The sequence below is a fragment of the Anguilla anguilla genome, chromosome 3 (assembly GCF_013347855.1).
Source record: "Anguilla anguilla isolate fAngAng1 chromosome 3, fAngAng1.pri, whole genome shotgun sequence".
Classification (NCBI taxonomy): domain Eukaryota; kingdom Metazoa; phylum Chordata; class Actinopteri; order Anguilliformes; family Anguillidae; genus Anguilla; species Anguilla anguilla.
The window spans coordinates 58,208,160-58,268,847 of NC_049203.1; the positions used below are offsets into that span (position 1 = coordinate 58,208,160).

The 60,688-nt window shown below is 39.9% G+C and overlaps 4 protein-coding genes across 6 annotated transcripts in view; 1 reads left to right on the forward strand and 3 right to left on the reverse strand.

Moving 5' to 3' along the window:
* Positions 1–565: 565 nt before the first annotated feature.
* Positions 566–7,662, forward strand: mogat3a (monoacylglycerol O-acyltransferase 3a). The gene is made up of 6 exons (XM_035411167.1): positions 566–969; positions 1,879–2,057; positions 2,337–2,541; positions 5,701–5,875; positions 6,087–6,286; positions 6,627–7,662. Exons 1-6 carry the CDS (start codon positions 876–878, stop codon positions 6,779–6,781), a joined length of 1,008 nt encoding a protein of 335 aa, XP_035267058.1. The 5' UTR covers positions 566–875; the 3' UTR covers positions 6,782–7,662.
* Positions 7,663–10,501: 2,839 nt separating this feature from the next.
* LOC118222709 (alpha-2,8-sialyltransferase 8F-like) lies at positions 10,502–28,801 on the reverse strand. 2 transcript variants are annotated; one of them, XM_035408488.1, is made up of 7 exons: positions 28,681–28,801; positions 14,289–14,372; positions 13,674–13,760; positions 13,433–13,574; positions 12,675–12,790; positions 11,701–11,787; positions 10,502–11,344 (listed from the first exon to the last, which is right to left on the reverse strand). In XM_035408488.1, exons 1-7 carry the CDS (start codon positions 28,722–28,724, stop codon positions 10,882–10,884), a joined length of 1,023 nt encoding a protein of 340 aa, XP_035264379.1. In that variant the 5' UTR covers positions 28,725–28,801; the 3' UTR covers positions 10,502–10,881. The 2 variants fall into 2 exon arrangements, with proteins under 2 accessions (XP_035264379.1, XP_035264378.1); XM_035408487.1 differs by lacking the exon at positions 28,681–28,801 and adding an exon at positions 17,462–17,574.
* A 1,577-nt stretch (positions 28,802–30,378) lies between these two features.
* LOC118223939 (alpha-2,8-sialyltransferase 8F-like) lies at positions 30,379–40,337 on the reverse strand. Its single transcript, XM_035411039.1, has 7 exons — positions 40,223–40,337; positions 36,401–36,487; positions 35,130–35,210; positions 34,863–35,004; positions 33,256–33,371; positions 31,701–31,787; positions 30,379–31,450 (listed from the first exon to the last, which is right to left on the reverse strand). The coding sequence occupies exons 1-7, from the start codon at positions 40,312–40,314 to the stop codon at positions 30,988–30,990; spliced, it is 1,068 nt and encodes a 355-aa protein (XP_035266930.1). The 5' UTR covers positions 40,315–40,337; the 3' UTR covers positions 30,379–30,987.
* Positions 40,338–52,175: 11,838 nt separating this feature from the next.
* LOC118222571 (alpha-2,8-sialyltransferase 8F-like) overlaps positions 52,176–60,688 on the reverse strand; it is a 15,741-nt gene continuing 7,228 nt past the window's right edge. For both annotated transcript variants that reach the window (XM_035408253.1, XM_035408252.1), the window contains 4 exons: positions 60,069–60,213; positions 59,317–59,432; positions 57,095–57,181; positions 52,176–53,485 (listed from right to left, as the gene is read on the reverse strand). In XM_035408253.1, the coding sequence (XP_035264144.1) occupies positions 53,023–53,485; positions 57,095–57,181; positions 59,317–59,432; positions 60,069–60,213 (811 nt within the window). In that variant the 3' untranslated portion in view covers positions 52,176–53,022. The remainder of the gene's footprint in view (positions 53,486–57,094; positions 57,182–59,316; positions 59,433–60,068; positions 60,214–60,688) is intronic.

Genomic DNA, 60,688 nt, shown 5'->3' on the forward strand with positions numbered 1-60,688 from the left:
CTAGGCCTACAGTTTTATAGTTTCCAGTCTGATCTATTTCCATTCAAATTAAAATCATGAATACAATCAATACGGATAAGTTTTCAGAGAATATCAAAAATGTAATAAATTATAGGCTGTAAAGACTAAGTCTGCCATAGCTATTGAATTCGGTCAGGCAATTCCTCATCATTCGACAGTAGGGACTCTTGAGAAGCTAGTCTAATGTAGGCCATTATACACCTGGAATGTTTTCATCCAGCCTACACCAAATCTCATTTTTTATTATTGGTGAGCCAGTGTTTTGTTTTTATACAGGTTATGGATTTTAACATCATAATACAATTCTATGCAGTGAAATAATGCGTGTTCGCCGACAGGGTTCTGTAAAACAAAGTCCGTTATATTGCCAACAATTTAGCGACTCCTTGTCGAACTGACAAACATAATTTCAAGCAGCCCCTGTCCTTACAGTAATGATCAGTTTAGCTGCACAGCGGTTTTGAACGTTCGCCAACAAACATAACAACGGCTTGCATGCGATTGGACAAATCAATGATAAATTTGTGGGTGGGTCTTGACGCAATCGTTTTGGGTGTGTCCAAGTTTAAGGACAATCAAACATAAAGTTGGAAAGAGGCTATTTAATACAAGGAGCCCAATAAGTTCGTATTCGGATTTGTAGTACACAATTTGTAAAAGGCTTAGTTAAATTAAGATCTTTATAGGCTATTGCCCTGAAATGAAATCGGATCCAATTTAGGAAGTTAGTCCACAGGACGGCACGCTGAATTCCGACAAGCGACTTGGATTGAAATACATACACAGACAAGCTAGCAACCTAGCCTTCTTAGTGTGAAAGATTTACAAATGTGAAAGTGTTGTCCCAGTCGGAGATGAAGATTGAGTTCGCTCCGCTAAATATCCCGTTGCGAAGGCGCCTGCAAACAGCGTCGGTAGTGCAATGGGTATTCTCTTTTCTCGCTCTGGGTAAGTAGATCGCTACCTAGCAAGTAAACATCACGGTTGAGTAGACACATAGCCACCGCCACCTGTACTGTCCATCCAGTCTACCATACCAGACGTTCCACACTACACGTGTTTGCTGCAACCAGTGCTGTATTTGTTACGGGTCCTGCGTTTTTATAATTTGCGTTGACAACACATAATAGTTAAAACATTACAATAAACGCTGTCTCACAGGACTACAGTAATTGCTATGCACGGAACTCTCTCAATTTATACAAAAAAACAAACAAAACTTTCGCTGGTAGCTTAAACTAGATACTCCGTAAGCTATACAGCTAGCGGTAGCCTACTGTAGGCTGCATGTTTTAAAATTAGCGCGTATACTAGCTTCACAGCAACAAAGATTATTACTTTGCTCTATGTAGTGCTACCATTTTGTGATGTTCTAAATAAGTTACCTTTTGAAAATTACTTCCATGCACTTTTCTGGCGCTGTCGTTGGAGATTACTGTAAGTCCTCCATTGTTCTGTCACTTCGTTGTTCACACTTGCACTAAAGCGCGTATGTGTGATTTGTGAAAGTAAACTGAAATTAAGTTGGTCAAATCTCAAATAAATGACTGAACCTGTAATTATTTATTTGTAATGGGGTATCTGACGTTAATGCTTTGAAACCGAAAACTCAATTGCTAGTGTTTGGTAAAACCGCTGGTTGAATCTGTTGTAATTAAAGTGTTACCAGAAAAAATGTACCAGTGTTATTCCTTCCCCTTTTCTCCTTCCCCATTATGTGTTTGCATTAAATTCAGTTTTATTATTAGCATAAAAAATAGTAGGCATTGTTTTGGCAAAACACATGCTGTATGATGGCACAAAAAAATGGTGAAAATAATAATTCTCGTCTTTCTGTTTTCCTCCACCCGACCACAGCTCAGTGCTGCTTGGCAGGGTTCATACTGCTCTGTCTGAGCCGGTGGTGGCTTCTGGCCGCCTTGTATGCAGGCTGGCTCTACCTGGACAGAGACACACCGACCACTGGAGGCCGGCGTTCACAGTGGGTCCGCAGATGGGCAATTTGGCAATACTTCCGTGACTATTTCCCCATTTCTGTGAGTGCCCGGTTCTACTCCTTGTATTCGAATGACGCACAATGCACGTCGCCCTTTACTTGAGTGATCGCAAAAGTTAACGCAGAAGTTATGGTTTTATTTTTCATTTTTTTATGATTTATTTTTCTATTTATTCAGTCTTATTCATATACAACTTCATTTTCCTCTCCTGTGTGTTATCATAGATTTTGGATATTGATGATATTTTCATGAAATTTAATTTGAAAAATAAAAAAGTGAATATTATACTGGAATCTCTTTGTTCTTTTCATTCTGCAGCTGATAAAGACGGTAGATCTTGATCCGAAGCACAACTACCTGTTTGGGTTCCACCCCCATGGCGTTCTGGTTGCAGGAGCATTTGGCAACTTTTGCACGGAGGCATCTGGGTTTGCAACCTTGTTCCCAGGCCTTACCCCCTACCTGCTGATGCTGCCATTCTGGTTCCGAGTGCCATTCTTTAGGGACTACATCATGTGTGGAGGTTGGTTTAGGTTTGTGCCCACCCACCCCCCACCCCCCTTCCAGGAAAGTTATTCATCAAGTCGTATGAGTGCCCCTCGATCTGGTATCAGATCCTCACTTTGTCCTGCAGAGTTGCACAGGGTTTTCTGTAGTGTTGCCCAGGGAGCGTAGTTTTCAGCCACTGGGTTTTTTTTTTTTCGTGCTTCATCTTAGACCAGTGACCTTCTCTAATGGATCGGCCAGCTGGAGTCTGCCTGCACCAGCTGTGTCCGAAGTGTGCTCCTCTGATGCAATGGCTGTGGAGAAACTGGTGGTTAGAGGAGTGAAAAGAACTATGGCAGACCATGCTTCAGAGGAGAGCATGTTCAGAATATTATAAGAGTGGATATTAATATTTGTAGTTTAGTTTTATCTACACTTGTTTTTTCATTTATTTATTTTTTACTTTACATTCGTTTTAAACCTCAAATCCATGAATGTACTTATACCAGCTCCTGTAAAGCCAGTGGAGTGTCAAGACTGTACGCTTTTTGTATTTATAATTTTATGTTATTTTTAACAAGTCCACTTCTGCCATCCCACTTGAATATGAATTGTTCATTCAATTAACTGACAACCCCATTTATAAGTCTAAAACCAAACTCACTGCTCTTCAGTTCTCCTTGTAACAAGAGGGGAGCCATTACAGCCTTGCAGCTGGAGCGTGTTTTGAATTATGTTGCATAGAGCACACAGGAATAAATGTAATTGGTGTGGGATTTAAGAATGGTCCTTTACAGGGCCAGTTCCTATTCCTCCAGAATTTCCTCCACTATTTCTTCCGTCTGCAAAAGAAAATAAGAAAATAACTTGTTGATTTGCAAATGCAGCTGCAAACTTGATGGAAAAAAAGTTGGACTTCACCACAGTTTGTTTGCACAGTAGAGCAGCTGCTTATCCTAAGTCATTTGGGTCATCGCATGTATAGAGTTCATGCTGTCAGTGTCTGCACTACAGAGCATTGCACCATATTCCAATACCAGGATTTCTATAATGTGTCAGGCTAGAACCAGACTATGTGGGCACTACCTACTTTGCTTGGCAAAGTGAAAGAAGGCACGAAGGAACAGGGAAAGAAGATATGGGAGGGAGAGAGGAGGGGTGGTGGGAGGGGTGTATGTGCACTGTCTGGCTAGCGATGGGGCTGTGTCATTTGGTTCTATTGCACAACAAGAGATTGTGAAAGGTTGAAAGGTCTCTCGTGTAGACATTTCTGATAGTGTATTGACTGCTGTCCAAGTGAACCACATGGTCGTGGTTTTTGGGGCAGCTGAGTGGTTGTGGGGGAAGGGAAAAGACAGACTAGACTCACTTTGACAAAGGGAGACAAACTCACGTTTCCATGCAATTCAGAAAACTGCATTCCCTCCTCGTATGCATCAGCTGTGCATTGGCTGTGAGGGAAAGATTCTGGGTGTGTTTGGTTATTGGCTTTAATATTTTGTATGTTTCAATGGAGATATACAGACACGAATGCCCCGTAACTTGCCCATGCCGCATTTTTTAAACTTCATCCAGCCATTTGACCCATCTTGATGCTCCCAGCCACTCTTTTCCATTTGCCTTATTTTTTCCTAATTGGTGCAAAAGGGCACGTATTGGGGCAACTTGCACTTGCGCAAGTACAAGGATTCAGTTACGCAGTACATTAAACCATGGGGCTGTTTTTGAGTAATGTTATTCAAAGAAGGCACAGTTCAGAGCTACAAGGAACTTCAGCCTGTAAGGCACAAAGCTGACTTATTTCTACCACTTATGTGCAGGACCTTCATAGAAGGCAATGGATATGGGGATATGTGTGCACTGTATATTTCTCCCTGCTGTGACAGTTTGATGTGGGGGTCAGCCATGTCGAATAGTAGACATAACCTCTGGGTTGTAGTCTCGAAGCCCAGGTAGGCCACTACAGTTGTATGTGCTCGAGCAAAGCATTGCACAAGTCCCTTCAGTAAAAACTTTGCCATGTGAATAGTAGTAAAAGCAATGAATAATAAAAGCATACTATAGCCTAAGTCCAATGATGTTACCAACATGCAGAGCCATTGTAGTACAATGTTATAGGTTCACGAGAAAAGAAGATCTCGAAGGTTTGCCTGTACTGTACAAACTGTACAATCAGCAAATGATTGATGCCTGCTGACATCATTAAATGCATAGTTTTGGAAAACGAAATGCATATCCCATATCATTTTTTTAAAATGTATTTGTTTTTGGCTTTTGAGAAATAGGTAGGTTGCAAGATGTCATCATTTTTCCTAAGTGTGACACAGTTGAAAAGTATTGGGGAATGCTGCTGTAGTTTTAGATTGTTCAGCTAACAAACTGGCAAAAATGGTGTTTTTCAAAATAACCAGATTTGAATATGACATTCCTCTTCCCAACAGCAAATCTATCAGACATAATAGCAGATAAAAAAACCCTAATAGCTCTTTAGCTCACCAGCTGGCTCTGAAACTACGACTAAAATAATGATTATGTGATCTCTTGGTAGTCACAGTGGGCAGTTTTTAGGTGACTGATACATGAACTTGAATTGATATTGAAGAACATTTGCTTTTATTTGGAATAAATATCTTATTTCTTTTTGCCTTTTGTTTAGTCATTTGAAAAGTTACTGCTATTACTGAACAGAGTTGGGTGAATGTAGAAATTACTGTAATTCATTGATCATTAATTGAAAACACTTGTGCAGTCATTCGTTAAACAGACATGAGGAAAAATGTAATTAAGTTCATTATTAAATAATTCCAAACCCATTAGTAGCTGATGGAAACAAGTCGAAATTGAACAATAACGTTTCAATGTAGGCTACATTTTAATTTGTAATTAGAAAAGTGTATCATTGATTAAGCATTCTGCGTGAATTAAAAAAGCATTTTACTGAGCCTACTTGTAGTTGCACTGCATTTCCTGCTTGGATACAATTGATATTCCAGGTCTTTTTGTGCATAAAGTGTGTGTGGGTGAATGCGCTGATCTCAGTAGCAGTCGAACTGCCTAGGTGTGCAACTTTGGGACCCAAGTTGACTTTGCATGTGCATATCTCAGGTCCAGTTCAGACCTCTAGACACACCATGAATAAAATGCATTATTTTATGTGCGCACATTTCCAGTGCCCCCCTCCTCATTTCTCTCCCAGGTCTGGTGTCGAGTGAGAAAAGCAGTGCCAGCTACATTGCGAGTCATCCTGGTGGGGGTCATGTGGCCGTGGTGGCTGTAGGTGGCGCTCCTGAGTCCCTGGAAGCCCGGCCGGGAGCTCTGACTCTTCAGGTGCTCAAGCGGAAAGGCTTCATCAAATTGGCCCTCAAACACGGGTATGGGACTGCCGTCTGAGTGTGAGTGAGTGAGAGTGAGTGAGTGAGTGAGTGAGTTGAGCGTGTGTGTGTGTGTTACTGCCTGTTTTGATGCCATTGTCTGAATGAACAGTGGTTTTGGGTTCTATCGTTGTGTTAGTGTGTGTGCGGGCTCCGTTTATTTCCTCATTCTTACTCTTATATTTCTGTTGCCTTCCTCTTTTCTCCCCAGGGCCCAGTTGGTGCCTGTCTTCTCGTTTGGGGAGAACGAGCTGTTTGACCAAATGGAGAACCCAGCAGGCTCGCCCCTGCGTCGCATCCAGGAAAGCATGCAGAAGGTTATGGGCGTGGCCTTACCTCTTTTTCATGCCCGGGGTGTGTTCCAGTACAGCTTTGGCCTTCTGCCCTACAGAAAACCCATCCATACCGTTGGTAAGAAATATATCTGGAGTCATTTCTTTGATTAATACGACTTCACAAAGATGACTGTGATATACAGGTATGTTCATCATAATGTTTGCCTCTAAAAAGTACATACAGTGACAAAGTGACAAAATGCATTCAAAAATAGTTAAGAAAACATCTAAATGATGCATCAGGGATTGTCAAGCCATTTTTTATTTGATATGAAAAGCTGTATGTGGCTTTTATCTGTGCTTAAACTCTCTCCCATTACACCCTCGGTTTTCCTTTTTATTTTCAACTCTTCTCCATTCTGTGCCCCTCTCTTTCTCTCCTCCATGCGTGGCGTTCTCCACGTCCCACCCAAAAGTGGGCCGGCCCATCCCAGTGGTCCAGACCCCTTCCCCTAGTCGAGAAGACATTGATGCCCTGCACAAGCTCTACATGGAAGGACTCGGTCAGCTTTTTGAAGAGCACAAAGGGAACTATGGCATCCCAGAGGACAAGCACCTTACATTCATCTAGTGCTGTGCCCTCATGACCAGTCCTGTAACTTGCTCTCATCACCCCTTCTACTTTCCCTTGATAAGCATTGCTAGCTGCTAGCTGGTCCCTCTTTTCCCCTTGGATTCAGCAGAAGGCATTCCTGACATTACTGCATTTCATGTATGCTGTGCATAGCAATTACAACTTCTGAATGTATAAACCACTGTATAAGAAGGAAGGCTATAATGTACCACAATGCATTATCAACACATAATATAATGTATTCTGTATGTGTTATAATATAATAAGTTGGAATAAAAAAATGGTAGCTAAGGCCAAACTTTCCCTGAATCCAGGGACAATTTTTCATTTCTGTCACCTTTCTTCTGGGGAAAGTTTTTATTTTAAAATGATTTTATTCTTGAAAAATCTGTTTCGGTGTTTCAACATAATTAAACAAAAAAAAATCTCTTTAAGGAAAATTGTACTTTGCTCTACTGATAAATTGGTTGAGACAGGACAGCATCAATCTTTTTGATGACTCTGTTCTAGTGACCACCTCAGTCTTATTAGCACTCAACCTAATCTGCTTTTTTTCTTCTTCAAAAGGTAAAAACTCTAAAGAGTCAAACTCCAAAGACACTGATGACATTAAAGTGCAGTTAATGTTTCAGAAACCAAAAGATTCTGCAGATACTTAAAAAAAGGCTTGTGCACATTGACTGTGAAACATGCCTTTTACCTAGACTTTCATTTCTCTTTTTCCTTCTTTTTCTACATACCTGCTTATTGTCTGCCTTTCACCCAGGCAGTCATGTGAAATTAGACCTGTGTGAATTAAAAATTTTTCCCCCCCTAATTTCATTTGTTATTGTAAATGGTGAATGCAGATTAAAATTGTCTAGCTATTTACTTTTAAAGTTTTGCTTTTGTTTTTGCTTCATATTTTGGGAATGTGTGAAACTAGTATCTGCACTCTTACCTCTATAGGAATTGTTTAATTTAGCTAGGGAACTACATTCCTATCAGTAATCTAAAGAAAAGACCTTTTGGCACATTCCTGCACTGCCAGTTTCTCCTGTTCATCCAGTTTACCTTTTAGCATAAACAGTGTCTCAAAGTGGAATTCAGTGACAGTAGGTCTGAATAATCTTAATCTGAAAGTGGGATGGCAGGAATATGTTGCCTGTACAAACTAGTCAGAGAAAGATTAACCAGAACATCAGCTCACATAGGCCTACACATTATGATCATCCCTCTGAACCATGTTCTTCCATCTGTGATGCCTCTTCAACAAAGTTTTAACATGGGGAGGTTTTGCTATCTGATTTTATTAACAGCACAACATGTATGCTTCATTGTTTCATGGGGATATATTGACACCTTGTAACAATTTAATGCACTCTACTCTCTTCCCTCATATACTGTGATCGCAGATTTCTGATGCATGTTCCCAAGCAGCTGCCAGGGTGACTTATGGGAATATTATTATGGGTGTTGTCCCTTATTAGTTATTGTTGGGATGGTACACTGCACTCTCACAGTGGGAAGCAAAAGCCCAGACTAAGGCACATGAGATTTACCTCAGACTGTCATCATAACATGTTTCATCTGCATGTTTAAATCCTCTGAAAGAAGAATGATCAAACTTCTTTCCTATGGAAGACTGGTGGTCCCTATTTTTTAATATACAAATGGACAAATGCACACATTGCAGTGTATTGTGAACACAATAATTGTTTTGGTGTATTGCGTTTTGTTACTACCTACGTAAAGGTATGTCAGTGTGAGCTACACATAGGGCCAGATGCAGTGGCCTTAGCAAGGGTGTAAACCTCAATATTTCACCACTGGACCAGTTAATTCAATTAGAACATATTGGCTGCTAATATTATAGATGAGATCTAAACTCCCTGCTAAGGTTGTTGCATTTGACCTGCAGTGTCCTAAAAACCAATGAATTAAAACAAGAATAAAAAAATTATTACCGCCCATAACTAATTGATTAAAGTGCCAGCCTGCTTTGATGGAGAGCCTTGCACATACACCATAACAGCAGAATGTAAATATGCTTATATAACAACAGTTAAGCATTTATAAATTACAAATGCATGTTAACTCGCTCACTACTTATTCAAATACTGAAAAAAGATTTGAAGACATTTCATATATTTAAAAAAAATGTCCTAAATGGGAACATCCACTGCTAATTATTTTTCATTGAACACCTGTATGTTTGGGGAAGGCCCTTTACTGTTTCAACATGACAATGCCCCCATGCACAAAGCAAGGTCCAAGAATAGTTTGCTGTGTTTGCGTCCCTTTGAGATGAATTGGAATGCTGAATGCAAGCCAGGGCTTACACCCAACATCAGTGCCCAACCTCACTAATGCTCCTGTGGCTGACTTGAAGCGAATCCCCACAGCCATGTTAAAAATCTACTGGAAAGCCTTCTCAGAAGAGCAGAAGCTGTTACAGCAGCAAAGGGGGGTCCAACTATTACTGTAATGGGCATGGTTTTGGAATGAGATGTTCAATAAGTACATATGGGTGTGATGTTCAGGTGTCCACATACTTTTGGAAATGTAGTGTATTTTACTTACAACAGGTATATACAACTTCCCACATAAAAATAATATTCAATTTCTACAAGAAAACAATATTGCACTTCTGAATATATTCTAAATATGAAAATACCTGGAGCAATTTAAGCACTTTTTTTGTTTCTCAGAAAAATAATGTAGATATTGCAAAAAGCATTTGTTTCAGCAAGTGCAATTTGAAGGAATAATACATAAAATTTGCATTTTCAAATGCACATTTGAATATTCATGTATTTCACCCAGGTTTGGGCCTGTGTCCCATACTTCTGTGCTTACAAATTTGTACTCTTTTTACAACTGGATTTTACCCTCCAGAGGAGCTATGGAATAAAAATGAATCAAGCAAATAAGCGAACTTATTGCTATAGTTTTCGGATTAAAATTCCAAAAGATGTTGTAGTAAGTAGAAGAATTACAAACTTTTATTGAAAAAATTTATAATTTATCCCTTTGTTAAGACACACCTACAGGAAAAACAAAGAGTGAAATGTTCTGACTTGTGTACACAATGACCTGTTACAAACCTGCCTTTCTACCATGGCAAGGTCACAATGACATTTCTGACACTGTTGTAACATTTCTGAACAAATGTTAGCTGATTTAGCAAATGGTACCATATTTTAACACTAGTATAAGACTGCTTTCCGTGTCTATTCTTCATTATAGGGGATGGGAAAATGGGATGGGATGGGATGTATGTGCTGTAATTTCTGTAAATGCTGTATAAAAATACCCTTAAATAATATATTGCTATCTATACATTCTTGTCTATGCTGGACTTTTAATATAATGACATTTGTACTTTGTGGGCTGGTCCAGATGCTGCTCCCACTATGCAACATATTTTATGAAGATTCCATTATTTTAATGGTTTTGTAATGTCATATTTGTAAAGTGTCTATCCTAGCCCTGTTCCTAAAGAACTTGACATAAATGGGAGTAGCTAGTGGTTAATAGGCTCCAAAATACAATTTATACTGCAAGCTCTGGTACAGTGCTGTCCATAAGTATTTGGATGGCGACACTATTTTGTTGTTTTGGCTCCGTATTCCAGCACATTTCAAATGATACAATGAATATGATGATAAAGTGCAACACAAAGTTAAGCTTATCTCCATCCATTTCAGGTGAATTACAGTCCTTTTTATACACTGCCCCCATCTGCCAAACTACATTTTTAAGCCGTCATTCCATATGTCATCTCATTCCATATTCAATTGCACACATACTGCTTTTTAAAAACACACAGAAATGTAAACATGAAGCAGATAATTCAATTAGCAAGTAATGTTAATGAACAAATGCTGGTGTGCAAGTACACATTTTGAAGAAGAGAATGTATAGCATTGGGAAGGCTGATGAAAAAGAATTATAAATAAGAGGAAAACTAAGCAAAGAACACCCTGAAAACAATTTTTTCATGACTAAATTTATCTTATGATAAAGTGCACGTTTCTTTATATGGACTTCCATTTCAAAATATGAAATTGATCTGTTGATCTAACCACTGTATCACATTCCTGTCAACAGCAGATTCACTGGCATTTCCCAATATGGAGGTTTATTGCCCCATTACTGTGCATGTTCAGCAGCTGGGTGAACTCCCGGGGCATAGAATGTAACCCCCCATGGGGTCCAACATTGTCATAGTAGTGGTGGGGCAATGCCTTCTGGGAAAGGTCAAAGTTAAAGGGCCAGAACCCGTAAAGGTGTACCTCCTCACACAGTTCCAGGGCTATACTCGCCAGCATTAACCCTGAGGAGAGACGGGGTGCCCAATGGCCCCTCCGCCGCCAGTAACGGTGCAGGTCCCGCAGATAGTTAGGGTTGAAATAAGCTACCTCCTGCTGAGGGTGGACTGTGCGGAGGGCTTGCCGAACTTGGAGGGAAACCCTGGTGCAGAATGCAAATGAGAAGGCGGGCATGATGAGGGGGGGATTTCCATAATTAGACATTTTGTCTGCCAGGGGCTCGGGGTGCTTCTTCAGGTTGCGGTAGCTGCAGGGAGGTGAGGAATGAAGGGCTCAGATGATATGATAATAACAGCATAGGCTTCACACAATGGCATCTGATAAATCAGAGGACAAATAGCGCCACACTTAAAGACAAGATTTAAATAAAATGAAAATTTATTGTAAACAAACCCGAACATGCCGTGTAACTTAACTGAAAGCCATTGTCAGCAAGACATACTTCCACCATCAAGAGACTGCTTTCACGTTCTTTTATTCTTTACATTCTTTTATTCTTTACATTTATTCCTTACTGAGTTTTGTACATTTCCATTAGAATTTTACTGCCGCAGTGTAAAATCTGTCCAAAATCCAAATACTGTAGACCAGAAAAATGCTTACCCTCTTAGTATCTGGGTTGGGTTGGCTGTTATCAAATTTGTCTTCTTGCCTACATCTGTGCTCACATTTATGGGAGCTAGATTCAACCTGAAAAGCAAAACAAGTTCATTTATTTGTGGACTTTTGTTTCTGGGCAACCAATGGTAGTTCTCATAAATTGTAGTTCTCAGCGAAACAACCTGTTTGAATTGTCATTTTAGTGGAATAAAGACAGAAGTAGCCTGTGTGGCTCTGAGAAATCAATTTGCAGTATTACCAGTTCAACTGCCAGTTAAAAATGACATGTTTTCAATGTAACATCTGGGTTTTTTGTCACTTCGCTTGCAGTTACACTGGCTACAAGGTGTGGGTCTTTTTAGCACAAGTATGGACTAAAATGCTTTCGATAAACAGTTTGTCAAGTCTCTGTATTGTTATTTTAAAAAAAATAAGCTTCTGATGCTTGAGTAGCCATCACATCAAAGCTTATAGCTAAATAACCCAAAGTTTACAGTAGGCATGGGTGGTCATGTATGGATGTTTCCTTAGCTGAAATTGCCATACCGAGCTGCCCTACATAGAACAAAATTTCCCTTGCATGTACGCTGTCTTGTCTTGATAATAACACTCTTTTCAAATCAGGCATCAAATCCGTATTGTTGTTTAGTGGTGGAATTTCCCCTCAGATTTCTCTGACACATAGAATCTCCTTTTTTATTTATAATTCCTTTTTATTTTTGTTTTTTGAGGATTGGGAAGGAGGCACAGTATTACAATCATCATTGATTTCTGTGGGGCAGTATAATTAGTTGTGGGCTCCAAATTAACAAATAAAAATCTGTATCTTTTATATTTTAACAAATATAAAATCTGAAATGTGACTACATATCCCATAGACAATATTCATGAAAACCAGAGGGGTTTTAGAGCTGCATTTTTTTTCACTTATAAAATGAAAAAAATGTCATCTTAGTTGTTTTATAATCAAAGTGTACCTTATGACAAAGTCAGCCTTGTTAATCTGGGAACCACAACTGCTGTTCTTCAAAATCCCACCATTCCCAACGACTGCACAGCGCCCAAGTAGACCTCCAGTCCTCCAGGGGATACTCTAACAGAGGGGAATAAAACATTTCCTCGATAAAATAAAAATGAAGATTAACCACATATAGAAATATATATCTTTTTTAGAGTAAAAAAGCCAAGCTACTCACTTACTAAAAATGCATACATACATACATGCCGTGGTGCCAGGAAGGGGGTTGAAGTGCTGTCCACCAGGAGGCAGCATTGGCCTTACATACAGCTCGTGTGGTATCACTACAGCTGTGGCCAGTTACCTAATTATTGGGGCTTAATAAAAGGTCTGGTGGGCAGGCCTAAGAGGAGGATGGGGTTTTGGATTGTGTGGTCGGGTCTTTTTTTTTTTGCAAGGACATTTTGTTTTTTTGTTTGCTGCATTTGGTGTCTTTTCCCCTTGAGACTTTGTATTTTTTCCAGCCTTGCCTAGGAAGTTTTGGTTGCCAGGTTGGCCTTTCCTTATTTTCAAATGCTTCTGTTTGTTTCATTCCCAGGGTTAAATAAATGGCAACAAGCTGATCATCCTATTGTGTCTCCATCTGTTCACCGCACAATACACCCTAGCATCACAATACATATACGTACATACACATACATCCATACATACATACGTACATACAAATGTCTTGACTTGTTTTGTGAACAACATCACTGTTCCAGCACATATTCTAACCTCAGGGAACATTTCCAACAGTGAGTTGTCCACCACCCTTTTTCTTCTCTCCCCATCGTAAGTAATATTCTGACCCAGGGCCGTGTTTTTCTTTGTCAGGATCAAATCGTCAGTGGCATTGCAACAGGAGTGCATTTCAACCCTGCAGTGGGGTGAGGGTACAGTCAGGTAAATATATCCTTCAGTTTTTTTTCTGTGAGCTCGAACAGTGGCAGCAGGCAGCACACCTGAATGGATGTACCTGTAGCGCTCTTTTTGAGTTATGTTTGCTTTCCAGGGGCAGGTCATGAACTCCTTCATATCATCTGTGAACTCCTTGGTGTTGCGCCTGTGAGAAAAAAAACGATGAGAGCAAGACCCTTAGAGCCATACCGACCTGGCAAATAACAATACTCCCACAATATATCAGCACCACACTATGGCACTGATGTGAATGTCACCTGTTTGTGTGGTTATAAACCATCTTTTATTTTACTAATTTTGAAAGATCTAAAACATAAGCAAAATTTAGTTAAAGCAAGTTAAGGGAGTCATTACATTACATTACAGGCATTTAGCAGACGCTCTTATCGAGAGCGACTTACACAACTTTTACATAGCATTTTTACATTGTATCCATTTATACAGCTGGATATATACTGAAGCAATTTCGGTTAAGTACCTTGCTCAAGGGTACAACGGCAGTGTCCTACCCGGGAATCGAACCTGCGACCTTTCGGTTACAAGCCCAGTTCCTTACCCACTGTGCTACACTCCATCCTTGTCATGGCAAGGGAGCCTGTTTAAAGGGCATGTCGCAGAAATAGAACAGAAAGATCCATGTGTACGCTATGAAAAACATACTTGAAATACTTACAGTTTCAAAGCTTTCAGTGAAGCATACTTCTTCCTCAGCTCTGTGCACTGCAGCACTCTCATAAATGAAGAGTCAATATCTTCCCTGAAAAACAGCATAAGAATTAAAATGAAGTGAAATGCCTACAGCACAATTTTTCTTGTGCATTGTCAATAAACCCCGGTATTTATAGATACGGATAGATTTGCATGTGCAAATCTTCATGGATAAATGTACACACACACACACACACACACATTTCTTCTTTCAGTACATGTCAAAGAAGACAGGAATGTGGGTGGCATGTGACTTCAGCTATGCCTGACTATAACAATAAGGGAGGACTGAACAAATGCAGCACTATGCAGAAGTGGCAAGCCTATTCCTTTTAAGAAGGACTGCAAAACCTGCTCAACTTGCTAGAAAAGTAAGTATTACCAGTCATGCAGAGACACTATGTATTGCTATTCACACAAAAAATCTAAGATTTCTGAACCTAATGGTTTTAACAGCTGACACCCCCATTTGATGCATGGCACTCTGAATATGAAACACAAGTGCATAACCCTAACCCATCACTTATCCAACATGGAAAATAAATTAAATCAATTTAATTACAGAATTATTATCAATTATCAATTAATTAAACTGCCAAATGTGTTGATAGGCAGAGCAACCTGTTGGATCAACCTTCATCAAAATGTATAACTTGTAACAAGATTAAAATAAGTTACAATAAGTGTGCAACGTCTGATATAAAGAAAAAGATTGACTACCTTAAAAAACAAACACAATGTTACAGACATAGACAAGTTACAACCATGAAGGAAATTAACAAAAGAAAATACCAAACCACAGCTTTCTCCCAAAATAGTCCCATACGAATCCATGCCAGGGATGAAAATGTAAAAATGCCAGATAAGATTAGATCCTGTGCACACAAAACACCTCACCAGTCCCACCTGCAAAGTTCTGACTCCTCAGATGGCATCCGCAGAATGTCCACCACAACAGGCTGAAGTTAAGCACCCAAAAACTTGTGGCAGATGTTAAACCCGGCAAGATCTAACAAAGTTCATTAAAACCGTATTTAATAACTGAAAGAAATGCTCTGTTGTCCTGAACAGGAAACAGTCAGGTTTTCATAGTGTCAACAAAAGTATGTGGCTTACCTCCAGCAGACGCTAGTATACATCATGTTCTTTCTGATAACATGCATTCATTACATTACATTACAGGCATTTGGCAGATGCTCTTATCCAGAGCGACGTACAACAAAGTGTATAACCATAACCAGGAACAAGTATGACAAGTACAACCGCATAGTTCAACTTGGACCCTGATGGGTAAACTGATAAACACTAACAACGAGAACGGCAACAACGCAATCTATGGAAAAATACAAGCAGTAGTTAAGACAGTTAATGCACCTAAGTCACCTACGAAACAGCTGCCTAGTTACAACCCTAACTAGTTATAACTGAATTCTTGATATCAAAAACAAGTTGAATATATGGCAAGCTGTTAAAGCTTTTAATCAACTTGTATTTAATATCAAGAATTCAATGTGAACTAGTTGTAATTTGACTCCTTGATGTCAACAATTCAATTTTTACTTGTTAAAATAAGAAATTTTGATATCAACAATTCAATTTTAATTTGTTAAAAGAGGAATTCTTGATATCTGCAATTGAATTTAAACTAGTTCTAATGTTAATGAGCTTCATTTTCATGTGTCAGTGTAGGCGGTGTAAAATGTGTGTTACTTTCTTAAAGGACCAAGCACCAAAAGGGAAAAACACAGAAAAATAATTCTATGATAACCTCGGGTGCAAGAAATTGTGGAGTTGCTTTATGATTATACCTTTCGTCTAGGCTGCATGCTCTCAGAGCTATTACATCTTGCCCTTCTAGTAGAAAACAATGGGAGGAAAAAATAACTAGAGCCACTTCTTTTTTTGTTGTTGACTGTAAGTATGCACTACTCTTTATATTTTGTCCTGACATAATTCCTTTGTACAATTCATGCTTCTGTCTTATTTAATCAAAACCATATATTTAACCAATAACTATATTTGTAAATTTCACTTATCATAGTGTAGCCAAACTCTTAGCTTGCTGTTTGCAGAGCAGTTCCTGTAATGATGTTCTAAACAGTTGATTTGGTGAGCCTAAGGTCTGGCCGATGTCTCTGACCCTTTGTTTCTTATTTCCCAGCCTCATAATGGCTTTGTTGACTTTCATTGGCACAACTCTGGTCCTCCTGTTTACAAACACCAATAACAGCAATAAAAAGCCTAGACTCAAAACTAGATGCTAAAAGCTTTCATATACCTGCAAGCTAAGCCTCATGTGAAGAACTTACAGCAGTGCAGTTACTTCCTAAGACGCTGTTAAGATGTCAGACTGGTTACTCATATTTAAAGAAGCAACTGAACGCACCCGACTAACCAGAAACACCTGTGACGCCTTTCTCCCAAAGATTTTGGTGGCCAGGAATGGTGAAAACTATGTATAAAAATAGCTGTAATGATGAAACCAAAATGTATAGAAATACCCTTTAGTATAAACTGAAAATCTGCACTTTAACCATGTGTGAAAAAATCTAAAATGGTGGAGTACAGAGCCAAAGCAAGTTAAAAAAAAACTTTGTCCCAAACATGGAGCTCACTATCTATTTATCTAACTTCAAACTATTATTTCACGGTGTGACTTAATACAGTATATATAATCTTCTCAAAGAAGATTGAATTATCCTCAATGTTACCAAAACACAGTTGTAATGTTTAAATTCCATTAACAAGGTGACAAGATTACAGATAACATTTTGGCTACACCAGAAATAAAAAAATGCACATATGAATTAACAGAGTAAGCAGATGCACAGTCTTACTAACTAAAACTGACAGTATTGGGTCGTAGAAAATAACTACAGAAATGTACTCATAAATTACATTATAATTTTAACACACAGACACAAGCACACGAAAGTACAGTACTTCTTAAACTTATCTGTAGGATATTGTAGCATTATTTTCAGTTATGACTCTTCTTTAAATTAGTAACAGGAAATTACAATGATACATTATGCATATAGTTTATTGTAAATAATGTTACTTATGTAAAACATTTTAAAAATATTTCATACAAATCTGAGAGCTTTGTTGTGGTGAAGATGTGTTCATGAAACCTACCATTCATAATCCCAGGGTTTAAAGTGATATGTTCTCCATGTCAAGAACAAAAAAGAACAGCAGCAGCAGATTAACATAAAACAGTGTTGGTTCCTCATTTCTATATGAGAGTAATGTCAACTGCGCTGAACTGCAGGTGGAAAAACAAGTTTGAGAGGCTTAATACAGAGAAGGAGGAGCTTAGGTATGTAAGAATGTATTGGTACAAAAACTGGTTCAAACTGGCAACATCTAGGCCTGCTATTAAAATTAGTAAAATGCTGTATTTAAAAATATTTTTAGCTATCGCCTGCATTGACAACTTGTGTTGGAACAAATGGATTTTTATAGTATGCTATACTCTCCATGAATCCAAACACATGGCAAAAAGCCTTCCTCTTTTACCACTGGGAAGAATGCATTGAGAGTTACTGCATGGACTAGCAGCAGGTCAAAGGCAGGATAAAAGCCTTAAATGCCACGTCAAAGTCCTAAGATGGAACTCTCTAAGACAGACGTATGCAATTCATTTAAAATGTAGAGGAGGCTTCTCTAGAAACCACATTCTGTTCATGTCAGTGCCAACTGTGGAAAGGATTTTGATGCAGTATGTGCAATTAGTTACAATGTCAGGCAAGCAGGGTGGGGTTTGGTAGGATCTAAGAAAATGGGAAGTTTGCAATACATAATGAAACACTAAATATTGAATAGTGTGATTAAAAACTAGGGGTTGAACTGACGCAAATCTAGAGACAGCTGTCCTGCGGTACATTGTCACTGTCAGGGCTTCTCAAAACTTTCCTATTGCAATACTGTGTTGTTTTGTGTTGAGCAAATTATTCAGTCTTGTTTGTAAGTTAAACAAATCCCTTGGTTCATTATCCCGAGTATTGAAAAATGGCTTGCACTAAGTTCATACAAGGCTGCTATTAGTAAAACCACCAAATCAATATTAGTAATAGTAATTAGTAATACGGGTGGTTTGGGTTTCCTCCCCCAGAAAATTTAGACATTTTTTGAACGTAATTTTTTTGAACGAATATTTCCCACAATTCTATGATAATTGGTCGAGGCACGTCATTGAAGCCTGCGTAGGCCAACAATTTGTCTGTGTGGGTCTTTCTGACATGAAATAACTCATGATTTTTTGGGGGTACTTTTATCAAAAATGGGGACATTTCCGTGGACAGCTTCAGTCGGGGCGGGGACAAGCCACCAAAAACGGGGACTGTCCCCGGAAAACGGGGACGTCTGGTCACCATACAGTATAAAGCATTTAGGATAATATATTACTGTAGTAATTAGGTACGATACCATACACGAGAATAATAAAGTATATAACATTAATATAGGTAATAGTAATAGTTAACAGATCTATTCTCTGGAGGAGTCTACTGTACTGCTAACTGTGCTGAACAAACATAATGTAAGATAGTAACATTTACAGTCTTCAACGGTAATTTGGAATCCACTACATTGGCTTACTTGATACAAGCTGCACGGCTATAACTCTGTAAAAGTATGCTCTTTTTGTATGAATAACTAAAATAACGCGTTACGTAATTCAAGTGGTTACATGCACAACCACTCTCCGCCGGTGAATGATAAAAGAAGTTCTTTCTCTTTGAGCAGTGAGCAGTACTCCCACTAGTTTGATTGCTTGGTTTAAGTCTTCTGGGTCCATGCAAATACACATCTTTTTGGCTGGACCGCAACAGCAGGGCCAGCCCTACAATCGCGAATGTCTGTGAGTGACTGACTGACTGACTGACTGAGTGATGAAGTTACAGCATTGGTCGGCCGAGTTATAAAGTTACATCATCGGTCGGCCGGTCCAGCCATACACTAGGTTTTGACCTGGTCTTGTTTGGAGTGACTGCAGTTGCCACGCTACTGACCCACTCAGTTGGCTCTGTTTGCTTAGAGATTACTCCCATCTGTCCCATTTGATGTAGTTCTTCCGCGACTGAAAGCCACATCAATCCTCCTCAAAACGTGCACAACTGGTTTGACTAGGTGGTAAATCTGTATGTGCTGCTGTTCCAGTAGGTAGCCTAATCCAGAAAATAGGTGTGGCAAACACGCCTGCCCCAGGCCACCGAAGTGGCTTTCCTTGGGGCCCTCCAGCACAGAGACACAGGGAGATGATGTTCAAGCAGTCCAGCTTTATTTACGAGGGTTTGGCAAGATCTTACAGCCAAAGTGAGCAGATGTAACACAGTCATGACCAAAGCTCCCTTGTGTGGGTGGGGATGGCAGATTTAACCTGTGCGCAGTGATTACCTCACTACGCACAGGTGCAGCCACTCCTGTTCCTGGGTCCAATTAGCCTGGCCAGTTATCTAATTCTTAACTAATTATCCAATTGGCCAGGTCTAATTAGCTTGACCCAGGGCAGGTGTGGCTGCTTAAACCAGCCATCTCCACACCACAATAGGTATTCAGTTTTTCAAAATGTCCATGTCTGTTCTGACCTCATACAGTCACTTTACCATGCCTAACTTCTTAGCTTACTAGCTTTTTGCTATCTCAGCTGTTTTTGCTGAATTCATATGTGAGTGATTTATTGCCCAGTAATGCCATCTTGTGGTTTGAGTATGCAACTAGCTTGCAGTTGGACGATTTGAGCCTTCCTAGTAATTTGAATGTTTTTTTTTCTGACATCACGTAGCACGCTGTGCCAATGTCAGGTTTAAATGTTACATTTCGCCTGATTATTCTCAGATTCTCAGTCCCCATTTCGTAACCCTCCATCCCTGAGGTCTCAATAGCCATGATGCATTTCTCATGCTCCACTTTAACTGTGCCAATGTCACTGCAGCTCTCACTCTGCACAGTTGCATGCATTTTCCTACTGTAGCTCTGCTGGCTGAGGGAATTGCACATCTTTGCAAAGTGATTTTTCTTTTTACTTGATTTAGGTCTATACGTCTGACAGTCGGCTGGGCATTTCTTGTACTACAGCTCGTAGCCACATCCGCTACGTGTTTGGTTTGACGGTTAGGATTCTTTGCATTCTTTCCACTTCAGTGTTTAGTGCTTTGAGTTGGCTGGATGTGATCTTATTGGCATGGCAGATAACAATTGCCTTTTCGAGTGTAAGATCCACCTCTCTCGGCAGCCTGCCTCTCACTTGGTCGTCCCTTACACATGCTGTGCGACTCTGAAAAAAACTTCCTCTAATTCGAGACTGACGTTTACCTTCAAACTAAAGGTATAGCCACCGGAAGGAGCTAAAACTAAAATTGTGCACTGTTGAAACTGGTGACATTGGTGTGTGAAGCTCCTGTCTTAAATTCTCAGTGGTGGATCCACCGAGGGTTTCACCTGTACTGGAGGGGCTGCTAAAATGGAACTCACCCTCAAATCTCTTCAATTAAAATGTTACACTGTTTCTCCCCAAAATGCATGACTCGAATGTAAGAGCTCAGCACACTCAGAGGTGTGGCAAAGGAGGAAATACTGGTTTCCATGACTCATTCCAGTAATTCACCGGATTTGTACTTGTTGATTGATAAGAATAATCCATTCAGCACTAGGCATGTCATGCTATTCCATCCAGGTATCTCAACCGAAACAATGTACAAAAATTCCAAGTTACTCACGCACACAAAGCACATCCATTAATTAAAACTTGGCTAATCAAAATGAGGCCAAGTTACAACAAACAATATTGGCTATCTTAGCGCACACAAATTAAACAAGCTCTATTCCAAGCAATGTTACCCAGTGTTTCCTATATTACTTCAGGTAACTTGGCCCTGTGTTTTTTCATCTTAACATGTGGTCATTCAAAGTTAATGTGTCACATGAAAGTGAAATGGCAATCAGTTATTGCGGAAATAATGTGCAATTCAGCTGTTACACTTAAAATTGTAAAAATGACTGAACTATATGTTTGAACAATTGTCTGCATCCAGTGCTTTGGGCATTGAATGAAAAGCTCATCATGAAAAAAGCATAATTATAATTATTATTGAGATTACTTTGTTTTGAAAATTGTGTTCACAAGAACAATATTGTTTAGAAAATTGTGTTCACAAGTACAATATTTTATTATTTTACATTGTACTATAAATTGTACTATCGTACTTATTTGGCTAAAATGTATGTGATCCACAAATATACACTTCATTAATGTAGCAAACATATGTCTGCATAGGTTTGTAAGATAAAATATTTATTTAATAGGCCAAAAATTTATCATTTTTATCTATATTATCTATTCACCCCCCCCCCCCCCTTATCTAGTGTGAATGATTGTTTGTTTCTTGGTATAAATGTCTATAAATGTCAATGTTATGTGCTGTTAGAAAAATTTCTCCATGAGGATAATGAAGTATTTTATCTATTTATATATCTGTCGACAGTATGTATTTCACAATCAGTATTTATTTTCAGTCGCAAATATAAACTAACTTGTACATTTTGTCAAATTAACTTGACAACCAAGTATAAACCTATCCTTTATGGAGTGAAAGTTTTAATCTGCTGTTCGAAACATCCATTTAAATGACGACTTCTTCCTCAAGGAATTTTTTGTCATTTGACACTTTGATGTGCTACAAAGCATGAATTACCACATTCTCTTCAGATGGTAGGATGAAAATACACAAGCCAAGTTACATCATGCACTGCTGATACTGTTGACACTGATTGACACTGTTGACACTGGTGTACCGAGGAGTTCCCGCCTTGGCTCCTCAGTGCTGGATTTACCGAGGGCTTCTAACATTGAACTCACGCACACATCTCTTCCATTAAAATCTTACACCGTTTCTCCCCAAAATTCATGACTGGAATGAAGAATGAAAGTGACGCTGAAGAGCACTCAGTGGTTTGGCAAAGGTGGAAATCTTAGCTCACACAAATGAACTACACCGATCAGCCACAACATTAAAACCACCTACCTAATATTGTGTAGGTCCCCCTCGTGCTGCCAAAAAAAAAAAAGCTCTGACCCATCGAGGCATGGACTCCATCTCTGAAGGTGTCCTCTGGTATATTTGGATATCTGTATATATTTGTAAATTCCCCCCAGGGATCAATAAAGTACACTACTACTACTACTAGTGCTTATTACATTATTGGTTTTTATTGCATAAACAATTTGAAATGGATTACATTATTGGGACTTATTACACTATTAGTTTAGCTAGGGAACCTCATTCTGAAGCAGGAATCTAAAGAAAAGACACTTTGGCACATTCCTGCACTGCCAGTTTTTCCTGTTCGTCCAGTTTACCTTTTAACATAAACAGTGCCTCAAGGAAATAGGTGATGGTAGGTATGAAATAATCTTCCAAATCATCCCTAAGTGAAATTGGGATGGAAGGAAATTATTTCCTGTGCAAACTAGTCAAGAAAAGTTAACCAGACCATCAGCTCACATACACATACACACTATGACCATCCTTCTGAGCAATGTTCTTCCATCTGTATTGCCTTGAATACATATACATACAATTTTTAAAAAATCTGGTTTTATTAATGGCAGAACACACACGCACACACACACACACACACACACATATATATATACATATATATAGTATACTTCATTGTTTTATGTGGATAAAATGGCACCTTCTGAAGAATTCTAAAAATGAATCTAACAAATAAGCAAACTTGTGCATCATACACTTTTTCAATTAAATTTCCAAAAAAGAACTACATGTTATTTACCAAATTTGAAACACATTGTAATGTGTGTATCATTTTTCTGAGACACACCTGCAGGCATAATGCACAATGAAATGTTCTGTACACATTGGCCAACTCTAAACTGGATTTTCTACCTTGCCAAGGTCACAGTGCATTTTTGACATTGTTGAACGAGTGTTACCTGATTTCAGTTTGTCTGTGTAGTCTTTGTTAAACTCCAGTGATTAAGTTACCTTTGTATCTGATTAATGACTAATAAACAGAACAGAAATACTGGACTGATAAGACAACCACAATGTCTCTTCTTAAATCAGGAAAATACTTCCATGACCAAAGGAGCGGCTATCTTGCTACATTCAGAATGTTTTTTGTTATTTTAGTATATCTAGAGACTCTATTTTAGCATTTTAAAGTCTGTATAAGGTTTGGCTATGCTTTGAGAAATTGTGATGCTTAAAGAAGACAGACAGGCTGGTAAACAATTCAACTTGGTAAGTAGCAGAATAAATTGGAATGCTGGTGTTTTGGAATTCCAAATGACAAAATGAATGTTAGGATATGAGACATGTTCTTGGCTATTAGTTATAACTGTTCGCAACATGCAGTTTGTTTCCCAGCTGTACCTGCTTGCTACCGAGACACCCGTTAGAGAATACTGAGTGCATGGCTGTCATCAGTGTGCGAGGCGAGCCTCGTCTCTCTAAGTATGTGCACTCGAAATGATGTGTGAACCTTTCAAAAAAGAACCTTCCGGAGAATACGTCCACGAACACCATGGTCAGTATACTCAAAACAAACTGTGTGTACTAAAATTTATGTTAGTCCAGGCCACTTACTTTCTAGCATTGCAGTGTCACTGCAAAACCTGTTGCCTGCTGCAATAAGGGTTGACTTCATAAATATTATGTTTGTTCCAAAACTATGTTGTCAAAACAAAGGACACAACTGGAACAATCTCAACAGTTTTAGCTATTTCTACATTATATCGATTTTGTTAGCCTATATAGATTATGGGAAAAATGTGTAATTGCAGGCACAATGAGAAAAGGACAAAAATGTGCAAAACAAGGAAACACAAAGTTGAAAAGCTAGTTACAAACTAGTTACAATACAATGTTATTTTTCTTTTTTTTAAAGTAATTTCTTCAGTCATGGACCACACACAAAGCTGTACATTTCACACAATTGTCATGAAGTCTATTCAGTTTATTCAACTGAGACTTATGAAAATCTGTTGGAGGCGTTATTTAGGCTATAATATTGTTATATAATTTCTATAATAACATCAGTGACAATTATTCATCCTCACCCTAAAGTTTTTATCAACTTCATCACATGATTGCAATGCATGGATTTTGTGTGATTATATGAGTGAAATTATATTCGATCATAAAGGAGAGAAAATGAAAAAGGCAGAGGGAGGAAAGAAGAGAGAGGGAGATTCCAGCCTGTGAAGACAGGCTTTTTTTCACAATGATGCTTGTGCTTTTTGGAAAATGAATTTAAATCTAAAAAGAAATTAAATAAAGTGGATAAATAAAACACTTAAATAAAATGATCTGTGTGACCCATCTTTTTTTGACCATAATACTTACGACCCTATTGAATGTGAACGGTATCCCTGGTGTTCAACAGCACCAAATGAAATTATAAAATTTTACACAAAGATCTCACAATTCGTTTACATTCTGGTTTATGTGTGAACTCTGTCTTTTGAACCTGGTTCCGCGATTCTGTCCTTGATTTATGCATAATGGGAAATAAGAGCCCTTACATATAGCCATTTGTAGCCTACCTCATAAAGGAAAAACAATTAGCAAAAACAAACACCCTACTTCTACATATCAGAGAAAAATTTCCAGTGCATACGTTGGCACAAACAGGTTAAACCTTCAAGGTGAATACGCTGCACTAGGCTTCCTCTTGTGGTTATCATTAACATATGGCCTATTTTAGTATATAGCCTACGGTTGCAAAAGACACTTCATAAGAATGTTATGTCGTTTCGTTGTTGGTAAATTTATTAAAAGACGCTTTGTAATTAAACCGTTAAACAGTTTCATTTTTAAGATGAATGACGATTGATATTAATGACTCAGCTTTTCTTTCTTCATTAGCCTTGAATGATATATAAGTAGTATGCTTGATAAGTTGATTGTTAAATTTAACAAAATAATGATCCACTGTTTAATACGTATTAATGTAGAGACACATAGGAGGCAATTAAAATGAGGAGATAACTGATCCACAAACATAACAGGAGGGTGAAATAGCAACAGGCTGTATGTATTGTCAAACATCAATCAAATATCTGGTCCATCCATGTACTGTCAGCCCTCAGAGGTGTTAATGTCACTGAAGCCCCTTCCCCCCCATAATGTACAATACATTCTTAATGTAAATGTTGTATGGTCATAACGGCCAGCGGTGGCTATCGGCAGGGGTGGGCTCAGCCCACCCAAACTGTGTCTTGCCCACCCAATCAAAAGTTAAGAAAAAAACAAAACATTTTTTTTTCTTTGTTCAGCCAATAACTTCTAACTAACTTCTGAATGGGTGGGCAGCCTACAGCCTGCCTCCGATGGGTTGAAACAGCTAGTTTCTCTGATGCAGTGTACTGCCGGTTGATTTAATTTGTGGTATTAATGTGACGTAAAACCCTTTGTCATTTGAATTTGATGCATAACATGGAATTCCTCACGCCCACACTCGCCAGCACCCCAGTCCCCCCCCCCCCCCCCCCCCCACGCACAGAATGAGGAAAACCCGAAACCGGAATACCAATTACAACTTTCCAAAGCAGATACGAGAAACGAAACATTGTGTAAGAACAAAACGGGTTATTAGTCTGGAATTGAAGCCGAGATGGTTGCGATCGTGTGAATAGATTTCATTGTTTAGCTGTCAACAGCATGATATTGTGTAACTTAAAAAAGCAGAATGAATACCTTCACATTCTGTTTCCCACATTGTGACAGGTGCTGGTGTTTTGGTCCTCAAATAGGGCAAGGTCATTTTTCAGTTTTTCACATATTATGAAAGTGCAGATTATAAGCTTTCAAACGATGTGTCATACATTGAAATCTGAAAATAGTTGAAGAAGATATGTTTATTTGAATGTTGGTACTCCTAAAATCAAGTAGCAGAGAAAATCCCCTTGAAAGATCTTGAACTTTTCACACTTCTCACAGGGAGATAATGGGTGGGAACAATAGCTAGTTAACTCCACCCCAACCACTCCCCCACTAGAGTACCTGTCAATCTTTGCCCATTTAGGGGTTACCCTATTTAAAGCTTTATAACTCCGATGTGAACACCACAGAGACTAGAAAAATGTCTTAAATGAAGCAATATATTTATACCATTTACAATACTAGCTTAGATTACTTTATATTCATAAGTTTGTAAGAAATACAAACTTACAATGCTTACTCTACAGGGTTGGAGTCCTGATCGATGTGGTCACTTCTGGCACTACGATCCTTACTTCACTCTAGTGTTTCTTTTGCGCCTCTACATCATGAAACCTATGCACTTGTTGTACGTCGCTCTGGATAAGAGCGTCTGCTAAATGCCTGTAATGTAAAATAAAGTGCCACAAATGCAATGGTCAAGGCAAAAAATCTAAAATGAATTTGCTCCTTTTTTAGTTGGCAATGAAATACTGTGAGATTGCGGGTTAAAGTATACATGTCCTGGATCAAAAACTTCTTGACCACAAGTTCATAAAATCTAAGGGTGGATATGTAGAACTACTAAAGATCTATGAAGCAAAAACTAAGCAGTGTACCCAGCATCTCCAAATCTACCCAAAATTTCTAAATTATTAACACTGGTCTAAAATAGCTAAGGGTCCAGAAACAAATCCAAAATCTCTCCAAAAAGGAATACAATGCTTTTTGTCCATTGTAAAGCATATGAGCCCCTTATGAAGGTTTAAGATGAAACATAGATATAATTTAAACATAATGCAAAAATATAGTCACACAATGCTGCACAATACCTAAATGTGTAATAATTAACTCTTGTATGTATTTCTATACTCTGTACACTCCTATGTTTTCTTGTATGGGAATGGGACGATATGAAAACAATTTTCAGCCGTCCACCACGTTTTGGCAATGTTTCAACACTCTCCTCAACACTGTTGTATGCGTCACAAAAACTATTACACTACTTACATTACAGTGTGAAATATCCACATTACATAATACCACTAACCTATTTAAAGACACTCAATTTCTAAAATAACGTATATAACCGAAATATTTTGAGCAGTAATACTTACATAGCAATGATGAAATCTTATCTATGTTCAGTAGATGGAGACAGAGACAGTAAATCAATGACAGTTCTATCCGCTTATGTTTTGCTCCAGAAAACGATGTCAGATAGGTCTATCAGCGAACATATGGCTTAGCTATGCTCAGAAGTCCTCAATAATAATGGTCAGACCAGAGCACCAGGATGAGGTGGTTATTTTGCTGCCAGAGAGAAGCCAGTAGGTCTGGGTGTAAGCACAACAATGGAGGTAAAACCTATAACATTCAGATAATCTCAATCTCAGGCCTGTACGAATAAACACCAAACAAGTGGACCTTGAAGCACTCTTGTGATTTCATAGAAATAACACATACTTGTTTCAGCCAGACCTGAAGGCTTAGAAATTAAAACCCAGACATATATACAGACATGCTATATTAAATCCCACCCTGAAACAATATAGCTTGCTGTATTAACCATAATTCTTACACCTGCACACTAAAAGATAGAGTAAAGCTGTGTCACATAGTTCACTCTCCAGTGCAGTAAATGGGAAAATTCCTGCACAGCCTCTCAAAGAAGCTTCTCCTAGTCCACAAAAACAAATTACAGGGAGGACTGAGATGCAAATGTGAAAGAACTTGAAAGTCCACTTAGGCTTGAAATCACATAGTCTCTAAGAAAACTGGATAAAATGAAACACCCTAAATGTTGTCAAAACACTGTCACAATGTTTAAATTCTGTCAACAAGGCCATTCACTTACAGCCACATTTTGGCTACACCAAAAATCTCAAAATGGAAATATCATTAACAGAATAAGCAGATGCACAATGTTACAAACTAGAACATGCAGTATCAGAAATCAGGAAATAACAGATTCACTCAACATGTCATTGTTACACACGCACACCCACAAACACCTGCATACCTGATTTGATCTTATCATGAGGACGCATGACTTATGGTCCAGACATGTCACAAAGCTGAAAAAATCAAGCATGTTTAAATGCTGTTTTTAAGTACACACCTGCTCACTCAGACCCACAGAAGCACACACACACACCCACACACACACACAAACAGTAAAGTACTTTGAAAACTCCTAGATGATGTAACATTACTTTCAAATCTGAGTCTTCATTCAATTCCAAACAGAAAATTACAATGACGGACTATGTATATGATTTATTGCAAATAATGTTATGTTTGTAAAAGCATTTACAAAATATTACATTGAATGGCTTGATATGAAAATGACAAAATTACAGTGTGAGTACTTTGTTGTGGTGAAGACGTGTTAGTGAAACCTACCGTACAGAATGCCAGAGTTTAAGGTGATATGTTCTCCACGTCATGAACTAAAAAGTAAAGCAGCATATGAGCATAAAAAGGTTTTGGTTTCTCATTTCTATAGGCGATTGATGTCAACACACCCTGAACCAAACATGGAAAAACAACTTTGAGAGGCTTAATACAGGGGAGGAGGGGCATGGTGGCATGTTGCACCCTTCATTGGCTTATCTTTAGCGTTGTTGCTGTTATATTAATCCTTGAACTGAGGTAATAAAAGTTAATAAAAACAGAGATGTAACAAAAAGGTAATAAAACACAAAGGTTCCACAGCTTACCTGAAAATAAATTTCCCCATATCTTACCCCAAGTACATGTTATCTAGCAGGGTCTGATTCAGACAAAAGCATATTGCAGCTTGTGATATGTTAGTAAAATTCTCAGAATAGGAAAATACTTTGGTAAGTGAATGACAAAGTAAATAGGGCACGCTTTCTGTTTTATTCTGGAAGGACACATAAAATACATGTGTCTATCTCAACATGTATCTACGGTTTAGTGATACTCTAGGAGTGTTGTTCACTTATTCTGAACTAATTAATCAGGTATGAGTTTCTCCGCTTTTCAACATGTCAAACTGTGCCTCAGGGTCAAAGCAACTGATAACCATGGAGGAAGTCATGAATGCTGTCGCACTAGTCTAAGATCAGCCCCCACTACAACAGCAGCAGAAGACCATGGCGGGTTCCACTCCTGTCAGCTAAAAACATGAAGATAAAGCAGTGGGCACATGATCACCATTGCCCATCTTCCATTGTGGTCTGAAGACGCATCTCTTCAAACTGTACCTGGACTAACTGTCACTACTCTGCAAGGCACTCCCAATCTAAGATCACTCTTATCACTCGAATCCTGAAAAAATTGTGAATCTCTACTTTTACAAATTATTACTGTACAAATGCTACATCAATTGCATTTTCTTGATTGTAGATTCTACTGAAGAACTTACAGACTTCAGTCACTACCTTAATTACTCTGATGACCACTTGTGCTTCACCATGGAATGTGACAAAGTGCATCAGTTGCAATAGGTTGCGCATGGACTTGTTCCGTAAACCAACTAACTGCTTCGAGGTGATATTTACTTATTAAAAGCCTACCGATTAGCCAGTTCTACTGTGCTTGGAGAATCTGCAGCTCTGATCAAATGTACCACACACAGGTTGAAGACCTCCCTGACAGGTTCCTCTAAAGAGGTTATACAACTGAATGGATAAAATTGGCTGAGGAACGTTTTAATTACATATCCCACTCAGAATGTTCATAACCGAAGATGCGTAACAAACCACCAGAAAACCCGCAGTGCTGCACAAAGTTTGCTTCTCTTGGCTCTGAATTCAGGAAAATTGAAAAAGGCTTTAAGGGCCCTCCTAAATTTGTCGTTACATGTCCCCCCCAGTCAAAGTGACCCCCTTCTTAGAGGTTTATTCACACTGGTGATCATGTTTTTCCTTCATTTATCAGACAATTCATGTATTTTATGTCCACACGGTTGCATCGTGCCTACATAATACACCATTTGTATGTACCTGAATACTATCAAGTTCATACCTATGTGTGTCTATATAACCCCCCCCCCCCCACTTCCTTCATGTTATTGTGTGCCTTGCAAATGGGTCAAAACATTACAATCTAAATAAACCACAAGGGAGCATTTGGTGGTGTGTGTATATTCTTTATTCTTTACTCTATGTCAAAGCATTTCTCAACCTATACTTCCACCCCTCTGGATATCTAGATTCTGGCTTTTGCTCACTGGATTCTATTATATTTACAACAGGTACTATATGGGCCTTTAGTGGACACCAACATTTTTTTTAACAGGAAATAATACAGACAATATCTCAGCTTTTTGTCTTTTGTTATATATATATATATATATATATATACATGCATGCCCATCAGCTGTGCATAAAATAAAAAGATAAATACATTTGTGAGAGGGCAGCTCTCAAAACATTGCCACATGCCTCTTGGTCTTTGATTACTTCCTTATACCTCATATTTAAATCACTGCTTTCACATTAAACCTACCTTCACTGAATTGATGTGACTGGTTAGACAATATTAGTGGTCCATTTTGACTTCCATTGCATGTCAAATAATTAATTAATTAATTATTTTGCTAATGAGTTCATTTAGGGTGGAGACAGCAGCAGCAGGTGAGTGAAGTTTTTCAGCAATCAGGTAAACAACAGCAAGATTCAAAACAGTACTTAGATAATCTGTTGTTCTACAAACTTCCTGTCCAGCAAATATCAGGCAGTGTCACTGGCATTTCCCAATGTGTAGGTTTATTGCCCCCATACTGTGCATTTTCAGCAGCTGGAGGAACTCACGAGGCATAGAATGTGCACGATGACGGGGCCCAACATTGTCATAGTAGTGGTGCGACAGTTTTTGCTGGGAAAGGTCAACACTGAAGGGCCAAAACCCATAAAGGTGCACCTCCTCACACAGCTCCAGGGCTACGCTCGCCAGCATTAACCCTGTGGAGAGACGAAAGGCCCGTTGGCCCCTCTGCCGCCAGTAATGGTGTAGCTCCCGCAGATAGTTAGGGTTGAAGAAAACTACCTTCTGCTGCGGGCGGAGTGGGAGGAGGGCTTGGTGAACTTGGAAGGAGATGCCAGTGCAGAGTCTATAGGCAAACGCGGGCATGAGAAGCGGGGCATCTCCATACAAAGACAAGTGATTTGCCAGGCGATGGCGATGCTTCTTCATGTTTGGGTAGCTGCAGAGATGGAGGAGTGAAAAGTAGAGTTTATCAAACATAATATAAGTGGGAAATATAAGATGGCCATGGACCTGTGACTGTTTGATAATGTAAGGGAACAGTGTAGGCTGCTCATTTTGGCATCTGATGAATGACAGAAAGGAAAGAAAGCGCAACGTGTTGACTGTCAGTATACAGGCTACATTCTGTTCAAATGTACAGGTAAACAATGCAAAAACCATTTTGCGTTCAGAGCGAAAGTGCCTACCTGCGTTTGATCTGGCTGGGGTTGGCTGTAATTAGACTTGTCTTCACCCCTATATCTTCGCTTAATATGATGGGAGCTAGATTAAACCTGGAAAGTCAAAATAAAAAAAAGAAATACTTCAAATTTAGTTTGATGATTGAGAGACAGGAGGACTGCTCCAATTGGAATCCATTCTTAAACCCTGAAGATATTTCATTTACAGTATGATTGTAAGAGAGAATCACATATGTTGCAAGTCTGCAGCTGCATGCAATGTCCTGAGACAAGGAATCAAAATAAATTATCACTGTATGCCAACTCAGTCAGGGCAATACCCCCACCCCCTCTGAGTTTGCAGAGGGATTTATGTACACTAAGTTGGTTTCCATTTTTTAAAACTGGCTGCATATTGTCAGTTGATTTGGATCAAATGTAAAAAACTGTATTCAACAGTGCTTAAAACATTTATTGTCAACCTCATTTTTTATTGAAACTAAATCAATTGCAATGTTGGCTCAAGGTTCCAACAGAGTAAGCCGTGTTCAATTATTAATTATTTGATAGGCAAACTTAACAGCAGTTAGGTATGGATAACCCATTCATAACAACTTTCTTTCTAAGTAATGAACCCATAGCATGTCAATAGAGACCTATTTACACTTGCTGTTGTTGTGACATGCATTTATATTTTCTTGTCAAATCCAATGTGTATTCAGTAATTGTGGTCTGAACTCAAGAATTCAGAGGTTCTCTGGACCAGATTCTGCCAGTATTACAATTGAATGTAACCATTCCAACTAGCACTTTCTCCTGTTTCCATTCTACATTCTACCAAAAAATAACATCCTATAATAAATGTGAGGGATTTTTAAAACACCCTGTTGCATAGCTGGTCATTAGTATCACACACCAGTGTGACACCCCTGGCAGGGAGATGCGGCAGTGCTGGGGAACGCCATTGTCTGTCGCATGGAGAGAGAGAGGGCGCACCCATACAAACATGAAATAAAATAAACGCATCTTCACCTTTCCCCCTCACGGGTTCCAGGCAAAAACAATAAACTAAAACAATAAGCTAAAATAACAAAGACAAAAGAAAGTAAAACTTGAGCGGAAACTTTTAAGTTCACCACTCGTAGCTGGCCAGATTCACACCTGGCCAGCTCCTCCCACATTTCAGTGGCAGATTCACTTTTCGCCATTTTTTTTAAAGAAACACAACTGAAATTAAACGCAACTCAAATAAAGAAACTCACTATCAGTGTTAGCTCCTGGTCTCGGCCCTGAACTGTGGAGAGCAGCACACCTTTAAGCACCTGGGCTGATTAGCTAACAGAGTCCAGGTGTGTGTGCTCTCTCCACCAGCCGGCTCAGCTGAGACCAATCCGCCTCTCCGGCAGACTGCATGCCTCAGTTAGTTTGGTGAAGGTGAATGTGATTTCAGTCACAAAGATTTACAATGTATTGCAATTGTGAAAATGTGACTTATCAACTGCATTGGATAATAGTGTAAACAAGGGCTATGTTCTATATTGGGCTATGTTCTATATTGTAACAATAATGAAAGTGTACCTACCTTATGACAAAGTCAGCCTTATTAATCATAGAACCACAACTGCTGTTCTTCAAAATCCCACCATTCCCAACGACTGCACAGCGCCCAAGTAGACCTCCAGTCCTCCAGGGGGTACTCTAACAGAGGGGAATAGCATATCTCAACAAATGTGTTTTTAATATAATAAAACAAAGTTTTATGCATGCACTATTCAAGTGCATGCAGTACAGGGCCTGGTGGCACCATAATGTTTGGGACATATTAATATGTAAATGAAAGTAGTCATGTTTAGTACTTTTTTGCCTATCCTTTGCATACAATGACTGCTTGAAGTCTGTCACCCACAGAAATCACCAAGTGCTGAGTATCTACTCTAGTGATCCTCTGCACGCCCTGTACTGTACCCGTCTTCAGCTCCTGGTCATTTCAGGGGCTAGCTGCCTTCAGCATATGAAATGTACGTTCAGTTGGATACAAATCACGTGAATGACTTGGCCAATTAAGAAATTTCCTGGTTTTGGCTTGGGAAAACTCCTTTGTTGCATTAGCAGTATGCTTGGGATAATTTTCTTGCCGTGGGATGAACGTTTGTGCGTATTTGCTTGTATTTGAGCGGATGAGATGCTTCTATGAATGATGACAAGTGAGCCAGTATCTGTGACAACCATACATGCCCAAACCATGCAACTCCCACTACCAAACTTCATAGATTAAAGGGGGTGCTTTGGATCTTGGGCAGTTACTTTTGGCCTCCACACTTGGTTTTTGCAATCATTCTGATACAAGTGAATCTTGATCTCATCTGTCCACGACACCTTCTTTTAGAATGCTCTTTTAGGTACTTAGCCAACTGCCAGCGAGCCATTCTGATGTTTGCAGCTAACTAGTGGTTTTAATCTTGTAGTGTAGCCTCTGAAGTTCTGTTCCTGAAGTCTTCTTTGGACAGTAGTCACTGACACATCTATGCCTGCTTCCTGAAGAGTGTTTTTTTTTTTTGTCAGACAGTTGTTTTGGGTTTTTTCTTCATTATGGTGAGGATTCTTCAGTCATGAACTGTAGAGGACCTCCTTGGCCTGCCAGGATTTTTGCAATTACTGAGCTCACCAGTACACTCTCTTCTTAGCGATGTCTCTAACAGTTGTTTTTCCTCAGGCTCATGATGGCTTCTTTGACTTTCACTGGCACAACTCTCACCCTTGACAAATGCCTATAACAGACTCCAAAAGGCAATCAAAAGCCTAGAATCAAGACTTGACCTGATAAAAAGCTCTTTTATACTTGCACTAAAGAAGCAATTGAACACACCTGACTAATCAGAAACACCTGAGAATTCATTTCTCCCAAACATTATGGTGCCCTGAAACGTGTGGGGGCTATGCATAAAAAGTTCTGTAATTTCAAGATGGTGACAAAAAAAGTCTTTTTTTAAATTCCCTTTAATAAAAGCTGAGGATGTGCACTTTAGCCACATACAAACATTATTTGATTAAATTCTTGAATTCTGTACAGAGCCAAATCCAGAAAAATATGCCTCTGTTCCAAACATTACTTACATACACACACACACGCATACAAACAAATGTGGCTTGTTCTGTGAACAACATAATTGTTGTAGCACATATTCTAACCTCAGGGAGCATTTTCAGCATCGACTTGTCCACCACCCTGATTCTTCTCTCCCCATCGTAAGTAACGTTCTGACCCAGGAACGTGTTTTGCTTTGTCAGAATCAGCTCATCAGTGGCATTGCAACTGGAGTACAGTTCAACCCTGCAGTGGGGTGGGGGTACAAGAAAAGGCCACCACAGTCAGCTAAAATATATCCTTCAATTTTGTATTCAATGTGATCAGAATAAAGAACTGTGGCTGCAGGCAGGATACCTGGAGGGATGTACCTGTAGCGCTCTTTGTGAGTTATGTTTGTTTTCCAGGGGCAGCTCATGAGTTCCTTCATATCATTTGAAAACTGTGTGGTTCTGGGAGAAAGAAAATGAGAGCAAGAGCCTTGGACCAGCCATACCGACCCAACAAACAACAACGCTCCCACAATATTTCTGCACCACAGTATGGCACTTATGGAAAAAGTAAGGTTCAAAAAGATTTGAATTTAGGAACACATTGAATACTAGTTTCCTATCCATTTTTTTCTCCATAGTTTGGTCAATAAATGAGGTCAGCCTTTCCTCCTGGAAGAAGGACAAGGCAGAATTTAATTCTTCTATTGTGGAAAACCTACTGTAACGTGTCTGTATCTGACTCCACTTCAAACCAGCCACTATAGCCAAAGCGTTGTGCACAGTTTGTTTCTATGGTAACTGATGGTCACGTGGGATAGGACACCACCTCTTTAAATCTTTGGTATCCCATCTGGACATGACCTTGTTTGTGTCTGCTGTAGGGGGCTCAGATCTCAGGGTATCAATTTGAATCTCCACCCTTTTCACAGATCTTGATGATGATTGGCTACAGGTAGAATCGACTGCATCCATGTTTTACTCCTTTGCCTGAGTAACCCGGATGTTCTGAGTATGCTTGTAAACAGAATTGTCACAAATAGAATTTTTAAAAACTGAATTTGGAGCATTGGAAAAATGGAACCTGAATTTTTTCAGCCTGGTTTTTTACGACTTGAATTTTGGGAAGCTAAATTTTTGAGAGGTGAATTCAGAACCTGAATTTTTACAACATGATTTTTAAACATTTGAATTCACACCCAACACATTCTAACTATAAAAAAGCTATAGAATTCAAAGTGAACTAATGTATTGTATTCAGAGTTAAAAATTCAAATGTATTAATGTCATTAAAAAAAAACATTAATCACTTAAATTCAATGTCTTCTTAATTAAAATCTTTTTGAACTTTATTTTCTTCTATAGACACTGCTATTAATATGTTAAGCGTAAACAAGCCATTTGTGTGGTAGTAAAAGGCATAGCTCTGAATAAACCATCTTTTTCAGTTTTGGCATTCATTTTGAAAGTGCTAAAACAATTGACAATTTCTATTTCTGATTGAATCTTGTGGTTTTGTTGAATAAGTATTTCAAGGAATAGAGAGAGAGAAATGGGGAAATTTACTTTCATGATAAGTGACTGCAAACAAAAAAGGGAAACATGAACACAACAGAACAACAGGATCTCAGTCATAAATCTGAAGTACTCACAGTTTTATTGCTTTGATTGAAGCATACTTCGCCCTCAGTCTTTCACACAGCTGACGTCTCAGCATTAAAGAGCCAGTTGTTTCCTGTCTATAACACAGAACATGACCGTTCATTTAGCTCTGTTAGTGCAGTCATGACCCTCTTGCAACAAAAACTTGTTCTCCTCCTCCTCCTGCAAAACCAGGCTTGTGTGAGTTTTAAAAGAAAATAGTTTGTAACACAATTTATGTGGTTGCAAAAGGCAAAGAGTTCCCAGATTTAATGTTCAAATATCACAAAGGGTGTCAATGATTCATTGTGCCTCAAATGACATTCCAACCTTCGGATGAGAAATCAAGATCCTGACTCATTGTGGTCATTAAAGCCACTGTTCTGTTCACCTTCTGTAGATTTTTTCATATTAATAAAATTTAAATGTTTTCAATTGGCCCAGAGCGTGTTTGTGTACAATGGAGTATATTACAGACATTTACAGACATTTCTGAAATCCTCTCAGCTTTATAATGGCTAATACAGGGTTATTTATGAGTTTCTGGTCTAAAATATGAAAATACATTTCAATGAACTCCAAGTTGTACTTGTGTAATTTACCTGATTATGCTTCAAAAAATATAATTCATCTTAGCTTCTATTGGAACTATTTACTTCCCATGGCACATGCAGGCTAAGTATTATCAATTGTGCTTGTTTAGTGTAGGTACATGTTTACAGTCAAAACTGAAAAGCATGCAGCTTGAAATGTTGCTACTGTTGCTGCTGTGGGAGGCCACATAAGTAAGTGAACATACAAGTTCTATTAGAAACAGGGACATAAATCCACCAGTTGCAAGGCATTTGGCAGAACATAGACACGCAGTACAAACACTGAGATGCAAAGGAATAGAAAGGGTTCAAAAACGGTGAAAGGGTGGAGATTTAAGCAAACATATTCTTCAAAGAGAAGCCTACTGGCAATTCACTCTAGACACCGGATCTGAACTGAACCGGAATGAACAAATATTTTATGTTTCTTGCAGTTGCGAAATGAAAAAGAATACATTTTGATGCAAATTGTGAAAGTTACTTCATTTAAAAATACATAATGGTCATTTTTTAATCGAATTTGTTATTTTTTAAATAGTTTGCATACTTTAGGTGCTTTGTGCTACGCTTTGACCACAGGCTATTGTGTGGAAATCTAAAATTGATAAATGCAAAATTGTCAAATTACTGTTATGTGAACTTTGCCAATAGACTAATTGTTAAATTGACTTAATGTGAATCATGAAACCTATTTTTCAAATTTGATTGGTTCTGACATTTTCATGTAAATATCCTGTGACGTTTTTGAAATTTTCTGAGTGGTTAAGCAGAGAGCATTGAAACACGGAGGAAGGCTGAGACTGAAACACATTTATCTCCAATGTCCATAATTAAGGGCTGTTATATATATATGATATATTAAAGAATTATTTTTTTAGTGCGGGCTATCACTTTTTTCTCCTATAGCCACTTTGAGCATCCTACACACCGTATAATTGAATTTGTTTTGTTTGTTTCTGGGTCACAGGTTCCTCATTTTAATTTAATAAGAGAGATAATCCACTTCAAGGTGGTTAGGTATTGGGAAATAATGACCTTCACAGAGGCAACCCCCCTTAGCTTTGGGATAGGGGGGTTCCTCACCTCTACGCCGGTCGTAATTTCCCAATAACTGACCACCTCATCGTGGATTTTGTCTTACTTACTGTAATTGCAGACAATGGCTTCATGTTCTGCTTTTAATTGCAGACTACTACCAACTGCTTTTTGAAGGATTTATTATGCTGCAATGTTTGTATACATAACCTGCAATATAAAGCACGTTGTAGGTTACATTTGAATAAAAAATAAATGTTAATATTGATTAAATAGACTTTCAAGACACAGCAAGTAGATAAATCCAAGCGTAGCTTATATTAGCTGTTCTCACTTGGTGGTATGAATGTAACATCAGACTGCGCGTACTTTGGTTCAAATTGTATCCGACTGGATTAAGTGATGAATGCAATTGAAAATGACTACTGACATGTCAAACTGTTTGAAGTAAAATTTCATTGTGCTAAGCTAAATATTATGAGTAATGAGCAAAATCCAAGAACTGTTGCAATTATCCCCTATTTCTACAGTAGAATACATCTGACAAAATTATAACTAAAATATCTGACTCAAATTAGACAAATATTCCACTGACTAAAACTAAATTAAAATAAATGACTAAAATATGACTAAAATACAATAATAAACTTCATGAAAAGACTGAGACTAAAACTAAAATTTAAGTTCCTGCCAAAATGAACACTGGTGGGCGTGGCGTAGGGTCCTAAGTTCAAGGGGGTGTGGCCAATCGCTACAAAACTCACTATGATCATCTGACACTATTTGGAACTTACAGTATATGTCAATTATCAACTCACATCTGCCTAGGGAACTGCGTCTGCAGACACAGACCCATTACACTGCATTTTCTTCTAGTTGACCCTGAGATCTTGAAGCCCACACCCATTGTGCACGAATGCACCTCCAGCTGCAAATCCAACTTGCCAACACATTTAATCTAATTGTACGTGCTCAACATAATTACATCAGCAAAATAGCCTATATCTAATTTTATATCATGCTGGTAGCCTGCATTCTGTTTGTGAGTGCAGTGGCCTTGTTTGTGAAAAAGGAAGTGGTTCCAATTGAAAATATGATTAAATTTATTTAAAACACAATAAATAAGAAATAACCTAAAATAAAATTTAAATTATAAATGACAAAGTAATAACATACATCGTTGTACAAATCTGCCCCTATTCCAGCCACTGTAAAGTCAGCAGGTCATTAGAAAGTTTTCACAGATAGCACAAATACACAAATAGCTCAAATATGTGACATCATCACACATAATAACACCTTTATGTCCCAAGTGAAAACATGTTTTACAATGACATAGCAGGACAATAGTAAATAGTAATCAGGTCACAATTAAAATTTCCAGGCATCCACTCTTCGACTGGAATGTCAACTTTTCGATAGTAATCAGATCACAATTAGAGTTTCCAGGCATCCACTCTTCAACTGGAATATCAAGTTTTCAACCGGAATGTCCAGTTTTGTTGGCCCACATGTATGGTGAAATGGTGAAATGGACTGCATTTTTATAGCGCTTTTATCCAAAGCGCTTTACAATTGATGCCTCTCATTCACACACACACTCACCCAGCAACAGTGAAAGGCTGCCATGCAAGGTACCAATCAGCAGGTTGGGAGCAATTAGGAGTTAGGTGTATTGCTCAGGGACACTTCGACAAGCCCAGGGCGGGGGATTGAACCGGCAACCCTCCGACTGCCAGACAACCGCTCGTACCTCCTGAGCTATGTCACCCCACATGTATGATTTGTACATGTTGGTCTGAGTAATTCAAGGAAGAATTTTACCAGTTGTTTGTAATGAATTTGCATGTTAGTGACTCCCCCCTGTTCCGACCCCCCTGTTCACAACTATAAAATCTGTTAAAAATTTGGATTTTCAATTTACTTAGGCACCACATAGTCACACCAACAAACCCTACTGCATTCATTAGACTATACTTTTTTAAAAGAAGGTAATAGTAATACTAGCTTTTTCTTGAGCGGAAGTTCTTGTGAGGCAAATGGACAGACAAGCAAGTTTTAAATATCCATGCAGACACACACACACACACACACACACACACTTATACACAAACAGTAACATGTTCAGCCTCTCAGAATTGAAAAAATATATATTTTCCACCACTTTTTCCATGCGCTCAAAATAAAACCATTTGTGAGACCTACCTAACTTGCTGGAATGTAAGGTGACATGTTCTCCATGTAATGAACAAACCAGAGCAGAAACAGACCAGTATAAATGCATGTTGGTTCTTCATCTCTACAGCAGATATTGACCTAAACTCTCCTCATGAGCAGTAGAAAAGGACTGCTATAAGTTGTATAGAAAAGGAGGAGCTAGCAGGTGAAGGATTGAGTTACAGAATGAGAATGAATGAAATGCAGCAGTATAGTACCTCCCAGTGGCTATAATCCAATATTGTATTTCATCCCCCCACATTTAATAAATGTCAATTGTATACTGCTTTTTTAATTTTAATTTTTTTTTGAATGACAGACTGAATGGTGATTTAACAAACTGAAAAATTCTGCTGCTGAGCTTCGCTAAAATGAATGCATACCATATCAATAGATGATTATAAAGTATATTAAGAATCAATATCAGGCTTTCAGATAGATGTGGGATAGAAATAGCCCTGAATTATTTGACTTTATTTTGTATTTGTTGTTATACAAGTAACCTATAGGAAGAAATATGACATAACGATCAGGCGTGAAAGTGGCGTGCTGACTTGAATCTATTTAACGTCTAAATTGACAACGAAAGCTGCTTTTGTTTGTTTCTTAACACCCAGGTAGGCTTTTACAAAGCAAATAGCCTCTACCATACAGACCAAACTGGTGTGTGCTTATTATAAATACCTATGACCAGGTGGGTATTTCTTTTCCATTATTCACTTGGAGCATCCAGAAGATGATACTATGTCAACGCAACAAGCAAATTAGCTGAACACATTTAACATCAAACACTGAACTAATTTAAAAAGTCAGACATGTTGATGGGTACAATTCATTTATTTCCCAAATATTAAACATCAATTAAAATGCCTAAAGTCTCCCCAGAGTCATACTTCATGTTGATGTGTCCCATGACCCCCTTAGGTATCTACACTCTTGTTTTCTCTTTAGATGTCATTTTGTAAACAACAGCAAAAAAGCATGTTGTTTGTTAAACCAACTCAGAGGCGGTATATTTGTAACAGGTGTTACATTTATACAGATAGGGGCTAATGTTATTTCAGTCACCTAGCAAATAATTCCCAGTATAATTGAAAATAATACTAACTTTTTCAGATGACTGCTTAAAATCATGTATGATTTGCTTTATAATAAATACAAATAGTAGTTTATATCCAAACATTACTTCTGGAACAGATTTTTACTCACCTTGGTCAAAAACAGTTTTTAGAAGTATTTCCCACTAAAGTTGTCCATTCCTTTGGCACGTGTTAGAAGACGGAATTGCGTGTCTACAAACCTGAAATGGCTACTGTAGCAGCAGTGTACAAAAAGTTATTGGGCCTCATTCACAAAACTTTTCTTAAATTATTCTTACTTTTGTTCTGCCGTGCGATGGTCTTACTGCAGTGTACCATTGGTCCCCCCGTATTAAAATGTTTTTATGAAAAAACAATATGAGATCCATGACACATGTGCAGATCTTTGGTTTTTGTGCATATCCCAGGTGTATGAGAGGATGAATACTGGCTGTTTGTAAATTTTATGTGTGATCCTGCTCATGTGATTTGCATTAGGAAACGGCCTTGAGCAAATACAGATAATAATAAAAATATGAATGCCGAAATGTCCTTGGAAGCGTTCTTTCATGCAGTTTACAATCAAATGTGATCGTACACGTTTCATGAATGAGGCCCATTGACATGTATGATGCATTACATTTCATTAAAAAATTTTATTTCATTTTCATTTTTATATTTAATTTTTTCCCACTAGTTTCAGTTGAAACAAGCACAGTTGTTATAGTCTTGGCTCTCTCACTATTAATTAACCACCAGGAGTAAGGGACATTCTTGCGTGTACAGCAGAGGATCTCTCTGTTCTTTTCAACACTAAATGCAAATTCCTGTAACCAGATCAGATTTAATTTCTTTGAGAGTAATGAGTGATGAACGTTGAGACAAAAAAAAAAAAAAAATACAGCATCAAGTATAGTGGCCTTTTGTGTAATCAGGTTTTGTGGTGGATCCTGTTTTCTGGCGGAAATAGTTGGAACAGCAGAAATGGCACTGAATACCAGGGTGTTGATTATTGGTCTTTTTAAGTGGAGATTTGCACTTTGGAAGACACACCTGTGGATTTACAAAAGACAATGTGAATAAACAAAGAAATACTGACTGCATGTTTGCATATGAGCATTAACACAGCCAGCGGAGGTTTCCCCTGGTCCACTGTGTAGTAATCTGCGGCTCCGCTAGCCTCTCTTATGCTAGCAACATGGCCCCATGGCCCAGGTGTGCTAGCAGCATGAGCCAGGTGCGCTGGAGAGTCCCCCAGACCCATTAGGCAATGCTCTGCAGGAGACCCCGTAGCTAACAGCTGGACCCCGCTAATCCAGCCTCGCATCAGGGGTCATTCTGGCCTTTCTAGCGGACTGGGGAGTCATTGACATTTTAAAACGTTACAAACTACTGGTAAATTTCTTCCATGAATTACTCAAACCGGACATTACATTTTCTGGGTGGGACCATAAATGTGACCTGTACAAATAATTTGAAAACTGGACATTCAGGTTGAATTTGGTCAACAACTCAACAAAACGCACATGTGCACTTTATTTAAAAACTAGGAAGCCGCAGTATTGATCAGAACAGGCTATCCAGCTAGCTTTAGTGCTGTTTTTCCTGTTAAACATTACATTATGTGGCTGCCTTAATTTGCAAGTACAAAAACTGGAAGCGTTGCAATCTAGTGCAGAGCTAAAAATAGGCCCAAAACCTGGACCAATGTCAGCATATTCTCAGGCCCAATTGGGTTTGGCCAGGGTGCAGAGCTCTACGCTGGCATGAACAGGTACATTTACGGGCAGACACAAATCTGAAATGGATATATTTCCTGCTGTGTGTGGCATGTGTCAATATTTGTGAATGAGGTCTGGCAGGTGGCCACAGTCAGATGACACAGTTGGTGAATGAGTCGCTGAGTGGCTGAGGTTGAGTTTATTGGATTTGAGGATTCTTTCTAATAAATGATAATTAATGGTGAACTTTGTGCCGGGAGGTGTAAGTGTGGAGCATGGAACTGTAGAAGTGTGCTACAGTATAGATAAATAGAAAGGCAAACAAAAATTAAATATTAAACAATGCAATACAACTGAGTTTGGGGGCATACTGCAACCAGGGCCGGTTTTAGCCTGCTATATTAGGGTGGGCTGGTAGAAATAATAGGAGTGCAACGTGGGTGGCGGCACTAGGGTTGGTGTCACCCAGTATGGTCGCGGGTGGGGGGGGGGGGGGGGGGGTGGGTGCTGTTGGATGCTGTCTTAACATATGATTGGGTAAGCAAGACGCACCCCTGCCCATAGCCACTGTCAGCCGTGACTGCAATGTGACCAACTGAAATATATACTGCAAACAGAATAACGGTAAATTAACCGCAAATACTAAATGAGGATTCTACATAAAGGATTCAATAAAGACAACTAACTGACAAATGTCAAGCACTGATATATAAGTTACATATACAGTATACAGTACATATAGTTTATACACATACACACACATATTATATATGTATTTATATATATATATATATATATATATATATATATATATAGTATATATATACACTGATCAGCCACAACATTAAAACCACCAACCTAATATTGTGTAGATCCCCCTCGTGCCGCCAAAACAGCTCTGACCCCTCGAGGCATGGACTCCACCTCTGAAGGTGTCCTCTGGTATATTTGGATTTCTGTATATATTAGTATCTACTGTAAATTTATATCTGATTGTGTTACTTTGTTGTCTTTGATGCTGCAACAGTGCAAATTCCCCCCAGGGATCAATAAAGTACACTACTACTTCTACTACTACTACTTATGACATTATTGATTTTTATTACATAAAAAATTTTAAATGGATTACATTATTGGGAGTTATTACACTATTGGTAGTTTATTACATGATTATTCTTCCATACAGATGTACTGCATGATACAATTAAACAATTAACATCCTATCATGCTATGTGGGATGTATAAAAATGCTGAGTAGGCCCAGTTGACCTGGATTTTGTATCAAGATGCCAAGAGAAATGGATCTGAGTGACTTTGACAGAAGGTTCATTATTGGAGCATGGATAGCAGGTATTTCAGTCACAAAGAGTGACTAAAGTGATTCTGCATTTAGATCTATGGAAAAGACAACAGTAAATAGGATCGGAAATTGTGGTCAAAAGCTCACATTCGATGACTGTGATACTTGTGCACTTGTACAATATGTAAGGAAAAACAGAAGAGCAACTCTACCTTAGATGACTGAGAATGTCAATGCAGAACATTAACATTACATTACATTACAGGCATTTAGCAGACGCTCTTATCCAGAGCGACTTACACAACTTTTACATAGCATTTTACATTGTATCCATTTATACAGCTGGATATATACTGAAGCAATTACGGTTAAGTACCTTGCTCAAGGGTACAACAGCAGTGTCCTTACCCGGGAATCGAACCTGCGACCTTTCGGTTACAAGCCCAGTTCCTTACCCACTGTGCTCCACTCCGTCCTTAACAGACTGTGTCAGCAAGAAGTCAGTCAGTCAACAGTTACATAGAGAGGGATATAATAGTAGGGTTTCAGCGCATAAACCCCTCATTACAAAGACAAATGCACATTTGAGAGTTCAGCGGTGCAAAAAGTCATCCTTCACCATAATCTCGAGTGCATGTGTGGCATACACCAAGAGAATGGTACAGGCCAGAAGGCTTGACCCCTACAGTGAGGGGGTCCGGTGGCTCTGTTGTGCTGTGGGGGGCATTTTCCTGGCATGGTTTGGTTCCACTTGTCCCCTTAGAGGGAAGGGTTACAGAAAATCAATACAAAGTTATTGTGTGATCCCCTTTATCTGATGATGAAACATTTCTATCCTGATAGGATTGATGGTTTGCTGAGCATGAAAATTATGTGAAGCATATGCTATGGCATTCGGAGTCACCAGATCTCAACACAATTGAACACCTGTGGGAGATTTTAGACAGCATTCTGACCACCATCATAAAAACATCAAATGAGGGTATATCTTTTGGAAAAATAGTGTTCTACCCCAGTGGAGTTCCAGAGACTTGTAGAATCGATGACAAGGTGCATTTAAACTGTTCTGGTGGCCCAACTGTCACGGTACGGGTAGGGGGGACCCAAACGCAGAGGGAAAAAAACAAACTCAAAAGGGAAAATTAACAAAGACTTTACTAACACGACAGGCAAACACAAACAGGGAACAGGCAAGGCCACGAAGGGCAAAAACACAAACTCAAAAAAAATCTAAATAAAACAGAAAACAAGAGGAACTCACAAACATGGGCAGGGCAGAACACAGGCAGGTAGAGGACAAGGGCAGGTCAAACAGAGCACAATGGCAGGTCAAACAAAACACAGGCAGGCACAAAATACAAGCAGGTACATACGGTCTTGAAACATAGGAAACAAACACAAGCAGGGCAGAACACGGGAAGGCAGAGCACAAGGGAAGGTCAAACAAAACAGTCAGGCACAAAATACAAGCAGGTACATACGGTCTTGAAACATCGGAAACAAACACAAGCAGGGCAGAACACGGGAAGGCAGAGCACAAGGGAAGGTCAAACAAAACAGTCAGGCACAAAATACAAGCAGGTACCATGGGTCTGAGGAAACGCAAGTTGGGAACAAACACAAGCAGGCAGGTACATGTACGTCAGGTAACAAACACAGGCAGGTACATACGGTTTTCAAACAGATTTCAGGAACAAACACAAGAAGGCAGGTACATGAAAGTCAGGAGACAAACACAGGCAGGTACATACGGTTTTCAAACAGATTTCAGGAACAAACACAAGAAGGCAGGTACATGAAAGTCAGGAGACAAACACAAGGAACCAGCCCCCGAGTCAAGGGAACAGAGAACTTAAATAGACAGGGGGTAACAAGACACAGGTGAACTCAAAAAACAATCAAACCAGAAGGAGGGGATAAGACAGGTGGGAACAATGATGGGATAACGAGACAATGAAACATTACATTACATTACATTATAGGCATTTAGCAGACGCTCTTATCCAGAGCGACGTACAACAAGTGCATAGGTTTCATGATGTAGAGGCGCAAAAGAAACACTAGAGTGAAGTAAGGATCGTAGTGCCAGAAGTGACCACATCGATCAGGACTCCAACCCTGTAGGGTAACCTGTTCAGCAACCAAACAAACAATCCTGCCAAGTACAAACTAGCACTGGAATCACACCTAATCATACAAAAACAATCCTGCCAGATACACTAACATAATCAAATTATCCTAGCTAGATACAGTGAGCTGAACTATAGGCTAGAGAGGGGTGGGGAGAGGTGCAGCCTGAAGAGATGAGTCTTCAGTCTGCGTTTGAAAGTGGTGAGATTCTCTGCTGTTCTGACCGTCACGGGGAGGTCATTCCACCAGCGAGGGGCCAGGACAGACAGCAGACGGGAGCGGGAAGTGCAGACGCGAAGAGGGGGAGGTGCCAAGCGTCCAGAGGTGGCCGAACGGAGAGGTCTGGCTGGTGTACCCTGGTGCTGACCCCTTAGCTGCCTGGTATGCAAGCACCAAGGACTTAAATTTGATGCGAGCCATAACAGGCAGCCAGTGGAGGTCAGTGAGCAGGGGGGTGACATGGGAATGTCTGGGGAGGTTGTAGACCAGACGCGCTGCAGCATTCTGGATGAGCTGCAGGGGTCTGATGGCGGATGCTGGCAGACCAGCCAGTAGCGAGTTGCAGTAGTCCAAGCGGGACAGGACCATCGCTTGAACCAGAAGCTGGGTTGCGTAGGTGGTGAGGAAGGGGCGGATTCTCCGGATGTTGTACAGGAAGAACCTGCACGTTCGACTCACCGCCGTGATGTTCTGGGAGAGGGACAGTCTGTTGTCCATCACCACTCCAAGGTTTTTTGCGGTGGGTGATGATGACACCACAGTGTCCCCCAGGGAAATAGAAAAGTCGAGAAGGTTAGAGGATGGAGCAGGGATGAAGATCATCTCCGTCTTGCCTGGGTTCAGCTTAAGATGGTGGTTATCCATCCAGCTCTGGATGTCCCTCAGGCAAGCAGAGATGCGAGCAGAGACCCGAGTGTCAGAGGGCGGGAAGGAGAGAAAGAGTTGGGTGTCATCGGCATAACAATGATAGGACAACCCATGGGCAGAGATTACAGGACCAAGAGATTAGGTGTACAGGGAGAATAGGAGGGGACCAAGGACAGAGCCCTGGGGAACTCCTGTGGCAAGGGGGCGAGGTGCTGATACTGCACCAGCCCAGGCGACTTGGAAGGAGCGACCGGAGAGGTAGGACTCAATCCAGTCAAGTGCTGTGCCACAGATCCCCATAGCTGCCAGGGAGGACAGGAGGATGGGATGGTTGACGGTGTCAAAGGCAGCAGAAAGGTCTAGGAGGATCAGGACAGATGAATGGGAGGCTGCTTGTGCGGCGTGAAGCGACTCATTGACCGAGAGGAGTGCGGTCTCTGTCGAGTGGCCAGGTCTGAAGCCAGACTGGTAGGGGTCTAGGAGGTTGTTCAGGGAGAGAAAAGAGGAGAGTTGATTAGAAGCAGCTCGTTCAATTGTTTTGGATAGGAAAGGGAGAAGGGAGACAGGACGGTAGTTCTGGATGACGGAGGGATCCAGAGTGGGCTTTTTCAGCAGTGGGGTGACGTGGGCCAGCTTGAAAGAAGAGGGGAAACATCCAGAAGACAAGGAGGAGTTCACGAGGGAGGTGACATATGGGAGGATGTCAGGTGTGATGGTCTGGAGGAGAGAGGAAGGGATGGGGTCAAGAGCACAGGTGGTAGGGCGGTGGGAGAGTAGGAGCTGGGAAACATCAGAGTCAGTGAGGGGAGAGAAAGTGGAGAAACAAGGGGAGGGAACAGAGCTGGGGGAGTGGGGAAGGGTGGTGGTGGACGTGAAGGAGCTGCGGATGTCTGCAATTTTCTCATCGAAGAAAACTGCAAAGTCATCTGCAGCGAGGGAGGACTGAGGTGGGGAAGGAGTGCTGAGGAGAGAGGAGAAAATGGAGAACAGCTGATGAGGGTTAGAGGCAGATTTATGAATTTTTGTTTGATAATAATTAATTTTGGCAGAGGTTACAGCGGTAGAAAATGTAGCTAGCATAGACTGGTAGGCAGACAGGTCGGATTGAGCCATGAAACAATCATACAATTAACAGGGGGGGAGCAGGACACAAAACAGAAGTGCCGCCATCTGGCGGCCCAACAGGGGAAACACAGACAGGAAAACAGGACCATGACACCAACACCTAACTAAGACACTTTATTTTCTTTTAATTTGTCACTTTTCATATATATGTTATTATCCCTGCCAACATGGAAATAAGAAGCATGGCATTTCCTATTAGCGGCAGTGACATTACTTGAAAGCAAACAGTTTAACAGCTAGTATAAACATACTTGAAGTTCAACACAATCCCTGTGTAAATATTAAATGACTTTACTCATGAAAATAAAGAACAGTCAAAAGGACAAGGGGAAAGCAAGTATGGTAAGTGAAAAGTACGTAATGCTTTGTTGCTTGCCTTGCTTCCTGGAATATGGATGTCTGTGTACAAAGAGGGTAATGTCAATATACAGGAAAGGTGCGTCACATCAGCAGGTAACTGATTGTGCTGAATTGTCGGCAGGTATACTTCTCTGAATTCGGGTTTTGGTGAAGCCTTGATGGAGCTGGGCTTTTGTACAGTGGGAAACCACAGTTCTGTGTCGGTCATTGTCATGCTGAGCTACTGTGCTCAGGGTATGATGAGTTGCACCCAGTGAACAGGGCACTGCAAGCATGCTGGGAGCATGGGAAGGGCAAGATTCAAAGTTCTGGGAGGGTGAGTGATCCCCAGGCTAATAAAATGGGGCCAACAGGAAGGGTATACTGCCCAACAACTGTGCTGCTGGCGATTCCTCCATGGATATTGTTCCAACCAGAAGTGGATCTGAAGATCCTGGATCAGGTACAGTACATGTTAGTGAGGTTGAGTAGGGTCTCGTTGAAGAAGCTGACAGACACAGTAGGATGGAGCATTATGTCTTCCTTCCCACGTACGCAGATGGATCTAAAGGCCCCTGCTCACGGCACATGCTTGCAGCGTTTGCTGTGCCTGTTTTCAAGGTGGCAGTGAGCAGGTGGGTGTCCGATCACATGGCCGTTTACACAGCTGAGCTGTTAGCGATACTGCTGCTATTAGAACGGGTAGAGGAAGTGAGGCCTGATAGAGCAGTAATACGCACTTGACTGATGCTCAGCGCTGATTTCAGCAGCAGGCAAGATGTGGTGTATGATATACTACAGAAGATATACCAAGCGCAGCAGGGAGGGATGCAGGTGAAATTTGTATGGGTGTCGGCCCATGTAGGGATTAAGGGGAGTGAAGGAGAAGATCACCTGGCCCCGGGAAGAGCAGTCCCAGACATGGAGGTCCCTCTGAGTAAGGGCCGATGCAAAAGGGATAATTAAAGCAAATATTAAGAGAAAATGGCAGAAGGAATGGGATGGGGAGAGTAAGGGACAGCATTTATATGCTACACAGAGGGTGGTGGGGAAGGGAATGACTATGAGTAGAACTAGAAGGGAGGAGTTAATAATTTCAAGAGATTGGGTCTCACTGTTCAAGTTGAATGGGACACTGAATAGGAAAGCACCCAACAGGGAATTGTGATGGCTGGCAGGAATGGGAAGCAGAGACTCGTGTTTTATTGCACTGCAAAAAAATATCAGAGGGAGAGAAGAAAGATGATGGAAGGCCAGGGGAACATAGAAGCTATGGGATGTGATTTATACATTATTGATAATCGGTTCAGACCAGCCTCGAATCGGGAACGCCCCTGCGATTGTCGGGAAGGGCGAATCGGACCCAAAATCGACCCAATTATCCTCTAGTGTGGGGCCAGCATTAGGTTCACTACTTTGTAAGCCAGCAGGGAACCAGGTTTACAAGTGGATATTCCAGCTCCAAACAGAAGAAAAGACACAGGGCTGATCAGTAGGATTTAGGTCCTGTTAAGTGCATAGAAGGGGTTATTAGGTGACAGGCATTCATAAGTACATAAAGCAATTGTTAGCACGGGTGGTGAGTTTAATTGTTATAGTATTTGGGGCGGAAGGAGGGCATATCCTTAGGACCAAACTCCAGCCTAGTAGGTGGTGGTAATGCACCAAAAGCTGGTGTGAAAACTGACAATAAAAACAAAGAAGTAGTTCTGTGTCGGAAACGGACATAGTTACAGTATGTGCACCGAGGTTCTAGTCCAGGCCTTAGAGTATATAATAGGCAGCGACGCCAGTATAAACCTATGGGGCGCACATCAGACATGCTCAGTTGTGTCCATATTACATACTATAAGGTTGTATCCTTGGTCACATGCCTAAATCACATGTACAACGAAGACAGTGCAGACTTAGGCTAAAACCAAGGGGCCAGCTTTCGGTCACCTTAGAGCATGGATACTCAAATCTGGACCTCAAATCCAAATTCAGCCCTGGTTTCTTTTCCCCCTTGGTAATGAACAAAGCAAGTAGTGCTACTGATTGGCCAGTAGCCAATCAGTAGCACTCTATTCACACCTGACTTCCAGGTAAAGGGAGGGTGGAAAACCAGCAGTTCTTGGACCTTGAGGGCCATGATTTGAGTAACAGGGCCTTAGAGTATAGCTCAGCACCTGATGTAATGTCGCCCCCTGCTGATATCTTTGGTTTTCACTCAAAAAGCAAGTTTCCCATTGGGCTCCATTCATTTTTGACAGCAAAAATAAAATACTTCCACTCATATATTGATGTTAACTCATTACACTAGAAATAACAATCACTTATTATTTTTCTGAGGTAAAATAATTTTTTCCTATCACACTGACAAAGATGAATTTTTATATTATTATTTATTATATTATTATACTGATCTCCTAGTTGGAGATCAGTATGATGTAATGCGCAGGGTTCGGAGAGAGAAGCCGAAGCATTTATAAGGAGAGTTCATGGCAGAAAGTTAAGAAAACAGCAAAAATGCCATCGAGATGAAAAAACAAATTAATTTTAATTAAACAACATTTGGACATGTCATTATTGCATCATTCAGTTCTTAATAATAGTTTGATTAAAGATCATTTATTTATATCCATGTTCAAATTTGTATCATATAAATTGGATTATTCTTCAACTGTTTCAAATCAGTTGTATAAGCTTCACATTGAGGACAGATTAACTTTATGTCCAATAAAATATATTAAAACGATTGTGATTAAGCTGAAGATCATGGAATAATTCGGTGATCCTTGATAATGAAGATTAAAATTAGGCAGAAAGAAAAACTGCATTAGCCCAATTGCATTTCTGATGCTGTTTGCTGTCATAATTACAGTTCTGCCAGAAGTTGCCTATGACGAAAACTAAATTAACAAAATAAATAATTAATTATTTAATTCATTTGTACTGCCAGCACCCCACAGGATTAAAGCCTATAGGCTAAGGTTTAAACGTGTCCCCATCGCATGCTGCTAACTGCACCACTAGAATAGGTGTTATCCTAGCTACTAATGGAAATAACAAGTAAAGAAAATAACCCAGAGGGGAAACTAATATGCACAGGCACAACAGTGACAGACAGACTGTCCAGCGGTGGAGGTGCGTAACATGAAATAAAGAGAATGAGCCTTTTCCTCCATCCCAACCCGTCAGACTAAACCAGCACTTACCGGCTCAGCTGATTTTAGTGCACAGAAGCAAAGATAATCCAAGGGTGAGTCAGGCTTACAAAAAAAAACATTTAAGTAATCACACTAATCTGTGATGAAAACAAACAATGCTATTATGGCCTTCTGAACCTAACAAAACAATTGAAGAAATGAAAAAAATGCACCCACACCCTACAGTTTCCATGCTTATCTGAACTCACAACAATGGTTGCAGTAATGTGTTTATTCGTTTCCAGTAATATCTGTCATTCCCCTGTCACACACAGGAGTTTCCCATTTCACTGCTCCACATGCACGAATACTGTTCTGTGCGCTCATTTCACAGCTTTTATTTATGGAACTAAATAAATGCAACACGATCTAGAGCCAGAGTTCAATCCTCCTCCAGCCTTTCACTGTAACCCACCAAGGACAGCAAACCGCTTGAGTGTTACAGGTAGTGCTTACCCTTGAAGCAAGGGGCAGAATAGCCCCTACGGTTCAGTGTGATGTTGAGGCAGTCTACCCTCTCTTCTAGGTTAGAGAGACTTTATTCTATTCATGCCAATATCATGGACATTATCACTAAAGGGGGATGGGATATGTTGCACTTTATTGCGCAGTGTGTGTTTCCATAGCTATATTACATTGATTTTGGAAGACAAATCCCAGGTATATGTGTTGCTAAGTTTTCTCTTATTTAAAAACTACACTACATGATCAAAAGTATATGTACACCTGACATCCAACATCTCATCCAAAACTATGGGCATTAATATGGAGTTGGTCTACCTGTTGCGACTAATACAACCTCCACTTTTCTGGGAAGACTTTATAATAGATGTTGGAGCATTGCTGCAGGATTTTGCTGTATACATTCTTTCTAGTGAAATTTCACAGCTTTTGATGGCACTACTTCTAATTAATTCAGTAAAAAGTGAAAATTGTTACAATTCTGGCAGTTCTTCCCTATTCGGACCATGTTCCATAAGTGAAATTCAGCTGTGATGACTAGAACAGTTTGAAGTGATGATGCAAAGGGAGCATGTAGTCAGTGGCACCGCGTCAGCTGTAAATGTATCGACCCCTGGCAGTGCATCTTCAACAGCTGCAGAAATTCCTTTGGCATAGCATGCATTCGACGGCTTGGTCCAACATTGTCATAGTAGTGGTGAGTCACTGGGCACTGGAAAAGGTCCAACTCAAAGGGCCAAAAGCCATAGAGGTGTACACTGTCACACAGTTCCATGGCCACGCTCGCCAGCATTAACCCAGTGGTGAGACGAAGCTCCTCAAGTCCTCGGTGCTTCCAGTACTGGAAGAGTTCCAGCAGGTATTCAGGATTGAAGAAAACTACCTTCTGGTTGGGGCGCATCTTCTGTACCACCTTGTGAACTTTGAAAGATATGTCGGTACAGGTGGTGTAGGCAAAGGCAGGCATAAGGAGGGGTGCATCTCCGTATGCAGACACCCGCTCTACCAAGGGCTGGGGGCGCTTCTGCAGGTCTGGATAGCTGCAGGGAAAGAGGAAACGATAGAAGATGAGAGACAGGTGTATTTGGAACACAGGGCTGATTAATAAGATGTTGGAGCGTAAGTCTTCTGTTGCTCCAGTACTGCTCTACTAAATCCCCACGAACACGCTTTTAAGAATGCACTTAGCATACATTTGTTCGGTGGAGCCACAGAAATGGATTTTGCTGGTTCGAGAGTAGGCTAGCCAGCTATTGAAGCTAAACATTTTTTTTTTTTGCATTAGGCCTCAATATGTTTTCTCTTCCCATTCCCTTCCCTGTTACTGTTGGCCAGGGGCACTGAAGGGGCCTCCTGTAAAAGGATAACTCTGCTAATTTTCATTTTTTCAGTATAGTCATCATATCCTATGAAAAGATTAAAACCATTATTTTTTATTGACCAACTGTTAATGTATTTTTCCTACAAACAATTATTTCTCCTTCTAGCCAACACCGATAGGCCGGAAGTCACAGAGCTCCATTGTTGTCCAAGAAAGTGTTAAAACAAATCAAAGAGAGAAACTGTTTCTCTCGTCAGCATAATTCTGTCATGGTTCTGGGGTGTAGTGGCCTTGTGCTGCCACTAGAAGGCACCTGGCCTTTGAGAAATTCTTAATTTGTTCCAGGTGTCTGATTTCCCAATTATTTTCACCTGGGGAGGTGCCTTTATAAGCACTGACAGAACAGCCATCTGCGCTTCTGTGTAAAATCCTGTTAACACAAAGCCGGTACGGTAGAGGTATAGGTATAGGTATAGGTATAGGTATAGGTATAGGTATAGGTATAGGTATAGGTATAGGTATAGGTATAGGTATAGGTATAGGTATAGGTATAGGTATAGGTATAGGTGGACGGTGTACTGAACTGAACTGAACTGAACTGAACTGAACTGAACTGAACTGAACTGTGTTGTGGTTGGTTCTGTGTCCTCTTAAGGCGAGTCAGTCTCTTAGCGCAGTGTGCGCATTCTGACACCTTAAGAGCATTTATACTTTTATTTTGAGCTCGTGTGAGCCGGTGGGTATCGGGACGTTGTCCCGGGTAATGTATTTTGTTTGTGTTTTTCTGAGCTGCGTCTCGGGGTTTTCTTTTCGCTGAGTAAGTTTTGCTACTCAGTTGTCTTTTCATTTGAGACCAGTTTTGGGTTTGGTACCAGAGCTTCGCCTCTGTACCACTGGTCCTTTTCTTTTTTCGCCCTGGTTTTCACGGGTCGCTTTTGGTTTCGTGAGCCAGTTTTACGGCTGGACAAGGGGGTCCTTCGGAGTGGTTTTTTACTCCGTGTTTTTTGTTGTTGTTTAGGATCCTTTGTGTGCGGGAGTTGCTCTCCCAAGGATCGTATTGGTTTTGTGTTTTACTTTCGGGTGTTCCCCTTCCTTTGTCCTTCGGGACTTTGTGGCTAACGCTTCCGGTAGCGTTAGCTTTTCGTTCCCCTATATTCGTCGCTTCTGGTTCTCCAACACCCCCACACCGTTATAAATTCAGAATTATGAAGAACCTGGTCTTTGTACTTTGTACTGAAACAACTTAATAGAGTGACGTTTCCTTTCCGATATGTGGAAAGTAGCTTGGCCCGGCACGGAAATGAGCAATTTGCTCTGTTTTGAAGTAAATTTGGCAAAAATTACAGTGGCCATGTTTTTGTGATAACAGGTTCCAATGTCTGAAAATATGTCTGAGCTTTATTTAATTACTTCAGTGCACAGCTAAAATGAATGGCTTCCATGGTTGAATGCTAAATGGGGTAAGAAAATGTACTGACACCCGCCGACCCCACCAGCCCACCCAATAGCCCTCTTCCCCTGCCCCTCCCCATCAATCCCCACTCCCCAAATATAATTTCACCTTTATACACTCACACACATGCGTACGTTCAAGTACATTATTATTTACATATTGTATCATATAATCAAAACTCGAGAACACGACTTGAGTGCCTCTCATTTGTCATTGGTACTAACAATCTCTTGCCGTGTCAACGTGTAAAGTTCATGTTATTGTTTTTGTTCTGTATCTGTTTTTGCTGCGAACATCTTGTGCTTATATGCCCATGTTTTGAATAGTTCATTTAGCATTTTTTTCAGTTATGGCCCAATTGAAATCGCTGTTAAGAGCAACCATCTCTTTCTGTATGAGGCCCAGTGGTCTGATCTGGTTTCATTAAAAGGCCGCACAAGTTATTTTTCTGCCCGCTCTTCTTTGAAACTGTATTTTTTATAGTCAGGCTTCAATTGTAGACTTCCAAATCAAAATTTTCTCATGCTAGCAAGTGAGCACGCCAGTTTTTGGTTAACAGTTCCAAACCAACAACAGTGTAGATGTTGGTTATTTTCACCAGCTATTGCACAGTGTATTACAAGTTGGTTTTAAAATAGACGTGTTGGCCATGCCAGTAAAGTACTTTTTATTTAATGAATATATAGAAATATTTAAGGAATATCCCTCCGATCCCTCCGTTCTGCTACCTCAGGACGCCTAGCACCTCCCCCTCTTCGCACCTGCACTTCCAGAACACGTCTCCTGTCTGTTCTGGCCCCACGATGGTGGAATGACCTCCCTGTGGAGGTCAGAACAGCTGAGACACTGACCCATTTCAAACGACGACTGAAGACTCACCTCTTCAGGCTGCACCTCTCCCCATCCCTCCCTACCCCCCTGTAAATGACTGTAAGCTTAGGGTTGTAACTAGGCAGCTGTTTCGTAGGTGACTTAGGTGCATTAACGGTCTTAACTACTACTTGTATTTTTTCCACAGACTGCGTTGTTGCCGTTCTCGTTGTTAGTGTTAATCAGTTTAACCTTCAGGGTCCAAGTTGAACTATGCGGTTGTTCCCTGCACTTGGACCAGTATTTCTCTCTAGGGGTTTCGTCATACTTGTTCCTGGTTATGGTTATACACTTTGTTGTACGTCGCTCTGGATAAGAGCGTCTGCCAAATGCCTGTAATGTAATGTAATGTAATGTGGCTCGATAAGAAGTTCAGTTTTAAACCCAACATTGACAGTAAGCAAGCTTAAAAAAAACAAACTAATTTTTTCCCCCATTTTCTCCCTCATTTGGAATGCCTTATGCTGCAATCTCCACAGCAGATGCAGGAGAATGCTTCATTTCCCACCACAACCAGTAAGCCAAGATTATACACATGAATCATAGGAATGCCATTCATATGCAGCTTTAGCATGGCAGAATGCTGGCACCTATTGCGGAAGGAACCATTCCAATCCCTGGGCGTTGCTACCACCAGTTACCGGTAAGTCGGTAAGCAGGTCCAGGAAGTTCTGTGGAAGTTCTGTGGAATGTGCTTTGACAGTAGTGATTAAAGATGCCACTGATGATGTCTACAGTGCTTTTAGATTCAAGGATTGTGTTTATCTGTGCTCTGCCCTGCTTAACCCAAATGAAAGAACCACTATTAAAAAATTCTAATTGTCTTTGTTAATGCTCAATTTGCTTTTGAGGTCGTTTCTGCTTGCAGCTATATTTCATCATATTGTATGACGTTTCAGCTTATCAAGGCCATGGATATATTTGAAGATTGCTGTAGGAATAACACAAATTCTTATTTTCTGTATCAAAGGTTATCGAAATTTTGCTGAGTAAAAGTTGACCTACCCAACTCGAATTTGGCTGGGGTTGATTGTGACCAGGCTGGTCTTCACTCCAACATCTCTGCTGTTGTTGATGGGAGCCATATTCAACCTATAAGACAAGAATACTGATAATGCTTATGTGATACAGCAACATTGACCTCAGAGGCCTGCGTATTGCAGGATTAAGTTTTGAAACACAGTCAGGATGGCAGAGTGCACAGGTATCTGTTTCAGTCAAATTCTTACATTGTTGCCTGTGAAGAATGTCTAATGGTACAGGAAATGTCAAAAAACAATTCTCCATGCGTGAGAATTGCGTACTGTTAAGACTTAAAGTTCTTAACATTTTTAGTTGACGTAAGTGCCATCAACATGATGGAGGTGTCACCAAGTGACACAAAAGTCCTAACAATATAACCAAGCAAGCAGTATGTGATGGATCAAGGATTACTGTTGGTTTGTTGTTGAACAGTGGCGCAATGACAGAGCTTTGTCTGTCTGTACTCAAAGTGCTGTGAGGCAGGCCGCAGCACAGATGACTCCTGAGGTCCTGCTCACCCTCCCATTCTGATAACCAGGCAGAGCCCCTAGGTGAAGCTCTCTTGCACTAAGCTCAGAAAACAGAGGCTCCACATACACCTGGTGTCCTCAGGCGACTTGTATTAAAGATTATATCCAGACAAGGTTCAACCACATTGAATTTACATTTGGTAGTCAGATGCGGATTGAAATCCCATTGCTATTTTGTGTGTAAAAATGCAAAACCCTGACAACCCACTTCCTGTTTTGTACTGCCTCTGGGAGGGGATATATGGTAGCTGCTTCCAAAATAGCAAGTTTGTAGGGCATCTTTCAGTTTCTTACTTAAGGGAAGATTCCATATTTGGCAGACAATGTACAAGAGAATACAGTGATAAGATTGTTTAATAGCAGTGACCCCGGTTACAGCCATAGCAAAAATAGTTTGATTTTATCAGCCAGTGTATCATGGATAGATGAAGTGCACAAGTCACTTTGAATGTTTACCTACCTCAAATGCTAGTCTCAAACTACTATGAAACTGTAATGTTGGGCTCAGAATGTTGTAGTTTGGAAGTGCTTTCCTTGATAATACCATCAAAGTTAATAGTAACCAGACCTGGGTCAAATACTTATTTGTTTTGGATTCAAATACTTTTCAATGCTTTATTGATCTTGTCTGGTGTATTGGAACCAATGAAATACTCTCAAAAAGTGCAAACCGTGCCTTCTGGTCATATTGACAGGCTTAATTACACCAGTAAAGATCAATAGAGCAGATAAAAGTATTTGAATCCAAAACAAACAAGTATTTGATCCAGGTCTGATAGTTACAGGGAATTATCATTTTGCATTGACAATTCATTTATGCTTTCATTTTAGTGTCTTTGAGGTACAACGCAAACAATGTCCTTGTGATTTAGTTACTATTTTATAGTTAGTGTTTACTGACTCACATATCAAGACAGACGTACAAGTCTCTCTTGACTGTACACCCATTTATGAACATGTTTTATAATTTTTTCATGACTTACTGCCGTAAATACATTGAACTAAAATATTTTCTCATTGCGGACTGTGATTATCCTTCTACTATGAGGAAGCACTCCCGTAGCATAGCTACTCCAGGAAGGATTTAAAAGTACAAAACTGGAGTGACTTTGTGGTGTGGGGATGGCTGGTTTAAGCAGCTACACCTGCCCTGGGTCAAGCTAATTAGACCTGGCCAATTGGATAATTGGTGAAGAATTAGATAATTGGCCAGGCTAATTGGACCCAGGAACAGGAGTGGCTGCACCTGTGCGTAGTGAGGTAATCACTGCGCACAGGTTAAATCTGCCATCCCCACCCACACCAGGGAGCTTCGGTCATGACTGGGTTACATCTGCTCACTTTGGCGGTAACATCTTGCCAAACCCTCGTTAATAAAATCTGGACTGTTGGAACATCATCTCCCTGTGTCTCTGTGCTGGAGGGCCCCAAAGAAAGCCACTTCGGTGGCCTGTGGCAGGCGTGTTTGCCACAGACTTCTTTTGGCATGACTACTACTAAAGATTACTGTACATGAATTCCTAAGAGCTAGGTTTCCTAAGAACAGCATCGCGGATGAAAATGAAAATTGACTAGGAGATGTCAATGCACAGGGGACAGGTCAAAGTAAGACAGTGTGATTGTTTTGCTGTCATGTGTGCTTTAATGTTGCGCTCTATTAGAACCACTGCCAACCTGAAGACGATGTCTGCACTGTCGATTTCCGCCCCACAGCTGCTGTTCCTCAGAATCCCGCCATTTCCCACCACAGCGCAGCGCTGGAATCGACTGTCATTCCTCCATGGGGTGCTCTAGAAAGTGATTAAAACAACTGTTGACAAGGTCCATGGTGGATCAACCAAAAATACAAACATAGTAAACACGGATGTGAATTCTTGCTGTTACTTTTGATATTCCTGGGAGATATTTTTCCCCACAAAAAAGCAGTAATGAAAGTATGTCCAACTTCTGTGTTGACCTCATTTCTCAGCTGTTTAGGGAAGTATTTTCTATTTATATAAAAAATGCAACAGCAATAATGATTTCTGCTGTCTTTTAAAATAAAAAATTTAATATCAGCGATTTGTGGAAAAAATCTGCCTAGTAATTATCATAGGAGGTTTGAACCATGTGCTCTTAGCCGTTTAATGTCAATGACAAACCTTTTGTAGTACAATTGACTGTACACTCCAAAAAAGTGCCAATTTAACAGTAAAATCTGGCAACTGCATTGATAATACCATATAAATAACAATAACAATATGTACAGCATATGGTTGCAGGCTGTATAACAAATATAAATATTTACTTTACAGCTATTTACAGTTTGTAAATTTGCTATTTTCTAGACTTTTACTGTAAAATTCAGACATTTTTTACGGTGTAGATGACAAATTAGAACACACAATAATAGGGACATTATCGCATGTGCAGAATAGAATTCTGACCTTGGGGAGCATTTTGAAGATCGATTTATCCACCAGTATGTTTTTTTTTCTGTTTGTTTCATACTTTATCCTCTGCCCCTCACGAGTGTTCTGTCTGGTAAGAAACAGGCTCCCTGTTGCATTGCAGCAGGAACGTAATTCAACTCTGTTGCAAGGCAGAGAAATAATTAACAATGACATGCATTACCGAATGACATATATTCTCAGTGGCCAGTTTTCTTTTAAGTACGGATACGTTAATGCACATAATCTTCTCCTCCAAACAGCAAATAATGTGGCTGCAACTCAATATTTAAATTCAGACATGGTGAAGAGGTTGGGTTGTTGTCTGGCAAGACAAATGATCCAAGTGACTTTGACTGTGGTATGATTGTCTATGTAGGCCCAGCATCTCAGAAACCACCCTGGGATTTTCACACGCTACCGTCTCCAGAGTTTACAGAGAATGGTGCGATAAACGAAAAGCATTCAGCGAGAAGCAGCTCTGTGGATGAAGGCACCTTGCTAATGACAGAGGTCAGGGGAGAATGGACAGGCTCATTCAAGCTAGCAAAAAGGCAACAAAATAACAGCTGTTTAAAACAGTGGTGTTTCAGAAGGGCATCTCTGAATGCGTAACA

Excerpts from the sequence above, each read along its gene's own strand:
- mogat3a (XM_035411167.1), top strand. The coding sequence starts at position 876 with ATGAAGATTGAGTTCGCTCCGCTAAATATCCCGTTGCGAAGGCGCCTG. Across the intron at positions 2,058-2,336 it reads GTGACTATTTCCCCATTTCT|CTGATAAAGACGGTAGATCT; the intron begins GTGAGTGCCCGG and ends TTCATTCTGCAG. Across the intron at positions 2,542-5,700 it reads GGACTACATCATGTGTGGAG|GTCTGGTGTCGAGTGAGAAA; the intron begins GTTGGTTTAGGT and ends TTTCTCTCCCAG.
- LOC118222709 (XM_035408487.1), bottom strand. The coding sequence starts at position 17,559 with ATGAGGAACCAACACTGTTTTATGTTAATCTGCTGCTGCTGTTCTTTT. Across the intron at positions 13,575-13,673 it reads ACTCAAAAAGAGCGCTACAG|GGTTGAAATGCACTCCTGTT; the intron begins GTACATCCATTC and ends ACCCCACTGCAG. Across the intron at positions 11,788-12,674 it reads AAGGCTGACTTTGTCATAAG|GTTGAATCTAGCTCCCATAA; the intron begins GTACACTTTGAT and ends TTTGCTTTTCAG.
- LOC118223939 (XM_035411039.1), bottom strand. The coding sequence starts at position 40,314 with ATGAAGAACCAACATGCATTTATACTGGTCTGTTTCTGCTCTGGTTTG. Across the intron at positions 35,005-35,129 it reads ACTCACAAAGAGCGCTACAG|GGTTGAACTGTACTCCAGTT; the intron begins GTACATCCCTCC and ends ACCCCACTGCAG. Across the intron at positions 31,788-33,255 it reads AAGGCTGACTTTGTCATAAG|GTTTAATCTAGCTCCCATCA; the intron begins GTAGGTACACTT and ends TTGACTTTCCAG.